The sequence below is a fragment of the Anoplophora glabripennis genome, unplaced genomic scaffold (assembly GCF_000390285.2).
Source record: "Anoplophora glabripennis isolate ALB-LARVAE unplaced genomic scaffold, Agla_2.0 scaffold653, whole genome shotgun sequence".
NCBI classification, from domain to species: Eukaryota; Metazoa; Arthropoda; class Insecta; order Coleoptera; family Cerambycidae; genus Anoplophora; species Anoplophora glabripennis.
The window spans coordinates 100,897-172,985 of NW_019416755.1; the positions used below are offsets into that span (position 1 = coordinate 100,897).

The window sequence follows — 72,089 nt, forward strand, 5'->3', positions numbered from 1 at the left end:
CTACCAACATAAGTCGTTCCTGGGCGCAAATGCGGCCTGCGTAATAATAATATGCCGCCTCCTCTCCCGCACAAGTCTCCGACTTCTGGGCTAACTCTCGTAGTTAGAATGATGAGTAGAGATATTATTATTATTATTATTATTATTATTATTAAAGCAGATCTATCACAAAATGATATAATCGTCAATGATGTTATTTATTACGTTAAACAAAAACATTACGCAATTGTGTTTTTGAAATAGATAATCAAAATGCATGTCTTCTATTTCTAATTTGTCAGATTGTGATTCATGTCTGTATACTTTTATGAAACAATAATACATTAGTTTATAAAATCAATTAATGACTTGAGGGTTGCTTTCGGTGTACAACAAAATAAAACTCTCTCTCAACGGTAAAATAAAAGCAATTTCTATTGAAAACAAAGTTACTGAAAAAGAAGTGTTATCCGTGCGAGCGTTAGCTGGAGAGTCCTTGTATGGAGTCGCTGGCAGGTATAAGTATCTGGTCCTTGGCGTCAATCTGCCGTGGACCTTTTCCTGAAATCCTGGTGCGTTCCGCGTCTGCTCTTTGTCCTTGCAACTGTTTGACCGGTCCGGGCGGCGTCAGGTTGGCGCTCTTGACGTAATACTTAAAATGGGTCACTTGCGGACATGATGTGTACCCACATACTCTTTTCGTAATAGATATACAAAATCTTCTCGACTCATTCCTGTAATGTTTTTGAATAACACTGTAGCAATCCTAGACACACCCCATAGTAGCACAACTATCGGCATCCCATACGACCAAGGTATATGCACCCCTGTCCCACTCGCCGATCCGACTACCTGGGTACAGTCCCTACAAAAAACGCCACCAGACAACAAGGAAGAAAGTTCGCTCTTCGATCTGAACTCTCCCTGGGGAACTCTACCTGGACGAAGAACACTGACTCACGCACCCTATGGCCTAGATAGCTGAACCCCTGCTTTGATGCTGGTGCGCCCTGGAGGACGTCTTGGCGGACTAGACGATTACGCTTAAAGGACTGTGCTTCGCGAGTGTTTCACTCAGTTCGTTTTTCGCTCCGAACAGTTGCTCCCTGAGGGCTCTACCTGGACGAAGAACACTTATACCCCCACCTCACGGCCACCGCCGAAGCTCTGCTCTGACGCTGGTGCTCCCTGGAGGACGCCTTGCCAGATCGGATGGCTACGCCTAGAGCCCCATAGACATTTCCGTGGCCCAGTATATTGCTATTCTATCTCATAATTTTATTTACTGCGATACCAGAAATAAATGAGGTACAATAACCAGAATTAACAAGGTTACAAAACTTTATTTTTTAGCAACCAAGTTATTGAATAGTCCGAGCGTCTAAGCAGAGGGTATATAATTTTCTTCACCTTTTTTATTTTATATTCTTCGGTAACTAAGAGCTATTAGGTACTATTGCAGATATTTTCAAAGATATGACGCAAATTACTGACATAGACCCTGCCTCGGCTATTTCAATTGTTTTAGCCTGTTCAGAAAATAACCGAACTATTTGAAATACGCGCTAATGGAGATATTTAGTGATAGCGGTTGGCAGCATTGCTTTACGGATAACCTCCTTTGTAATTGTTATCTCATTTAGTTTTCGTAATACTGTTGTTTGAGTCCAACGTGTTTAAGTGTTAACGACGATTTTTGAAATGAACGATTTTCTGGAACAACTATACAATTAAAATTTTGCGTGAAATTGGGAAAAACTTTCATGGAAACGTTTCAACTTTCGAAAAAGCTTATGGAGATAATGCTTTAGTCGTATGCAATGTTACGGATGATATTCACGATATAACAGTGATCGTCAGTCAATTGAAGATAATTCTCTACCAGAAGGCCTTTGAATTTAACTGATGACTTCTACTTTCAGAAATTCAAAGACCTGGTGCGTGCAAATCGCCAATAGACTGTCGGAGAAATTACAGAAGAGGTTAGCATCTCAATTGGGTCATGCCAAGGAACTTTGACGGAAAAATTGAACATGCATGACGAACAACAGAAAGAAAATCGTGTGCACGTTTGTCTGCAACTCCTTGAACAATCCAGTGACGACGAAACATTCATTCAAAGGATCATGACGGGATACGAAAGCTGGATTTTCGACTACGAGATTGAGAATTCAATCATCACAATGGACTGGCAAAGAATCTCTATCCAATGTCAAAGTGATGCTCACTGTTTCTTTTTTTAACTTTAATGGAATTATGCATTTGAACCGTGAACCGTGTGTACAATTGAGATGTTTTACAACGGTTACTTGAAAAAAAAAAACTACAAAAAAGACCACAGTGGTGGCAAGACAATTTACGGTTCTTGCGCCCGCACACTCAGCTTTGTTAGTTCCTTAGTTTTGTGCCAAAAATCGGATTACTGTCCTCCTTCACCCTCCTTACTTGCCAGACCTGTATCCTCGACATTTTTTATTATTTCCGAAATCAGTGCTGAAAGGACGCCGTTTCCAGACTATTGATGATATCAAAGCAAATTCTTCACAGACTGTAAAGGTTATTTCAAATGAAGCTATCCAGGACTGTTTCGAGAAATGAAAACATCGTTTGGAAAAGTGTATGAATAGGGGAGGGGAATATTTTGGAGAAGACAAGAAGAATATGTATAAAATGAATAATAAAGTTTAAAAAAAATAAATTCTGTTATTTTCAGAACAGACCTCGTAAATATAAAATTCCTTCCTTCGTGAACAGGAAATTAAAGATACTACATACATACTACACATTTTCTAAAGTTGCCTCGGTCGAATTGATTCCATAGAAATGATTCCAGAAGATACCCATTTAGAATGTGTTCATAAAATCTGTAGATATACAATTACTCCACTCCCTTACAGCGAGATGTAGACTTTCACATATATTCTTCAATGTTCAATTTAATTTCATATATCTCTGTCCCTCTCTGTTTGCCAAAATCCACGCATATATTTTGACTTGTTAATATCTCAGGTGGTATCAGTACCCTTCACATCAGCGAAATGAAAAATTTAATCCCCCTTCTTTGATTCACGTACGTTGATAGTCATATTAGTCTGCTCCCTGCATTTTCATATCCCCCAGGCATTAGTGCCTCAACGCTCATTCGTATCATCGTCCTCTGGAGCGATATTAAACCGTGTCACATTTCGTTCACGCATGTAGGCGATTTCATTGAAAAAATAATTTACATGCTGGAACCTTGCATGAGATTTGATAACCCTGAAGATATATAAATAGAATCGTTTGCTGTAAAAACATCCCTGTGGAATTTCCAATTAACGAAATGAATTCATTTCATGAATCGGTTTAAATATGAAAGCGTTTCTCCCCTTTGTTAGGCGTACTGCTTCCTTTTTATTACAGTTAAGAAAATAATGTGATTAAATGATATAAATATTTTTTGTTTAAACGAAAAAATAAACTACTACTCTGTTTTATACAACAAAATTACAAACAACGTAAATGGAGGTAGGTTTATGGTTGCAAAATTTATTTATTATTTTTGCTGATGATCGGACGTATATCGGCAGCACTGAGCAATAAAACTTGTCTCAGTAATCATATGATACAATAAAAACGAAAATTGTTTCTAACTTTCCCTGCCTACTATTTTTTAATAGCTTTAAAATAAACTTACTACAGATTCCGAAAGCAATGCAATTCAGTTTGCACCGGTCTATGTTGAGATGTTAAAACAAGAGCGGAAATGTGTCTTTTTACCTTGGATTGTATTCTCTTTTAATTTAATGCAGATACCTACTACTTTGTACTCAGGGCTTTTCCTGTATTTGATGACCTGAATACCTAAGTATGTTTATTTATAATGAATATTCACAAATGATGTAAGGATATAATAGATTTGTATTAATACATAATCATTTTAAAAACAATTATACTGATTGTAATTTTATTTTAATGTTATTAAGTTAATTCAAATAAATTCAAAATCCTAAAAATCTCATCAAATAAAGTCGAACAATGTTCTCTGATACCAAAACCTAGGTGAGCAAAAGAAATCTAACCTTATAGACATGATTCCTATCTGATGGTATTATGGGAAGGGACTATTAGCAGACTACATGCCTCAATAATCATTACACCAGTAATATAACAGCTACCTAGTAATTAACTACCTAATATAATCCTTAAGAGTAGTATTAATAAATGAAATGAAAAACACATATGCCACAGGTATTGAAACCATTAAGAAAAAAAATCTTTTATCTACGACTATTTAATAATAGACGCATTATAATTGTGATAGTAAGTACATAATGTAACTCATATTACACATTCCACAGGTGTGGAATATGAATTTTTATACGTATCCCTTATAGCTTCTGACCGCGCTACAAAATAGAATCGAGCTTGCTTGAATTATTGTTACTATGGTAACTAATGTAATTGATTTGACAACACTTCGCAAAATAAAACATTTTTGACTTCTGCAGTAATTTTGCAGTTTAATTCTGACAGTGAAAATGAAATTCGATGCACCCCTCCTGAAATTCGTGAAGCCGCGAAATTAGCATCATTGGAATTACTTCCAGAGAAATCACGAAAAAATTACACAATTGTATATAACAGCTTTATGGACTGGCGACTAAAAATTGTCACAAATTCGTTTTCCGAAGACACTTTGTTGGTATATTTCAAGGAATTGACAAAAAAATGTAAATCGTCTACATTGTGGAGCCATTGTTCCATGCTTAAGAGCACACTTAACCTTAAACATAATATGAATCTTACGCAAAAGTTCGAGTTTATTAAAAAGGCAGTCAGAAGGCTACCAACCCAAGAAATCAAAGGCATTTACTGGAGATGAAATATACAAATTTATAACTGAAACACCGGATACTAAGTCGTAGATAAAGTATAGTATTTGCCTCGCGTATAATGGCTATATTACACGAGCCGAAGGCTCGTGTAATATAGCCTACATTATACGCTCGTTAAATAATATACTATTATTCTTGTTGTTCGAAAGTCACCTTTGACAAAGCCCAACATATAGACACAGCTGCGATAGATAGATTTCTCCTATTTCTGCATTTTGAGTATTGCTTCTTCATTTATTTCAATGTAAACTGAATTAGTAAATATTAATAGAACAAAATTATATACAAAACACAAAAGTTTAAAAAAAAATTAATTTTAAATGGGACATTGTCAAAAGTAGTGAAAATACATCTGGATTAAAATGATTTTTTTTACCTAACGAATATTTGCCCTTTTTACTAAATTTCTTTTTCAAAAAAGATTTTTGATTTCAGACAGCACTGTTTGACTTCATTTAATAAGATTTTTAGAAAAATGTATTGGTTTTATTCCAACTACCTTAAAGTAAAGTAGGTAAAGGGTGTCTTAGAATTTACGCAAGAAGTAATTTTGATAGAAAACATAGGTTTTAATTAAAAATTAGAATTTTTTTATTGATTCATAAAGTATACATTATAGGGTCATGTATGTATGGAATAGCATATTGGGTAAATGGCCTCCACGGCTTTGCTGGCATATTCGTACTCATTTGTCGAAATTTTTCTTGTTCGTTTTGTATAAATGCGGCTGAATTTCGAATACAGCGCTCAGTTTCCTCCTTCAAGGCATGGGTGGTCGTGAAATTGTTACCGTGAACTTTAGACTTCAAAAAAATGCAAAGAAAAATGCCCAACGGCGTTAAATCGCAAGAGGGCGACCAATTTTGAACACCAATATTTTATTATTATTATCAAAAAAATTAAATTTCTATAACTAAATCAGATTTGTATTGGAAATACGGTGTTAGGAAAAGTAAAAATAAGAGTGAAAGAAACTTAAAGAAGGTGTTTAGCTTTATAGTAAAAGGTAAGTTCATCTGCAGAAAATATGAGCAAATTTATACACGAAATATTGTATTTTATGGATATACAGGGTATATTAATAGTATCCCTTGATTCTTTCCCGCCGAAATAACGATTATCCTTTAAACAGTTCCTAATAACTATTACTCTTCAAAAATTGGGCGAGGAACATAGCCTTCTATCAAAAACGATAATCTGAAAATGTATTTGGTTAGTTCTTCGATCGTTGATTGAAAAATTTCTAGTCCATGGTATTTCAATTCATAATTCGTAGCTAATAATACTACTAAAATTGTCTTCTTCTGACCATTTACTGTGAAATTGTACATAACTGTTACCGAATTATACTGATTTTCACCTATCTGCTGCTGACCCTGCTCACATTATCACTGTTTCTGGATTTTAATTGGTATATGATGCATTGTGTGAAAGAAATTGAAAAGGTACAAAAGTTTTTTTTGAAAATGGAAATTAAAATTCATACTTTTTATTTTCAACTATATTGTGTTAAAGCAACACTTCGTTAAGAGAACATGGAATATATCGACAAACCCAACAAAATTAATAGCAATGCAATCTACATATAACATTTTTGACTACCACGAATAAAGTTTCAGTGGTCAAAGGAAACTCTATTTTATTTACTCCCAATTGGACGAACTATACTGACTGTTCAGACGTGATATGGACGACTTGACTCTAGGTACCAATAAAGACGTGTTGTATTGCGAGCTATTGTCTATACGTGTAATTTTGCTGTACTTGCAAGTAAGATATTTTTTAAAACTCTATTTCCTACAGAGACAATTCGGGTTGATATCAATTACTTTCATTTACAGTTTTACAATATCTAACAGTTGTGATATTGTATGTAAATCTTTGTTTGTTTTTTATTACTATTTTCACTGTATCTTCTGAAATTAAGCCAACAATCAGTTTTTATAATTTTCTAATGTTACTTCACTTGAACAATTATTTGTTCTTATAGTAATTGTTTACCTTTTTGTAAAAAGCAAAATTGAAATTTGGCGCAAATTTTAAAAAATAATTTTGTACGCAGATATTACCGTGAATTTGCAGCAGCCTTTCAAGTCTGATTGATCTCGGTAAGACAAACAAACAAAAATAGGAGTACGGTTTTCCTAAAGACCCATTAAAGATTAAAATGCCAGTCCAGTAGCTTCATAGTATTTACCTACATGTAAATTTTGATAAAGAACCAGTAGCGTCAAAAATAGGAGTCTGACAGTTTAACTGTCAAAAAATTATAATTAACGTAATAGAGTATTTTCTTTATAACCATTGAGGTCTTTTATGACTAATTATTGTTGTTAATGCCCATGACAAACCGACCAAAGGTGGAAATTAAAGTTTTGTGCAAATTCACATTTACTTAATTTAGGAAGATGAACAGATTTAACCTTTTTATAAGAATTCCAATTGTTGAGGAATCTGAGCAAAATAATTTTTTTCGACTAAGATCTGCTACTGATGAACGAACACTTGACAGTAGTCTTAAACTTGTACTTTAAGTCATGGATCCTTTTAAAAAAATTAAGGGGTACAAGTTTTGATTAGAAATGATCCATTCAAATCTAATATACGATTTTTTTAAACAACAAATTTCTTGTGCTGAAAGTTATAAGGTTACTGCTACATGCTGTAGCATCAGCATCAGCCAATCGTCAGCAATTAATTTTCTAATTGCAATTAACTTACAATTTTGATTGACATGAAGGTAAATCATCTAGGTATTATATTTCGTAATAATATCTAAACATACTGTATTTTAAGAAATAATAAAAATAATTTATAAGAAATAATTTTAAAGTACTTTGTGATAATTTAGTAATATGTATAGAATTCAGTAAATGATTCATTTGGAAGTCAGCTTAAAAGAATAAGTGACAAACAAAATTTAGTAACGGAAAACCCGTAAAACAATCTGTCATACCGTGAAGATTATCTTATATATAAAATTCTCGTGTCACAATGTTCGTTCCCGTACTCCTCCGAAACGGCTGGACCGATTTTGATGAAATTTTGTGTGCTTATCGGGCAGGTCTGAGAAGCGGCCAACATCTATTTTTCATACCCCTAAATGTTAAGGGTGGTCCACCCCAAAATTTTTTTTTGTTGTTTTTTGGACAAAATTTAAATTTTTAATTTTTTTATGATGTGGCTTTAAAAAATACATACAATCCTAAATTTTCACCCTTCTACCATCAACCCTTATTTTTTAATAGCGATATTAGTAATTCAATAATTTTCAACCCCCGTCGATAACTGATCAATTATCACTTGATCATTTTTTTTATCCCCGCCAGGCGTCGACCGGTGTCACTTCTGACCCAGTAAACAGCACGGAGTAGGGATGAGATCTCTCACACAATGAGCCGTTTCTCACTCCCTACAGTTTTCGGCCATTATTATTATTGTTTGTGCATCAACCGTAATATTGACATTTACTATTACTATTAATAAAAAAAATATACACGATATACACTGAATAACACTAAATATAATATAGATGGTAGAAGTGAAATTTCTTTATGAAAAATCTACTAAAATAATCCTAGGAATAATTTATATGGCAAAACAACGTTTGCCGGGTCCTTCTAGTTATGATATAAAAATAAAGAGAAGAAAATCTGAAGTTATTATTATAAATCCACATAAAACCCACAAAAAAAATCGTGAATAGAATAACAATGAAAGACAAATTCAGCAAGTACTACCTGGGATGAAGTCGAAAGCTCAGATCAATGAAACAGAAATAAATAAATGTCAAATTTAATCAAAAGTCAAGAAGAAGATTGATAAAACTCACAGTACGAAAAAACGGTAAGGGATAGAATAAATTCAACAGAAAGCCAAAAACAGATTAGACTTGATATAAAAGGACTAACATACAATACAAAGTGAGGTCTGTTTATGAATTTTTGTATTAGAATAACTAATGTATAGCAATGTTTTATAAAAAAATGTTTTGCTTTGCAAACCGTGTTTTCAATAAAATTAAAATTATTCTTTAAAAATGGAAAAATATTTTCGAAAACCAAAGTACTACGCTCTGGAAACAATAATTAAAAAGAAAAAATATACTATAATAAATTCAATAAAAAGCATATTAAAAATAAGTAGGTGCTAGAGAACTCGCTGAAGAGAAATTAACAGTCTCGACTGCAAGAAGAAATAAAGTAGAACATTTTTTTAACACATTAAAAGAAATAAAATAATTTAAATAAAAATATTTTGCGCGACGCAAACAGAAATAAATAATGAAATAAAGTGACAGAAAAAAAAGTAAAACGAAGATTCAGTCTTATGTTTTCATTTGTGCATTGTTTTTTATTTTCAATGTGAATAAAATTCTTATAAATCATGCGTATTAGATATCACTAAAGTTGACAATTTGACTAAATCATCTTATTTTTATTCAAAAGATGTGTATTGATTCTAAACATATGGACCATATATTCACCATCTTTCCATTGCGATCATCTTAAAGTTATCCATCTAACTTCAGCATTCTAATTATTAAGCTCCGCAGATTTGGCAACAGCATTCCGAGAGAGTTTCTACCTTCTGGCTTCTCTCATTAGAATGGTGGATGGCGCACCCTTGCTAGACCTTCACACTTAGTAGCATAGTAAATGGGCTGCAATCTCCCCTTATCCTTACCTACACGTACTGATTTTCCCAAGCCATAATTGGTCAGATGTTTCTTGAGTCTCCAACATCCTGTTAGCAGCCCTTTTATTATCCTTATTGACTTTCAATTTTGATTCCATATATTCTTCAATAGTTTCTGTAGCATATAAATCTTGACAGTTGTTGTTCCGTTAAAGTTTTGTAAATTGTTAGTTGTAAAACTGCATCAAGACTGCAAAATCATATGTGCAGAATGTAAATGACCCTCATAACTCCATAATATGTGTTTAAACTCCAACCAAAGGTCAATTTGTTGTGTAGACGTTAGAATGCTTGTCGGAACGGAGTACTCAAAAACATTCTTTCGTTTACATCTGAAAAAAACAAATAAAGACTGTGTAAAAGGTGTTTAATAGGTAGTACTAAAGACATAGAAAGGACAGACATGCTGAGAATTAGTCTATTCATCAAAATGAAGGTGAATTTTGTAAAAATAAGTAAAATTTTGGCATAACTTTTAACTTAACCTAGATACGTGTAATTGGTGTCAAAAGATGCAGAAAAATGAAAGGGAGCTGAAAATAGAAATTTCGCGCATCTCAATTCAATCCATAAACCAGTATTTACATAAATAAAATTGCAAAAATGCTTATTGTACGTTGCTATAGTATATTTCATTTGTTTCCCACGTCTAAAAGCTGTTTTACATTGACAATTTATTGATCAATTAATTGATGAAGTCGCTTCATCAAGAAATTGGACAATTGTAGTGCACCAAATCAGCTGTCAAATAACTTCATCAATTTATTCATCAAGTTCTTGACGAATTAGAGCATGTTCCAATTTTCGTGATTTGTTATTTACAAAAACTAATATTTATATAATATGTGTCAAAACGGTACCGCTGTTGTATCACTACAATTATGAGTGGAAAAGTGACATTTTTGAAATTTATTTGCTTCTTTGATTCATTGGCAGAACTGATTCATACGTCAAAAAACTTGACAAAGTCTGTAGCAGTGTAAAACCACACTGTTTACCAATAAATTCATGAATTAATTGATGAAGAACTTCGTCAATTTATTGATGAATAAATTGTCAATGTAAAACAGCTATAATAAAACCAATATCCGGGCTCGAGGTAGCCAGTCTTCCATGTTTACCTGTAGCAGTAACATCGTTAGTTTTGTTCCTAGAAAAACAATTGCCATCAGTTATAGTCAACAAATCAGTAAAAATTTGTATACTTATTTGGTGATCTAATGTCGTGACAAAATTTAACAGTCAAAAGTCAAAATGTTACATTAGTGGAAGTGACATTAGTCCCAAAAAACATTCAACAGTCTCAACACAAGCAACTGGTAAAACAACAAATTGAAACAAGGTGAATTGGCATAAATAAAAAAGTGACAAGTGAAATCTTTAAAAAATATAGTGCAGTGTAGTTTCACCTGGCGGAATTCCTGTAACAGCACATAAAGGATACTTTGGCAATTTCCGCGACGAAACGCCAGTTCAACGAGAGAACGTCAGACCAGCGCGACTACGGGTAGTGTCGCGGACCGGTCTTGTTTGCTTCTGTCCAGGGATTTATTTCGTACTAATTTGCCACTAGGTACTGTTTTATATCCACAAAAGCCAATTTAGTTTTCATAATTATTTCAAATTAACTATATTGCAATTAAGTAAATGTAACAGTTTTTCCTTTCCCTTTAGATAGCATTATTAATATTATGTAACATAATAGAAATAAGTAGAAACAGAAGAAATTAAGTAAATATTTCCAGTCGGCTTCAGCAGAACTATCAAGTGCTTTAAGGCAAACCGAAAATCCCATTTTTTTTTCGTTCCGCTTTATATATATCCTGCCGCTAGCTTCCAGAAAAATTACCCCACTAGAGAGAAATTTCAGTATTCCTTCTTGAAACTTTAAAAGTACCCATTTCAACGCGAGACTATGATCCTGAGGTCTCCCTTTCTAAAACTCTGAAACAAATGGATGTGTAAATGGAGTTATACAGACAACGCAGATTTGTTACGGCCCTTACGAATGTTCTCTGCTACGTTAACAGATAACTGAAAACATTTGTATTTGGTTTGCGCAAAAAACCACAGCGAAGGTGACATCTTATGGCCCTATCCTTGTAACCGAAAAGGCAGGATAAAATAAATGAAGGTAGTCCCTGCAATTTATCCGAGCAAAAATAATCCCTTTAAATTGATTCCGAGGTATAAATTTTGGATTTAAACACTACTAGTTGAAATGCATCACTTTTTACGATAAGGCTCTGTGTGATAATTTATATGCATTTTTGCACACCGCTTAGTACTAATTTCACTCTTTAAACTTAATGATTCCAATTTATTATCATAATCTTCTCTGTTACTTGATTTAACGGTTTGTTATTGTATATGACAATTAAATTAGGTACTTATACAGGCTATTTAATAAAAATAATTATCTTGAAATATATTTTGTAAAAATTGCTGCACGTACGAGTATCATATACATATAGCTACGTAACCGCAACCATCTAGCACTGATTGTTCTCAAGACAAACAAAAAAAATATGAAAGACATTTTTTCCTAATAGCTCTGTGATCGTGCAAAGATTTTAAATAAAACATACTTATTTTTGATTAATTACCAAGAACCCGAGAAAACTTTCTTTTACATATTTGGATGGACCATACCCAATAAAGGTTTTTTTCTGAAATCGTGTACTTTGTTGGCCTTATTTCAGACCCCAAAATACCGTATTCTAGTACTATAGTACATTGCTAAGCAACTATGAGCAAACAGTACGGGAAAGTTACTTTTCCGGTCTATGCCGGGAAAGTTAACTTTCCCGTACCGTTTTTTTATCTGTATTTTATACAGTAAATGCTCATAAATACACGCAAGCAAACCAACTTACATCAAAAATGCATTGTTTAATAAATATAACATTTATTGAACGTATTCCGCATATAAAACGTTTTAATTATAACACTTGTTTATACTCATAGTTATGTTATAGTTTGTAACAACTAAACATTGACTGAACATTACTCGAAAAGTCGGCGACATTATTGTTGTTAATTCTTTCTTCTTCGACAATATTATTACTACATATTAATACTTTCTCTTTGTATCTCCTCCTTCTAAAATATTTGATCTGCTATGTCTAATTTATTTGGAAAAGATTCCTCTATATATCATTCGGCAACGTTTGAAGATTTCCATCTCCCATGTCTCTTTAATTCAATCAAATCTGTCCCAGCATTAACCAAAATGGTCGTAAATTTATAAATTTTGCCACAATTTGAGGCATTTTACCAAACTGCTGTATTTCTACGACTTGCCTGCAACCTTTCCCATTTAAATATTTCATAATTTTGTGGGCAGCATGCAACATTTACAATGCAGTTTTTGTTTTATTGTCCGCTATTTTAATCAAAAGCTTTGATCCAAGGTAATTTATATCATTCAAATTTAATTGATACAGTTCATCACGGCGACGTGTACCAGCAACACCAAATATTAAGGCAACTTAAAAAGGAAAAACTAATATCTAGATATTTATAATTTTCCCATATAAACGTACCTTATTCATTCATTATTATGAGAGACTCTCTTAGTGTGTAAAGATATTATGTTTTTGTTGTTTTGGGCGCCTTTATACTTTTTATATGTAGTTATTATTTGATTATGAGACTCTCTCAGTGTGTGGGTTCCTTTGTTTTGTTTTAATTTTTATATTTTGATTTAAATTTGAATGTGTTGAAATTCTACTCTAAATTCTTTAAATGAAGGATGTATTTAAATTAACAAAATTTCAATATATTGACAGATTTAGCAGGTTATGGGTTTTGTTACAATTTACAATAATTGTTGTAATCCTTAAACTAGATGAATGAACAATAAATTCCCCCCTTATAACAATGCATAAATGTGTTTATACTGTCAGTAGTTCAATTGGAATTTTAATGTAAAGATTTATATAGCGCTTTGTGTTTCAAATTTGCAAATTTGTTTAAGAAGTGTCGACACTTACAATGAATTATTTCTTTCTGGTTGTTCAATCCGCATGTAACCACGCTGTATTGCGAAATCTCCTATACGTAGTCGTGCTGTTCCGACGTTCTCTCGTTGAACTGGCGTCTCACTGCGGAAATTGCCGAAGTATCCTTTATGCTGCCACAGGAATTTCTCTAGGTGAAACGACACTGCACTATATTTTTAAAGATTCCACTTGTCACTTCTTTATTTATACAAATTCACCTTGTTTCAATTTGTTGTTGTACCAATTGCTTGTGAAGAGACTGCTGAATGTATTTTCGGGCTAATGTCACTTCCACTAATGTAACATTCTGACTTTTGACGATTGAATTTTGTCACGACATTAAATCACCAAGATGGCTGTGTAAGTATACAGATATTTACCGATTTGTTGACAATAACTGATAGCAATTGTTTTCTAGGAGCAAAACTAACGATGTTACTGCTACAAATAAACATGGAAGACTGGCTACCTCGTGCCCGGATATTGATTTTATTATACGTGGGAAACAATTGAAAATTACTATAGCAACGTACAATAAGCATTTTTGAAATTTTATTTCTGCAAATACTGACTTTTGAATTGACTTATGATGCATGAACTTTCCATTTTCAGCTTCCTTGCATTTTTCTGCGTCTTTTGACACTAATTACACATTTCTAGGTTAAGTTAAACGTTATGCCAAAATGTTATTTATTTTTACAAAATTCACCTTAATTTTGATGCATAGACTAATTCTCAGCATGTCTGTCCTTTCTATGTCTTTATTATTATCTGTTAAATACCTTTTACACAGTCTTTGTTCGTTTTTTCAGATGTAAACGAAAGAAAGTTTTTTTAGTACTCCGCTCCGACAAGCATTATACAGTCTACGCAACAAATTGACCTTTGGGTGGAGTTTAAAAACATTTTATGGAGTTGAGGGTCTCTTACATTCTGCCCATATGATTTTGCAGGAAAAAGGTTTTCACAGATGTATAGGTTTAATTCCACACATATGTTCTGGCTCCAGGTACACTATGCTTCGTTTACATACCAGTTTTATTGCATGAATCTGAATTATATGTGAAATACCTTCATCTTACGTCAATAACTTGTCAAAATTTCACTAAGATGATTAAATGTGCTCATGCCAGAACTTATAATTGACTTTCAATATTGTAACATTGCTCTTTACTGTTCTCTGTAACATAATTGTACAACATGAGTGTATTTACATAGATTAATGAATATGCAAATTCAAATTTAGTTATAACTTTGACAGTCGAGACGTTTTGTCGTGAAAATTTTATTAACTACAAATTTGTAACTTATACTATCTATACACATCTTCCATGTAAGTTCATTATAGTAATTCACATCCTACTAGTGACTATTTTAAATATATTTAATATCCAAATTTGTGTTAATCGCACGAATTTCTATGACTTACTTTATCGCTCTCACATAACGGCCGATCAACCATGGAGACTTTCCGAACCTGTATAAAAACTGGATTTGTTTAAAAAACACATTCTAATTCTTAATTTTTAGATTCTTCATAGTATTCATGATCTTCTACTTTAAGGATAATAAAAACATTGCCAATAATTTCGTTTGATCCAGAATTTGAACACGATNTTCTGGCTCCAGGTACACTATGCTTCGTTTACATACCAGTTTTATTGCATGAATCTGAATTATATGTGAAATACCTTCATCTTACGTCAAAATTTCACTAAGATGATTATATGTGCTCATGCCAGAACTTATAATTGACTTTCAATATTGTAACATTGCTTTTTACTGTTCTCTGTAACATAATTGTACAACATGAGTGCATTTACATAGTTTAATGAATATGCAAATTCAAATTTAGTTATAACTTTGACAGTCGAGACGTCAGTCGTGAAAATTTCATTAATTACAAATTTGTAACTATACTATCTATACACATCTTCCATTTAAGTCCATTGTAGTAATTCACATCCTGCTAGTGACTATTTTAAATATCCAAATTTGTGTTAATTCGACACGTTTGTGTCTCGGTACCGATAGAAATTTTGATTTAAAATTTCCAAATGAAAAAACCAATTCCAAAACTTAACATTATTATCAGGTGCTTGAGTAATAAACGTTTCAAGTTGTTTATTCCATATAAATTTTGACTTCTTCGGTTTATAGGTGGCACCTTGACGTTTCAGGAAAACACGTAATTTAAAATATTTTCATATATCAGTGTCTTCCTTTGCACTAAGTATTGCTCTCAACATGAAGTAATTTAATTATAACCTAGGTACCTCCAACTTTGTAAATAAATCGGAAAAGTATGCAATCATAACATTTTCGGATCGGTCGTTTTTTTCAAGACAATAAATCTTGAAACGTTTGTAAGCCCAGATTTGTTTGGTAATAAATTTAAAGTCACATATTTTGCACCTGCTACTAACTCTGGTGGTATCCGCGACACTTGAACATCATCACCACTGTCCGTTTTAAATATCTTTTTAATATTGTATTTAGCGCTTATAAGTAATAAAACAAATTTGACTTTTGTCATAATAATAAATAAAGAGTGATTGTCAATGAAACGATTTCATAAGCAATAAGCAATCACATAGATTGTAATGAAGAAATAGTATTAGCTTGTGTAGGGAAAATGACCGTTCAACGTCTACTGTTGACAACGAACAGTATGAGAAATTGTAGAGGCATGAACTATGTATTAATATATTTCCCGGTAACTCCTGATATGTACCAGATAAAACTTTACATATGTTTTCCAAAATGGTGATCCTGGATTTTTTCCAACACTCTGCATTTTTTCTTTTATCGTACAACTGACTGGGCGTATATTATTGGCATCGTATATATATATATTTTGAACATCATCCATTATATGAAATTGTTCATTTAGGGATAGTCCATGTGATTCTAATTTATGGAACTATGGAACTTCGGGGTTCTCTACAGGGTTGGAAAGTCCTCATGGTTCATCGGCCGTTACCTGAGAGCGATAAGGTAAGTCATAGAAATCCATGCGATAGACAAGGATGGCTATAGTGAAGACGTTTCATAATCTGAATAGTCACCGCCCGTTTCGGGTTAGAACTATTCAGATTATGAAACGTCTTCAATGTAACCATCCTTGTCTATCGCACGGATTTCTATGACTNAAACTGGATTTGTTTAAAAAACACATTCTAATTCTTAATTTTTAGAATCTTCATAGTATTCATGATCTTCTACTTTAAGGATAGTAAAAACATTGACAATTATTTCGTTTGATTTAGGATTTGAACACGATTTTCATTGCTTTATATTTACAGCACTGGATGCCGGAGTAATGAGGTGTAGTTATACGTCAGCATTAATTTGCGAAGTTAATTTAATATTCCCTTTTACTTCCGAAGTTCTCTTTAAAACAACAACAGTTTCAATTTATCTCTTACGTTTCTTTGTACTCGGGATCCTGGCATGTTTCTTAACTGAATGAGATTCAATTCCGGAGGACTGACGTCATGTAACTCCATAAACGTATCCATATACATACCTTGCTTGGTACAGGAGCACTGGTTGAAACCGAATCGTATTGTCAATAAGCATGTATATTACATCCAAGACAGATTCCTATTCACGTTTATGTTTCGCGTTTCAACGACAGGGGCGTTTTTTAATAGAATTTTGAAAACATGTATTAAGTTGTCAAATCTGATTGAAAAATTATTGTGGTGCTAGTTCATATTTTTTATGTTTTCGCTGATTTAAAAATTTTAGAGCTTTTTTTTTCAGATAAAAATTATTGGTACTGAATGTCACATGACTAATTTTTGCGTTTTATTAAGCTACCTTCACACTGCATTAAAAATTAAAATGTCATCGTTAAAGTTCTTTTTTCACAATTCTTGTGTGAGAAAAAAACATTCATACTCTTGATGTGTGTTATTCGTCAATACAATTTAATGAAAACGACATAGGTAAAAGGCTTTTTACATATTATCTATTTGTAATGGTTTTTATACACGAAAAATGTAAACGAATTGAACATACGTGGTACAATTAAGTACCCGTTTGAATGATTTTTTTTTAAGAAATATATATATATACCTTTTACTTTGTACTTTCGCAATTTAAAATATATTATTTCCAACCATTTATTTGCTTCTGCTATATTTGATGTAAATATATGAATACTAGTGTGAATTTTCAGGATCTGATTTGGCTCAACCAATCAGATTAATCACGTTATCACCCAGTGAATTGTTACCGAACGTGTGTAGAGTAGTCAGTGTGCTAGTGGTTCAGTAGACATGTTTATATTCATTTGCGGAGAAATATTATAACACATAGTTTTAACTGTCTAAAACATTATAAATAAATACTGAGGTAAGTAAATAATGTAACTTTGTATAAATTATATAAATCTCTTAATTTATGTTACTGAAGAGTATAAGAGGGATTAAGACAATAAGATTAAGATAAGAGATTAATAATAACCATATCGAACTTTGCCTAACCTTTACACACATATATGCAAATTTAAGATATATTTTACTTATTATTTTACTGACACTATATTTTAATTTAATGTTCTCAAAAGAAAGATTACTCTTGAAATGGTTCAAAGATTCCACCTCAAAATAACGTAAACGCGAGAGTGGGGTAAAAATTTTTCTTATGAAGAATAAATGAAGAATAGCTTAATTAGGAATTTTAAATAGATGTCAATTTTATGTGTCTCATTTATGTTAGGTACCTAAGTATATTATATAGTTTATTTAATTACTTCAATCGCAAAGCATTAAATCATTTGTAAAGAGTTTTCTACACAATTATCAATTACTTTAACTGATAAAGCACATAAAATGCATAAAGTACCTTTTAAAGTCTTGCTAGGGTAGATCATGAAGTACTACGAGCATTTTGCTTTATTTTTAAATATTCCAATGGATTTTGTACCACTTGATATTTAACAATATTATTAAAATCTAGACATATTAACAGAGATTTTGTTCATTTTATGTTTCTACTCATTGAAACCTTTCATGGCGTCATTACAATGTCAATCTAATAATTTTTCATTAACTGGTTATGAAATATTTAATTTGTTGTATATTTTTGCGCCATACTGTAACTTTAACAGTGTATAGCAAATAGGCAACCAGCAATACATTTTTATAGATGTTATTACACAGTTTGTCGAAATATGAATCAATGCACAAATAACAGACTTTCCCCGANATCACAATTAATAACTATTTTATTTATATCATTTATAAATTCTTCATCATCATTTACCATTTAATTATAATTATCATTATTTATTTCATTATATTCATTTTCATTATTACTTATATCATTTACATTCATTCTCCTACATTTAATCTTTCCTACAATCTCTACACTAGCTAAAATTATATTTTCCTGCTCCTTTTCTAAATTTTCAAAATTTATCCAATGATCATACAATTTAATTTTATTTTGTTCATAATCTATTACTAATTTATGTTATGATAACTGATCTGTACCTATTACTATCTCATGTTCTAAATATGGGACTATCAATAATTGTAATGTTACCTGAATGTCCTTTATTTCAACAGTTATGTTTAGCATTTTGTTTGATGTATATAATTTTTTATTATTTGCTCCTACTAAAGTTATTTGTGGTATCTTTATGATATTGTTACTGAAATTTGGAAAATTTTTACATAGATTTTCACTTATTAGTGACATTTCTGATCCACTATCTATTAAAGCAAGTTTAATAAAATTTTGATATTTCAGTTTTATAAATACTGATTTTAATTGTTCATTTTGTTTTAGGATGCTGTCCTCTCTATTATCTAGATGTATAAATTCTTTTGGATGTTCTAGTATACAAATATTCATGTTTCCACTTGGTTTGCTGCGTACTTCTGTTTCAAATCTTGCATCTCTTTTTCTAAACTTTCCTTTATTCGTAACCATTGTCTCTTTTGTTCTTCATTTCCTTCTTCTGGGCTTCTTTTATTTAAATTTTCTTCCACCTTATTAATTTTTTCTTGATTGTTCTTTATTTGCCTATCAATCCTTTCAATTTCTTGAACAATAACATTATCTCGTTCTTGTATCTTCTCTTCTATACTATTGCATACATTAACATTTTCTTGTATTTNGAACTTCAAATTACTTTCTGTTGTAAATTACTGTTGAATAAGTGGCATCGTATTTTACTAATTTTTTCTTTACACCAAAAAGTAATTTTAGTTTCAAATTTATAACAAATCTGCTTTAGAAGGGGGGGGGTAAAGTCGGTTATTTATGCATTAATTCATATTTAGACAAACTATGTAATAAAATCTAAAAAATGTATTGCTGGTTGCCTATTTGCTGTAGAACACTCTTAAAAATTCCAACAGAACTGATTTTATGGTCAACGTTCCAATTCTTAAATACAATCGATTTTTGAACTAAATTTCACAAAAAAAACATCTTAAATGAAGAAAAGGTACTTTAAGAAAAACTGACGGAAGATACAATTTAGCAAATGACATTTCGTTCAACATTTGGCAATGATGTGAGACCTATGTTGAATTTCATATAAATTGTTCGTTCAACCTGTATTGTGTAATTGTTGAAATAGATTCTGGTAACAAAATAAACCAACTCATGCAGAAGGATCTCACACCGAGTCATACAATTTTATGTTTCTTTGAAGCATGTACATGCTTGCGAACGAGTATTTACCTGGCTCAAAAATTAATTATGAACATCATGAAAGAGGTAAATAGTAGTATAACCTGAAAAGGGAATTAACATAATTAAAAAGATACGAAACTCCAAGCAACGGTACATTGCGGAGTGAAAAGGAAATGTTCCCTGTTTATGAGTTAAACAAGATCATTGCGCCGATTCTATTATCTTCGTTCTACTGCAAAAATCTCCACAAAAGCTATACAACATTATTTTAAGCTCCACAAATGTTTAACTGAATTTAGAACTTTCTTCATTATGCTCTAACAAACAAGAACATACATAAAATAAAATCATATGTAAAGAACCTAATATCCATACATGGTATTACACTTAATTTTAGCCACTATTGGAATATCAGAAATTGTAACCTATACAAAGTTAATCAAATTAGTAAAAGGATTGTCATATAAGAGTATATCCCAAGATTGTGACCCGAAGTAGGAAAACCTTTTATTTGTAAAACTGTAAAAGTATGGCGGATATTTTAAAAACTGTTAGATACTATTTCCTTGATTTTCCTTTACGTGTGTTATATTTAGACATCGGAGACTTTATGGCGACAATCAAGTAAATAAACAGTAATAATCTATATTATGCTAGTAAGCGGCAATACCAGAAATATAGGGTGTAAGAAGTTTGACTGCCATTACTTCAGCACGTGATAGAGTATTCATAAATGAACAAAAAAGTTGCATGTTACAGGGGCATAAGATTAACAGTTTTCAAAATACAGCGAGTATTAATATTGGGGAGTTTCATCACAACGCACAGTGGTCGGAAATCCGAAAAAGCTGGACAAAAGTCCAAAAAGACTTGCATCATCAAAAGTGGAGACTTTATGTTTCAGGTAGCTAAAGCCGAATTTGCAGTCAAAAATCTCAAATTCAAGATGGCTGATACAAAATGGCCGATATATCACGTTAATTTATTGAATCTAATTGAAATTTCGAGTGCCTCTGGTATTGAGGTCGCGTAAAACGCATGTAAGATTGAAGTTTGAGGTTTTTGAGGTAATTAATTATTATTAATAAAGTACGAAAGGTAAATATCTGCGATATAAGGCATGTATTTGGAATGAATTCGTCATTTCGAACGAAATAATTTCTAAATACTATTGAAGCTTATTCTTGTTATAAAGCTTATTCTAATTATTTAGCTAATTCTAATACACATGAGTCATTCGCATCGTCATCACCTGTCACATAATCGTCAGAGCATGAAAATATTATCCATAGCTTCGGTTGAAAAGCTTTTCTCATTTTCATCTATCTTGCACCTTTTTAAAAAGGTTGATCTAAAATGATGATTTGCGTTTCTAAATTCTCTTGGAAAAATCGAAAAATTTATTTTTTCATTCACGTAATTTTACTGGTGCCTGATCCTGTCGAAAATGATAAATTATGAATTAAAAGATCATAGATAATAAGTTCATCTATAATTTTCTTCATTTTATTTTCGTATTCTTCTCAGCAAATCCTTTCATTTGATACCCATATCATAGGGGTGCACAAAAAATAATCCCATCCGCCATCTTTGGGAGTCCGCCATATTGGATTTAGGCACACGAAAAGGGTGCATGTTCATAAAAAAAAACAATTTGAATTAGAAACGCTCGTTTGGAACGCGAAGAGAAACTAAAACGCTAGCTGTTGTATAACTAAGGCCTCTTACAATAGTAAATCGGTCGTACATGGAGGCACAAAAAATGACTCAGAACCCTAATCCGGAAAAATCCGGTGGATTTTTCTTTTGATATATAAAATTGACACTCCTGTCCGCATTTTCCAACTTTCGATAGTGCAGGATCTCTTGGGATCACAACTATTTCGATAATTTACGATTGATGTGATTTGAAATCGATGGAAATTGCAAGACGTTTTTATTAAAACAATAAAAACATGCAACTTTCGAAAAATGAGGTTCTAAATGAGCAAATGTATTCTACTTAACTCCAGGAACACCCTCTCTATTGCACACAACGATTCGTACTCTAGTAAAAATTTGTACGTATTTTCAATTCACCGCTTTTCGAGAGGTCAGTGGCAAGTGAAATATGTTAATGTGTCGCAGCATACTTCCGATAGTTGGTGTGGTCTATACACATGGGCCAGCTCTCTGTCACTTTAAAGAACTACGCAATGACTCCTTCTCTAGCATATTCTGAAGTATTAACGCAAACCAACGACTTCGAAATTTCGACTTTTGTCCAGCTTTTTCGGAATTCCGATCACTGTGCAACGTGACAACAGCGCATAACCTGCTGATCCACACCACGTGTACACGCGGCAGACTTGTCCTACGGAAAAAATGTAAACAGCTATTATTGTGAAACATTTAGTAAATTTCAAGACAAACTTGTTTTCCAGTTTTTAAATAAATAAAACGAAATGGACCGATTTTGTACTACGAAGATGGTGCTGTGCTTAAATTTTAGTTCAAATTATAATAATTATAAATCTCTTAAAACAGGAATTTAACTTTTAATCAAATAAATAAAATATGTAATTAAAGTACCCAAAGATTCACGTCATCCAAATAATCATACGTATTAAAAATAATTTAGGTACTTAACAAAAAGCAAGATTCAGTAATTTTTAAATGCACAAGTACAAAACAAACTACAAGATTTGCTAAAAATGTCTACCACCATTTTCGATGCAAGCACGACATCTTCGAAATCAATTTTCGCGCACTCGCTGGAAAACACCACAAGAAAAGGAAATAGTGGTACTCAAAAAATACTCCGACACGGTCGAATCCAGATACCAACTGAATTGCATATTGGTGGTTGGACACCTTATTACCTCGTGTTAATAAACCGCCGCGCGGTTGTCACATTGCTCTATATGAATTTTATCGAATTTTAAATTTATTACAACGCTAATTATTTTTTAGAATTAAGCATAAAGAAGTTCAGAAAAGTGATAAACATTATATTTTATGGTATTCTATGCACGCAGCTATGTCAATATTCCTTAATTAATTGAACTTTTGTACATGAAGTTGGAGATTTTGTTTATTTTAATGTATTCTATCAGCAGGCGGTCGATAGCCGCATGTCAGTACTTAAATCGATGTGTGCTATCTGCCCGGGTTTCGAATCCCGCGGCCGGTAGACCGTAGATTAGCTATGCTTCTACGGAGGATTGGCACCCTCTGTGCAGGTATGGTAGGGTGGAAGAATGTTGGCTTGGGTCAATGTGAGGAATTGACACCGGTTGGCATTTGACCACCCCCCTAATTAATGAGGTTTTCCAGGTTTCCCTCATTCCTGCACTGAATGGTGGTTAGGGCCTACCAACATAAGTNACCTAAAAGCCCAAGAAATGCTCTTTTCAATGATACCAAATTTATCCAAATCCATTAAGCCGTTTCGAAGTTACAGGCATTTATTTAAAACAACATTCAAATACCCCCCACCACTTTATTTCGAAAGATAGAGAAAAATTGTTTTTACAAAAAATATTCGACTTTAAGTTAACATTAAAACGCAAATACTTTTTTGTTACATTCATTGGGGAAAATCGCGAGAAACGTAACTTTATGTAATTCAAGATGGTGGAAACGCCCACTGACGGCCATCTTGGAAACTTGAAAATAATTTCCAGCATTTTCCCTTGCCCACTTTACCTATAAAATTTATTTGCCCACCCTGTACATTATACAAAAATTAGCAAACACAAATTTAAAACTTGAGAAAGAAGGGATTAATTAAAAATTCAGTGGTAGATGAAAATTAATTGAATGTTTGGTTTATATTTAAAGTCGCTTGTGAATAGTTCAACTATGTAAAATACAGTTTTTTTTTTAATTAATTACACTTAACTACATTTAAGCATAAATAACAAAGAATTTAATTAAATATACGCTAATTGACAATATAACATTTTTTCTAAAAAATCCCGTCAAATTAAGTTAAACAATATTTTACGTTACTAGAAATCTAGGTATACAAAATACATCCAACCTCACAGATTCCTAAATGGTGATATTACCGGAAATAACTACTCTATAATGTCCCAACTTGTATTGGACTGTATCCCCAATAAACAGTAAACAGCTAATAAATAATTATCCAAAATAAACACTTAAAATGATATGTCTAAATATAATTAATACAAAAACACATACCCTATGTAATGAGTTTTTAAAAGAATGTAATCGTTCAAAGAAGTACCTTTTATTTTCGATCTCTCATCACCTTTGGCAAAAAACGTAAAAGACAACTGCCACATAAATATTTTTGGTTCCACATTTTACTAGGGATTGTTGCCTCAGGCATTTTCCCTTATATGGAAATAATAAATATTAATATACCAAAATTATATCTTAGAAAAAACTGATATTTTGAAAAGACAGTGTCGACAATTCCAAGTGAAATGTGGTTGTGGAACTAAAAATATTTCTTTATATATCTGTTTTTTACGTGATTAGTCTTTATCAAAGGTGATGAGAGAACAAAAATATAAAATATTTCTTTAAATGACTGTAGTATTTAATATTTTCAGTCTATAGGGACTGCGTACTTTATCAGCGAAAGGTCGTTTTTTACCATTTGCCGTGTTCGACATTGTTAGGATATTAAAACACCAAAGAAACGCGAAGCTAATAACTGCCGTTATAACCGGTTCCGTACGTGGCGCTGTAGCTAAAGGCTGACGCGACAGCTATGATCATCCGACCGAGTTCCGAACTCAATTTATTGCCACTAGTTGTTTACTGGTTATTGAGGGTGTTATTCAATAGTGGCTGGGTCATATAGAGTAGTTGATTTCAGCAAAATCAGCATTTAGTAATCTTTACTGGAAGGTTGGATATCTTTTGCATACCTAGTAGAATTGTGGTATCAAAGAAGGTTGTTTGACTTCATTTAATAGGATTTTTTAGAAAAAAGTTTTTATGAATTTGTTTGAATGAGCTCAAAGGTAAACAAATTTACAGCTGTAAATAATTTAAGTCGCAGAATTGTAAATTCAAGTGTTGCATTTTGTCCTTGATTATTTAGTAGTGGATAATAATGCTTTTAGTTCTTCCTTAATCCTTGTTTTTGCTCTCAAAGTTATGCTTTTGCTTAAAATGCATCCAGTTTTAATAAATAATGTAAATTTTTCATATCATTCAGTTGCGTTTGTGATAGTGAACTATCGGCTACATACATAGAAATATTAAACACACTAAACATAACAATTGGATCATAATAAAAATGTTTATATTTATTAGTTTGCTAGGCATACTTAGAACAAGACATTTTTAAAATTCTTGAGATGTAGGGAACCACATGAACGCCTAAAAGACGATAGACGTCGAAGTGAGAATCTGTACTTATTATGTAAGGAAATTTAGTAAAGTAAATAAAGAATAATTGTGTGTTTTATATACAGTTTAATATAAAAGTATGCGTTTGTACAGCCTGAGATTAAATAAAAGTCTCCTTTAGAGCCAAGTAATAAATTTACACTTCAGTTCTCCCTTTATCTAAGTTAGAAAGTATTCTTCTAAAGTTTTTGTTTTCCTTAGTTACGCTTAAAATATTCATAATAAGGGCAAGATTCTTTTATTACCTAAGGGGCTTTTAACACATTGCTGAAGAAGTTCCCTTTTTAAAATTTTGTTAAAGTTTAATTGTCAAATTCTGTTGATTTATTATTGCACAGTACTTAAGTATCCTTTTATAAAAAAAATACTAATATCTATGGTTAGCTAGATTAACTAACAAAATGTAGTGGGTATAAGGTAATGCACATATTGATAATAAAAGTAGAGATTCTTTTAATAAATTTATATCCTAAAACGGGTTAGTTTTTGGAATACACAGTCATAACATTTTTGAAAAATATACCGGGTGATTCAATTTGATATTCGCGGCCTCGTATCTCTTTTATTTTAACAAATTGCTATAACAAACCCCATATATTTTTAAATCGCCGCTCAAACTCTATCAAATAGCATTATTAGATCGTCTCCAAGGTAACAATTGTCAAAATTGCTGTAGTCAACTGTTTTTGTTCAAATGGCACACTATACAGGGTGGTCCGAATTTTATGCAGGAAACTTCGAGGGTAGATAGATCTCTTTAAAACAATATGTGTTTGCCTTATAAACATAGGTCTGGAACGGCCACGTTTTAGAGATACAGGGTGTTGAGGTTTTAAAAAAAATATATATTTTGTTTATATAGCACACTACCTCACAGGTGGTGTAGAAGGGAGTGTAAATAATTTTGTTGATGTGCTTACAAATTGCACTTACTTTTAAACATAAACAAATATTCTTGTAATATTATCGTTAGAAGTGTCTGCCACAGGGGGATTGTATTGGTATAAATAACTTGAGAACGGCGAATCTTTGGGAAAAAAATAAAGTTAAATTTTTTACGTATTTTGTGCATTAAAATTTAAATCAGTTACAATGTCATGAAAAAAATGCAGTGGCTTAGGTTTTTTTGTAAAAAAGGGGGTGACCCCTGTCCAGTTCTATTATATTCTATATAAGGCCTACTATCATACATTATATGTACCAAATTTTATTGAGATCGGTTAATAGATTCCGGAGATATAAACAAAAAATCAATTTTTTTGACAACTGCAACACCCTGTATCTCTAAAACGGTGCCGTTCCAGACCTATGTTTGTAAGGCAAACACATATTATTTTAAAGAGATCTATCTGCCCTCGAAGTTTCCTGCATAAAATTCGCACCACCCTGTATATTTTTTCATCAATTCTGGAAGATATTTTTTTTGCGTTCAGCTATATAAGAAAGTCTATAGTTTCATTAAAAATATTGCTAGAAAAACTGCAAAAATGATAATCCTTATTGTCAGTAGCTTTATTCTTAAAAATGATAACCAGCTGCGCAAACAACTGAATTTTGACGTTTCTAAATAACGAGTTGTTAAAATAATTGACATTTTGATAGAAAAACTAGATATGATTTAATTTATGGAGAGCGTCGGAAGAACGCTAAAGTAGCCAGGTATTTATACCAACATCGTTTTCAGATAAAATTTTCGGAGAGTTAGCCAGGAATTAAGCGGCAGATAGAAGTTTTCAAAATAAAAGAAGAGTTTTTAAATCCAGAAAGGCAAGAGATGAAGAACATTCGATAAAGATGTTAAATGGCCTTCCATATCTCCGGATTTTACTCCTATAGATTCCTTTCTTTGGCCTTATCTAATTGATATTGACGACCTTAAAAACAGAATAAGAGTAGAATGTCGGAGATTAAACGAAGAAACACTAGAATGTGTTTGTAGAGAGGTAGTGATAAACAGACCTATTCTATGTTTGGAAGCAAATGGAGGTCATTTTGAACATTTGAAATAAGTGTTGTTTTAAATTGTTATATTATTAACGTATTAAATATAAAATATGTTGCTTTAAAAAATATAATAGCTTGCTTCCGCAGCTGGCTATAATTTTTCAGAATAAAGGTACGAAAAGTAAGGTTCATCCTTTTTTGCTGTTTTTATAGCAATATTTTTAATGAAACTATAAACTTCCATACATAGCTGAACGCAGAAAGAAAATATCTTCCTGAATTGATAAAAAATACATAGTGTGCCAATTGAACAAAAACAGTTGACTATAGCAATTTTGACATATGTTGTCAGGGAGACGATCTAATAATGTCATTTGATAGAGTTTGAACGGCGATTTAAAAATATATAACGTTTGTTATAGCTATTTGTTAAAATAAAAGAGATGCAGGGCCGCGAATACCAAACTGAATCACCCGGTATACACAAATATTTCGAAAAATGTTTTAAGTAAGTTAATGCAATTTTGAATTCTGATACCTAAGCGAAAGTAAAAATTCTCTCATTTATAGAGTTAACAAGGTGTAGATTTGCGTAAACGAAACGTTACTTTGTGATAGAATACTTTAAAATTAGAAAAAAAGTTCGCGTAAACATAGGTTTTAGCTTCGTTTTCGAGATAAAGTATTGAAATTAAAAAAAATCATATTTTTAACTGATGATATTGCGAGAAACAATTACACGTGGGTTGCACACTCCGACAAGCAATGAATTATGTCAGCAGTATCTAATAAAAGCTATGGCTATTTGTCAGAGGAACCCACCAAACATACCGGTTTCAGAAATATTAACCCTCATTAGCATGACAGGTGAGACAGGTATTTTATAGAACCAAAGACTTGGACGTAGATTGTTGAAACTTGGAATAATAATAAATTAGTGGAAAAATTTCGCTATGTTTTCACACTTTGTCAACCTATGGTGAAGATGCTGGGAGATACCGTAATTGAGAACATCAGAAATTCGACGCTACTAAATATTGTGGAAATTGGATATATACATTTACCTAATTTCTATTGTTTATTAAAAAAGAAACAGCCATTTTTTAATAGTTATGTTTTTTTACAAAAACAAATTTCATGAAATTTTTGTTAGAATTTTTTTTTAAATACCTATACTTAATGTAGGTAATTATGTAAAATAAAAAAATCATTGGAATAGGAACATTATGTTTTATAAGGAATAATAACTAGGCTTAGTGCACGTGCAGAGTCTAACAGAGCCGGCGCGGGGTTGGTAGCCTTCACAGCTGACTCGCGTTTTGAACTGTTCAGTTATTTACGGAACCTTGTAGTAGTTGATGCCACATCGATACTTTTCTTGGGAGGAAAAGTGACGTAAAATGCCAAAAGAGAAAAGAAATAGACGGGAAGTATTTCAAATTTGGTTTGACAGTGATCCCGAAGGTTACTAAAAAATTTTTTTAGAGGTCGCTCAAGATTTTTAAAAATTTCCATAATCGTTATTTTATCATTTTCTAGGTTGACAAAAATCTCGATTCTAAACATTTCAAATCGATATTTTAATTTCTAATGGTCAATCATAATTATTTTAACTTTCAAAGTAGTGTACCTAAAATGTTTTCGAGCGACCTCTAAAAATAAATATCAACGAACTAATAATTTTTTTTATTGAATTTGGTGAACAAACGAATAGAAATAAATCACGAGACACTTAAAAAATTTCTCGAAGCAAAATTTACTACCGCTAGTCAAATATTTATAATTTTTTAATTCTTTAAAATTTAAGTATCTCGTGATTTATTTCTATTCTTTTGTTCAGCAAATTCAATAAAAAAAATATTAGTTCGTTGATATTTATTTTTTAGGGTCGCTCGAAAACATTTTGAAAGTAAAAATAATTATGAGTGACCTTTAGAAATTAAAATATCGATGGGAAATTTTCAGAATCGAGGTTTTTTTCAACCTAGAAAATGATAAAATAACGATAAAAATAATTTTAAAAAAATCAAAATTTTTTTGAGCTGATTTTTTGAGGAGGCTCTGAAAACATGATAAACTAACAAATTTTCACAAGAAACACGAAAAAAAGTATTCGTTTTTTTTTTTGGGCCACCCTAGTACCTAAACATATTAATATTTTCATTTGTAATCTGACTACGGCCCTGTTAAACTCCGCACCACACTAAGCTTAATAATAACCCTCTAAAATTTGCGAAAAATAAAACTGAAACTTTATCTGAGAAATTTAAAATCTTTGTGGGATAATAGTATATGAAACTATAATTTGGCGCTCCTTATTACTCCATCAATAAGTACAATGAAAGCAGGACTAGAGTCGCACTACGAGAAACAAAGTTTTAACTAATGACATTGTAGGAAACAACTACTCTGCGACGTGGTATTATTAACATTAAAACCTAGGCATTGTGTAGCATTGGCCACTTCAAATATAACACTTTGTAAGTTATATTTCACTCACACTCAAACTATACCGTAAGACAGGCATCAAAACAACTAGATCATTTGTCAATAGTTTCATCTACGACATATTAATGATAACTAAAAACTCCAAACCCGGTATATGTCTGGGAGTATAACAGACGAATTATCTTAACTGTTTACTAGATATGGCACGCTGGTGGAGACTTTAGTCGCAGAGTACTAGTTGTTCCCCACAATATCATTAGCTATAAACAGTATACTTATCGTACTATATACATTAAAATTTTAAAATACCCAGCAACCAAGAGATTGTTTATGACTACTGTGTGTCTAGTGTCAATATTTGTGATTGATAAAATTATATTGAGGTTGTTCAACCATATAAAGATACCAGTTTCTTTAGAAAAATCTAATATAGAGACAATTTTTATTCCATGTGTTATCATAACAATTTTATTGGCTCAAATTATTATAAGAGAATTATTTTGTATACAGGGTGTTAGGAAATAAGTGCGACAAATTTCAGGGGGTGATTCTACATGCGAAAATAATGGCAGTTTGCTTATAAACGTATGTCCGCAAATGATTCGTTTTCCGAGATACGGGGTGTCAAAGTTGTTCTTAAAATCTGACGATTTAATTTACTGCTCTGAAACCGGTCGAGATGTGCAAATTAAATGGTAGGTTTTAAGAGGTAGTTATTGCGCATTTTTTGACACGCAATTCAGAATTTTATCATTGGCGCGCGTACGGGTAATAATCTCAATTTTTTTAAGGAAAAAAATGTTACGCCACTGAGATATTACAAATTAAAAATCATTTTTAAATTCCTCGTTCAATTTGTGACAAAAAATCTCTCTTGCCTTTTCTTCGTATGGGGCGCCGTTTTGATGCAAAAAATAAAACATCTTAACGCGTATTTTTTATTTCTTTAATACATTATCAAGAACTATCTATTACATAAAACCAGAACATACATTACCATACATTAAACCAAAACAATAACAGAAAATAACATTAATAAAATTTTGAAAAGGCGCAAAGCTACAACAAATCTTCAAAGTGACCTCCCTCAGACGTGACATACTGTAAGATTCAACTCTTCGCCTCATTGATTGTCGTATTCGCGCAAATAGTCCTGGTATATTTCTCATTGTCTCACAGCCGACTATAATTCGATTCCTCAGGTCATCAACATTTTCAACGGGAGTGGAATAAACTAATGACTTAAGAAAACCCAAATGCAAAAATCAAGAGGATTTAAATCCGGCGATCGAGCAGGCCAATGTTCCGTACCTCCTCTACCTATCCAACGTTTGGATATACTGTGTCTAAGTGATTACGTACATTAATGCTAAAATGGGCTGGTGCACCATCATGCATGTACCATAGGTGTTGTCTCAGCTGTAGATGAATATCTTCAAGAAGAACAGGTAACTCTTCCTGTAGGAAATTAAGATAAGATTCGCCTATTAGTCGTTGTGGGAGGAAATATGGACCGATTAAATGATCATCAATTACCCCAAGCCATACATTTACGGAAAACTGATGCTAAAAATGAGATTCCATGGGGGTTTTCTCAGCCCATAAGTGATTGTTATGGAAATTTCGTATACACTGTCGTCCAAAAATAGCCTCGTCAGTAAACAAAACGGCATTTAAATAATTAGGAATTTGAGCGATTTGTTGATTAATCCATTGGAAAAAAATAGGTGCGGAAAAAAGTCTCTAGGTAGTAGAGCTTGCACACGTTCAATATGAAACGGATACAATTGCTGTTCTTTAAGAATTTTAAATACAGTGAAGTTGCTTACATTCAATATGTTGGCAATTTTTCGAGTACTTGTTTCAGGTGACTCCGCAATTAACTCGAGAACTGCTTCTTCTAGTTGCACAGTTCGTACTTCTCGAGGGCGCGCACAGTCAACCGTTTGTTTTTTAAATGAACCATTTTCGCGCAAACGTTGATGAAGACGAGCAAATATTGTGTGATGAGGTACCCTTCGTCCTGGATACAACTCAGCATACAATCGTCGAGCTTGCCGACCATTTCCATTACTTCGACCATAGACAAAATCCATGTCTGACAATTCCGCATTTGTAAAATTGTCCATTCTTTTCGATAAAAGAAAAATTAATTACTTATTAACACTAATGTTATACCAAACTAAAAGCTTAATAAATTAATAATGAGGAAACGCTAATTTGACATTTCTTAAAAATATTCGTATTTAACAGACAAATGTTGACAATAGCCTACTAGGTAATGTGTTAAAGAAATAAAAAATACGCGTTAAGATGTTTTATTTTTTTGCATCAAAACGGCGCCTCATACGAAGAAATGGCAAGAGAGATTTTTTGTTACAAATTGGACGAGGAATTCAAAAATGATTTTAATTTGTAATATCTCAGTGGCGTACCATTTTTTTCTTAAAAAAAATTGAGATTATTACCCGTACGCGCGCCAATGATGAACATAAAATTCTTAATTGCATGTCAAAAAATGCGCAATAACTACCTCTTAAAGCCCATCAAATTTTATTTGCACATCTCGACCGGTTTCAGAGCAATAAATTAAATCGTCAGGTTTTAAGAAAAACTTTGACACCCCGTATCTCGGAAAACGAATCATTTGCTGACATACATTTATAAGCAAACTGCCATTATTTTCTCATGTAGAATCACCCCCTGAAATTTGTCGCACTTATTTACTAACACCCTGTATAATGATGCTTCAGATCCAAAGTATGCAAACTGCTTATTCTTATAGATATGATGTACATTCAATGTTCTTACATGTCTTTATATTTTTTCTTAAAATGAAATACTATATCTACAAAATGAGATGAAAATCATGAAATAACGCCAGATAATCCTCAACAAATCCCTAAACTTCAGTGGATATTCTTCGTTTGCCTTTACAAGAGAATACATAATAATACTGAAATATAAAAACGTTTCAATATGAAATAGGAGAGACTGGCTCCATGAAAAGTGAAACACGATGCACCTCATCATTTGTATGTTCCACTGCATTATATTGCGATTTATAATGTACCTTTCATTAGGTGTATCTTCTATACCAATTTTTAGATTCGAGGAGTTTAGTTCAGTTACCAATCATACGAGCCTCTACATATCATTTACATTCTACATCTACATCTACAATCTACATTTACGACATATACACGTCATCAATGAAATATACCATCTAATTCAGTTTAGACAAGACTTAGTTAAAACATGAAAATATGATGGAATAAATTAAAATCATTTTAATTGGGGACTATTGCTAAACTAACAAATTCAATGAAGTACTAGCTAATTAACGAAGCAAAATTGAATTAAAAGTAAACTGTAATTGATATCAATGATTAAAATATTTCAGGATGTGCAGTGACATATTTGTAGTGCAGATTCAATATCATTGACAAATTGCGTGATTTAATGCATATGGTTTTTTATTTTGATCTGTTAAAATTCAGAGCGTTCCAAAATAACACCTATAGTAGATATAGTTAACAATTTAACAATATGAGCCGTAGCAGAAAAACTTCCTATCTTTGATAGTATCAAGTGACTGTACGTAAGTGATAGTGACAATCATTTTCTGTTTTTACTTTTACTTAGTATTTTATAATAAAAAATGAATTTTATAATATTGAAACATGTGTGAAGCATAATGTTACGAAATTAATTAAGATAACATAATAGTACAAAAAAATATTATTTACGAAGGATTGCAAGTCTACATGATAAACTGGCATGTGTAACTTTTCAGCATAGACCACAGCATGAACAACCATTGTGCTTCAAATAACTGTATGAGTTGTCACAAAAATAATCCTCCATCTTTACAATAATGCGCGAGTTCATGAAGCGGTCCACCACAGTTGTATAGTTCAGATTTGGTTTCGTTTGATTTCTTTTTATTTGGAAATTTATGGCAACAACTCAGTGGTCTTCATGTTGCTGACGTCAGTTAAGTGAAAGGGTTTACTGATATCTCTTTTGAAGGCCAACAAGTGTTACTTTTTCTAATGGAATAGACTTTACGGGGTAAGCCCATTGAAGTTAAGGAACAGTTTAGGTTACTTTATTCTTTTTAAAAAACATTCCCAGCAGAGGCAGTCTGAAAAGACATTTTCGATATTCATATAATTTAATATGTACTTACATTTTATTGTTAATATTGAAATAATTTCACCGTTTCTCTTAAATAAACAATATTAACAATATATTTAATTATTAATTATTATTAAAAAGTATTTATTAAGAACCAAAACCACATTATGTTCCTAAACACCTAGAAATATATCTTCTACTCTAAGCAATTCATCTCACTTGTCATCATATATTATTTACTTAACAATTAACGACTAAGTCAAATATCAAATTTCTTTATTAAAAAATATTTTTCCTAGAACATTAACTAAACCAAAGAGATTTTATAAACTAAGCAATGTAGAGCTGTTGAGCGTTATTATAGAAGGAATTGATAGGCAAGTAAAGTGTACTAATCTGACACGTTGATACTAGGCTATCTGTTTTAATTAATGATCTTTTCTAGATTTTCCTCATTTACGCACTGAATAGTGGTTATAGAGATTATATGCCGAGATTACTAATGTCACTGCTGGCAACCCCTGGCTTTTCGCAAAATCGAAATACACTGTCCCTACCCTGCAGATGTCTCCGATTTTCACGCTAATCTTTGTACACAGATCTTACTGTAGAAATGATGTCGTCAAAGAGATATAGTGAACTTAAAATATTATTACAATTATTGATGTTAAATTTTGGAAATATACTTTAATTTAATTCGAATTTCGAATATTTAAGAAATGTTTTTTGAAATAAAGGTGTCCCAAAATAAGCGTTCATACAACAACCACAAATTCCAGAGGTAAAAGCAATTGAATGTCAAATGCTTCACTTAAACGTTACAGGCTGTTTAAAGTCTTACCTTCGAAACACGGGTTTTCATTAATATCTAAGAACCGACTTAAGGTATTCCTATAAAATTTGGTTCAAATTATAGGTAACAACACGGAGGAGTAAAATTATTTTTCAAACATTTCACTGCCTACATTAGTGACGGGGGGGATGTGTGATCTCCTTTTGTTGGAAATATTTTCCTCGGCTATGGATCTTTTAAGGAAATTGACTGAATTTCTAAATTACCTGTAGATTCCACACGAAAAGTGACACTCGTCAATTTCTCTTAAAATTGCTAGATTTTGAGTGAAAAAAGAAGATTCGGTTTGCAATTCCGAAAAAAAAAATTAAATATGGGCTCAAGATACCAAATTGATTGTTTGTCATAGTTTGTCGTTCCTGCAAGTGCCAGATATAATTTAGTTGAGACAGCTTGCTATACTTGAATGATCTAATTTATATTTTCAGCTCTAAAATCTTAATCATTTTGCGCATTTTATATTTCCCATTTAAGCATATATGGTGTTATTGCTCCCTGCTGGGATTCGTAAGAATATTTGAAAGAGACAACACTCTGCAAATCGAATTTAAATTCTTTATTTCTCATTTTTAGACATTTTTACTCAAATGACTCAATTTTTTAAACATTCATAACGTATTTGTTCCGGTGGGAAATACCAATTTGTATTGGACATTTCAATCCGCTATTTTGTATTTAAGAATTTCCGAATTAAAACCTTGTATTTGTGCATGATTATTTAGGTGAAAACTAGCCCAAATAGGGTTTTCTGATAAATATCGAGGTCATTGGTAAATTTTACTAATGGCATCTTGTTCTGCACCTCAAGAGATACTATAAAAATGATATATGTAGGTATTTGGACAAAATTTAGGAAAAATCAGTTTTGATCCTGTAGGAATGTGCTGATTCCAAATATAATAAATAAAGTCTCGTTTCAAAAAGGATATACAGGGTGTCCGTAAAGGTTATGTCAAAAATGAAGGGTTATACAGGGGAGCTCAAAATAGTTGTAGTCCTTCTTAATTTTTTTTTTCCTATCGGGCTTCGTTGTGGAATTATTCGCCATCAAACTATCAAAGAAAGAAGTTTGAAAACAAATTCCAATTAGGTATAACTTCTAAGTCGTTACCATGACAACAATGAAATTTGGGCAATTAAAGTAACTCATGGTAATGTTCATTTCCAAGTTTCAACTGATATTCAATATGCCTGGATTATAAAGGAGCAGACGAAATTATCCACTTAAATTTAGACGTCTTTGACAGCGTTGCCAAATTTGGCATTTTTCTTTTATAGTTCGATCCCTCTCTCACTTTGTTTAAAAAAAGGTAGCCGTACAAGATATCAGTCGATATATTGTACGACTTTTGAGAAAATCGAATTTTATTAACAGACATGTATCAAAAATGCGACATTAACATTTTTGTAAAAATCTTGATTTCTTTGGTAATTGAGATGACTGTCAACAAGTATGTATAATTAGCAATTAAATATTTGTCATAAATCATTTTGACGCCATTTGTTGATTCAAAATCATGGAGGATTTCAGCTATGAAGAATTTGCAGATATCCATTTAATGTACGAACCTGCAAGCTGTTTGGATTTACGTCAACCTCTTTCCAAATAGAATAGAATTTGCATAGTTGAAGTTACGAAAACCCCCATGCTATTATTCAGATAAAACACTAACAAAAATTTATCCCATCCATGCAAAAAATGCATGGAAATTGGAAACTACTTAGTGGGACTTACATATCTTTGATGACGCTTTAGATGGGGATAAATAACTACATTTACTGCAAGAACAACTTAACCCGTTATTGGAAGACATGCCTTTAAATATTTGAAATAACATGTGGCTTATGCCCCATTTTAGCAGGGCATTTAAATACCACATTTCCCGATCGATGGATCGATCGAGGTAGTCCTTTTCCGTGGCTGCCTCGGTGTCCCAATCTTAATTCTCTCGATTTTTCTCTTTGGGGCCATCTTAAAAGGCTTGTTCATCAAACTCCTATAAATAGTAGGGAAGAACTATTAAATCGCGTAATTACATACGCCGACATCGTTAGAAATGATCACCACATGTTATTTTGAGTACAGTAGAGGTATTTGAGCAATTTCAGAAAATACATTAAAGTTCAATGTACACATATTGAACATTTTAATTAACAGTTCTATTTTTTCTTTTAATTCTATAGAAACCAAGATTTTATGTTAGTATCACATTTTTGATACAATAAATGTATGGTGTTAATAAAATTCGATTTTCTCAAAAACGGTACAAGGTACAGATTGATATATGGTATTCTTTTAACAAAGTGAGAAAGGAATCGAACTATGACAGAAAAATATCTAATTTGGCAACACTGTCAAAGATGTATAAATAGATCATTTTGTCTACTCCTGTATAATCAGGCATATTGAACATCGGTTTAAACTTGGAAATGAACATTACCATGAGTTACTTTAATTGCCCAAATTACACTGTTGTCATGGTAACGACTTTGAAGTTATAATTGAATTCGTTTTTCAAACTTCTTTCTTTGAAGGCAAAGGCCCTGTACACTCCTTCATTTTTGACATGACCTTTCCGGGCACCCTGTATATCCTTACTTTGACTTATCTGATAGCGTGGCTTATAAAACCAGTGCCTCATTTTTCTCAAAGAACAGAAAATGACTTTTAATTTTGCTTAATAATTTTTAATAATAACTGTAACACTGGTCTCGCCGATTTTAGATACACAACGATTTAACCTAATGCAGAAACTAACACCTAACTATTTAAAAATAAAGGAATATCCGGGAGTGCATTTTTCTGAATATAGATATTATATGATTAAATTCCCTTTCTATTTCTGAGGCTTTCTGAGGCTGAAAATGATCATGATATCACATAAACCTTGGTAGGAAATTATAAAATTAAACTGACTAGTGCAACGTATAGAATTCTTCTGCTTCTGTTTCTTAACAATACCTACATGTACCGTATCTGTAGTGTTTAGTAAGATTTAAGATATTTTAAATATCATTTTAATGAAAGCATAAGTAAATTCACAATGCGTTTCCTTAACATGTTGTCGACATAATGGAAAGAAAAAAATCAATTCCATTCTGTTGTACGGTTATTCGGTGCTTACCTTCTTTACATTCATATAATGTAGGTAACGAGATATTACTGGATGTTAATCTCATAATAATGAGTCTCTCGAGATGAATTTCTTCCTCTTTAGTGGCTGAAAATAGAGGTCTTAGTTTTATATTTACCTTTAAAACCCACTTCCCTGCTGAGGATTTTACAGGTTATTTAGAACTTGCTTTACTGAAATATGTAAGTAACTGAAAAATGTCTCATGTTTTTTTTTATGTAAATATATTATAGCAAATTATAAAAGGTAAAATTCACATTTTTTTTCTCGCAAATGAATACAAAATGAAATTCCTTCATACCTATTAAGTGATAAAGAAAATCAACTGAACTAAAGTAAATATTGGATTGGTTATACTGCGTTTATAGACTTGGAGATGATATTTGAAGAGAAAATAAACAGTGGTGCTAAAACTCGATCCGTAATAGTAATTTGCTGGACAAAATAGGAAGGATACATTTTCTGATGTTTACATCTTCTCCGTGAACTTTCAATGTGAGAAATTAAACGAAGTAGCTCTAGTTTAGCGTTACGCTTCGTGACTTTCTGAATGTCTTACTAAAAGTACGATTTCTCGTCTATAAAACGCCAGCTTTAAGGGAAAAGACTTAGCAACCGGAAATCCGGGTATTCCGATAAGTATATTAAAATTAAGGAGAGTTAATTGGGTCAAAATAAAAACTTTTTATTCTTACACTTTTTTCTCTAAAATGCATTCCTGAGCAATTACAAGCATTTTGATGCTCAAAATTGGTGAAAAATGGACGTCCACAAGTAGGCATTTTAGAAAAAGAGTGCAGGAACAAAAAGTTTTTATTTTGACTCAATTACTTCAAAATTTCCATTGATATTGATCTATTTTTTGAGGTTAGGAAAAAATCCTGACATTATGGAGCAGTTCTGATGGCTCCATCGCCTTAAGCGTAAATATACAAGGGATACCATACTTTGTTAAAAGGAATATAATTTTTTTTGTGGACCTGTATTATCATTTAATTAATTATAATATAATCATCGACATATATGTATAGAGAGATAGAAGAAACAACCTCATGCTAAGCGAATTTTCCAGATTCAAAGAGAGGAACACCTGCAACTTTACATTCCTCACAGTCTTAAATAAATCTGGAAGTTACAGTAACTCGGATAAAAGCGCCGTCGGATTGCTGGAATCGTGTACTTAATTATCAATTCAAATACACCATTAATCATCACGAAACATGAGACATCATAATTTTGCATTCCTCTCATCTCGTGTTTCATTAGTCTTATACTCAATACATTAATCTATAGTTAGGTTGGAAGGAGACCGTGTTTATTAATAACTGATCAATAAAATTCATAAATCTCCTATAAAAATAAGAGTATGTTTTCTGTATATTTAAATTCTAAAACTTGTGATAACAAAATTTGATACATTATGAATGGTAATTTTTTTTAACAGGCCTAATTGCAGGTCATAGCAAATGTGCAAAATAAGCCTATTCCTTATTTTCTACATTAGGGGTTGTCGTTTTTGATATTACCGCATTTGATCCTTCTGTACACAATCACAATGAAAATTTTAACTGGAATTACTTCAAAACTGTTCTTTTTTACCACAGGAAGCTCGTAAATATAACATACAAAGTAGATTGAATTATATGCGTCTCTTTATGTTTGCCTGTACGTGAGAATGATATTTTGTCGGTAGGATCAAGGATTATAATTTTGTTTGAAATTTTATATAATTCCATAACATGCTGTATTGCTGTAATCACAAAACAGTTCCATCCAGTAATGGAAAATTCTAATATGGTGTAAATAAGAAAAATAAGTTGAGTATTACATAGGTATTCGAAAATAGCAGGCGTATAAATTTTCCTTTAAAAAAATTGCATTCAGCCTATGGCTTTTATTCTAAGGTATCAAATTTTAGCTTCGTATTATATGGTGTAATATTTTTTAAATCTGATTTTTCAATAACGATAATATTGATTTGTGTATGATGTTCTACGGGTATTTATTCTTCACATATTCGTTTCGTCTATACAGTGTGAACCAATTTGGTGATGCATGTACTGGTATCTTGGAAAATATAAGATATAAAAAAATGGTTAAATGAGGAAAGTTTTAGCCAGTTATGTTGCTAAATAAAATAAAATAAACCGTTAAACTTATTTTATATTTTTACTAAAAATGGAACACAAAAATTCCAGATTCAGAAAAGTTCCTAAGTAAGTCAGTGACTCCTTAGAAGTACAACAAAAAACAATTAAGGGTAGTAATTTTCAAATTCATTTGAGGATCGCATATGATTAAAAATATCGGACTATCGGTCGATAGCCGCACGGTTTAAGGCGTCAGTACTTAAATCGTGTGAAAATTCTGCACGGGTTCGCATCCCGTGGCTGGTAGACCGTAGATTAGCTATGATTGTACGGAGGATTGACACCGTCTGTGCAGGTATGGTAGGGTGGAAGAATTTTGGCTTAGGTCAATGTGAGAGATTGACAGCGGTTGGCATTTGACCACCCCTCTAATTAATGAGTTTTTCCCGGTTTCCCTCATTCCTGCACTGAAGGGTTAGGGCCTACCAACATAAGTCGTTCCTGGGCGAAAATGCGGCCTGCTTAATAATAATATGCCGCCTCCTCTCCCGCACAAGTCTTCGACTTATGGGCTAATTCTCGTAGTTAGAATGAGGAGTAGATATTATTATCATTATTATTATCATTATTATTATCATTATCATTATCATTATCATTATCATTATCATTATCATTATCATTATCATTATCATTATCATTATCATTATCATTATCATTATTATTATNCTGTCTGACCGTTTATATGTGTATATATGTGTGTATATATGTATATGAATATGTATATATGTGTATATATATATAATGTATTATAAGTCTCGATCCATTCTATGTATGTAAAATTGTATTTTTAACATTTTAACTTGTTTGTTTGAAATCTACTTTTTATGTAATTTTCTGTAAATCAAATTTTATCTACCTGTGACGTTTCGTACCCTGTATGGCATACACGAAATAAAGTTATTATTATTATTATTATTATTATATTATCCAAACATTTGATTCAGTATAGATTAAAAACCAGGGGAGGGGACAACTTAATTTTCTGGATGTCTTGGTAACTACAAGTCAGCGGCATAGTATCTCATCGCCTATACTGATAGATACCTATGAGCAAACTCTACAGTGAAACACCTCACTTAGTTTTAAAGGTATTTACCTGTGGCGTTATAAAAAATTAAATATCAAGCGGGTCATCAACCCTAGACGTTCTCAAAAAGGTGACAAACCAGACCAAGATCAGGAGGCAGCGTGTTTATAATGTAACAGACGGTATTGTCTAGGTATTGCAGAGAAAGGATGTAGGTACAATGTACATCCCTCTTATAGAATGTATTATTAGATATATTATTATTGTATGGGTATGATAAAGATTATTACAAGAAGGAAAGAAAATGAAAGGATCTTTAGACTCAACCAGTCTCAGAAATCAGCCACAGAATAACATGCGCTAAATTAAGGTATTACAGTTAGTTATAAACGAAGACACCGAGATATACTTGCTAACTACAGAGATTTACAATCTGTACTAATGTCATTAGCAATGCAAGTGAACTCTGCAAGGAGCCGCCACTACAGACGCCGATGGTGAAGAATAACGAGTTGCAGATGCCACTATGGAACTTCTCAGAGAAGGAACCTCTTCTTCGTAGTGGTTTTAGAAACAACAATAAAAACAGAAATCAGAAACAGACAGTTTCTGATAGCGGATTTGCCCCCACAAAACCTAGTCCTAAAATAAAAAGGGCAGGCCAAAGATTCTTAGCTAAAACTAAGGAAGAGTAGTTTAAATATGTAATTGGCGGTGATCAGGTACGTAGACTATGACATAACAATCCTACAAACAATGGTTCTCTAACCATAAGCTCGAGCTTTAAGACCACTATTTTTATTGTTGTTCTAATAAACTTTGAGAGTTTGCTTGTTGGTACTTATTTTGTTATTGATACGTATTTTTAATGATTTGTGTTAACTTAATCTGATCATATTTCCATAAAAATTATGCTGATATTTCTATGAAAAAAAAATTCAAATTTCAAACAATCTTAATTAGTTTTGTTATTTAAGATAAATCAAGTAGTGCAGAGTATACGTTTTTTCATGCTTGTTACGATGTTTACTTTGGGAGATATTTGATATTTTCCAAGATGCTACAATTTCCTTTTTTTTAATATCAAGTAACACCGAAAAGGTACTATTTAGGGCCAATATTTGTTTATCAAAGTAGGCATTAAATTCAAAGAAAAAAATATAAATAGAATATTATATGTATTTCAGTTGAAAACAAAAAGTTAGGTAACGCCTGGAACTGTGACGTGTCTATTATTAATATTTGCTGCAATTTCATATTACGCAGTTCAATGCACTTTACTGGTACATTCTAGGGAACACTCACCTGCAATATATTTATCTGTTTATCAGCAAATCTACTGCGAATATTACTCAGTATGAAGCTATTCATCAAAGGACACTGTTTCAAAGGAATTTGACGTAAGTCTGTGCGGTCCGATGTTCTCCATTTATCAGAAACTGCATCTATTCTCTGGCTGATGTTGCGAGAGAGTTCGCTTTTAAATGTTCTTTTCTTTAGATACTGATGATTTAGCAATAAATTGAGGTGTTCTTCTACGTTTAATCATATTACTTTTTAAATATATATCTCTGCAGATCAGTAACATTTAGATCCAGACTATTATACAAGATATTAATTACGTTGAAATTTTAAAATCAGTTATCCTAAAATATGTTTTAATACATTTGATGCAGAATGATGAGACAAACACTATTGATTTATTTAATTGAATTCGGATGTAATATTATGTTTTATTAATTTGAAGATTTTAAATCAATATTTTTAACGATACCGAGACACAAAAGTGTCGAATTAATACAAAGTTTGATATTAGATATATTTAAAATAGTCACTAGCAGGATGTTAATTATTATAATGGACTTAAATGCAAGATGTATATAGATTAGATAGTATAAGTTAAAATTTGTAATTGATGAAAATTCACGACAAAACGTCGAGACTGTCAAAGTTATAACTAAATTTGAATTTGCATATTCATATAACTATGTAAATGCACTCATATTGTACAATTATGTTACAAAGAACATTAATGAACAATGTTATAATACTAAAAACTAATACTATAAATTCTAGCATGAGTACATTTAATCATCATAGTGAAATTTTGACAAGCCGTTGACGTTAGATGAAGGTATTTCACATATATTTCCGATTCATGCAATAAAACTGATAATTAAATGAAGCATAATGTACCTGGAGCCAGAATATGTGTGGAATTAAACCTATACATTTGTAAAAACCTTTTTTGTAGCATATAAATCTTGACAGTTATTGTTCCGTTAAAATCTTGTAAATTGTTAGTTGTAAAAGTGCATCAAGACTGTACTTAAATCATATGTGCAGAATGTAAAAGACCCTGATAACTCCATAAAATATGTTTAAACTCCAACAAAAGGTCAATTTGTTGTATATACTTTAGAATGCTTGTCGGAGCGGAATACTCAAAAACTTTCTTTCGTTTATATCTGAAAAAGAACGAATAAAGACTGTGTAAAAGGTGTGTAATAGATAGTACTAAAAGCTAAAAAATATAATTAATTATATAGCTGAAAATGATAAGGTAGCTATAAATTGGCAAAACATACGAGATTGTAGCTTAGTAGACGAAACTTTAAAAGAAGTTTATAAATTTGTAAACACAGAATGGCCGAAAAAAGTTAAAGATGAATTATTGAAACCTTATTTCATTAATAGAAATTCCTTATCTATAATAGATGACTGTTTAATGTTTGGTTATAGAATAGTAGTACCTACTAAATTACAGGGTGAAATATTAAAGGAAATTCATCGATCACACTTGGGAATAGTTAAAATGAAAAATTTGGCACGTTCTTATGTGTGGTGGCTAGGTATAAATTCAGATATTGAAAATAATATTAAAGCTTGTCATGCTTGCATAAAAAAAAGAGTCCTCCTCGTCGTCGTCCGCTTGCATAAAAAAAANTTTCGTTCTTCCTCCAGCACATCCTGCTTTCCTATTAATCCTCCTTGCACTTGCCTTTTTACTTTTTCTATTTCTTGTGTATTTTTATTCATATTTCTTCCAATCTTCTCTATTTCATTTTCTTGTTTATTCATTTTATCTTCTATTTCTATTGTCTTTGTCACAATCGTTGCTACATCCTGGTCTATTCTTTCCACGTCCTTGTTAATGTCCATTTTCCATTATTGAAAATATTTTCTTATTTCTTCTCATATGCCTTGAATTTTTATATCTAGTAGCATTTCCATTTTTTTCATGTCTTCTTTTCGTCCTTTTTCTATTTTTTTTATATCTTCTTTTCTTCCTTGTCTGATTGTCTCTGTCATTTTTTTTCTGCCTTCATCTTGCCTTTTTCTGTCTTCCGCTTGTTTTTTTCTGTCTTCCTCTTGCTTTTTTTTTCCTCCGTTATCGTCCTCATCATTTCCTCCAACATACTTTTTATTCCTACGTCACTTCCTCCGCTATGCGTTTCTTGTTCTCCCATACTTTCCTGTTCTGATATTTCTTCACTGTCGTTTTCGCCAATCTGCTTTCCACTTCTTAAATCCATAATTCTCCTCCCGTTTTCTCGAAGAGCCCCACGTTTTCTCGAGCCCCACGTTTTCTCGAGCCCCACGTTTTCTCGAGCCCCACGTTTTCTCGAGCCCCACGTTTTCTCGAGCCCCACGCTTTCCCGAGCCCCACGTTGGGCGCCAATTTTGTTATGATATTGTTTTTATATAAATTTATATTTTAAATTTTGATATGAGATTTGGTTTTGAATAATGAATTTAATTTTAGTATTTAATTTTTAATTTATGTGTTTAATGTATTGAGTGTTGCGTTTTTTGCTTTTGCTTTATTTCTATGATGATTATTTAGATTTCACTGTACATTGTTTAATACACCTTTCTTTTCTTTCTTACCTCGTATATTTAATTATTTTTTATATATATACCCTTGCTAGCTGCCACTTAGATTTTGTTTTAAGTCTAATCTCAGGAGTCGGTTCTATTTCCTTAATTCAGGACATGTAGCATGCAGAACAAGAAAAAAATAGAGTTTTAAGATTTTACACAATATTTATTTTTTTAAGAGTTATCGTGATTATATAACAAAAACAAATTTTAAATTGATTGGCTTTTTCTCAGAACTATTTTCGTATAATTTAATTTCTAATTGAACAAATATAAAGAATATTTTATTTTCTGGTACTTTTCCTTATCCTATTANGTTCCGACCTAGTAGTGAAACTGTCAAGTTGTGTAGAGCAGAAAATAAAGGTGTGACTAAGTAATTCTTCTTTTACTACGAACCCCAAAAATATAGACATTACAGACAGACATGCTGAGAATTAGTCTATTCATCAAAATTAAGGTGAATTTTGCAAAAATAAGTAACATTTTGGCATAACGTTTAACTTAACCTAGAAATGTATAATTAGTGTCAAAAGACGCAGACATGCAAGGAATTTGAAAATGGAAAGTTCATGCATCACAAGTCCATTCAAAAGTCAGTATTTGTAGAAATAAAATTTTAAAAATGCTCATTGTACGTTGCCATAGTAATTTTCAATTGTCTTTCACATTCAATAAAACCAATATCCGGGCTCGAGGTAGCCAGTCTTCCATGTTTACCTGTAGCAGCAATCGTTAACTTTGCTCCTAGAAAACAAGTAGTGCTATCAGTTATTGTCAACAAATCAGAAAAAATTCGTGTACTTACACAGCCATCTTGGTGATTGAATGTCGTGACAAAATTTGACAGTCAAAAGTCAGAATGTTACATTAGTGGAAGTGACATTAGCCCGAAAATACATTCAGCAGTCTCTTCATAAGCAATTGGTACAACAACAACAAATTGATACAAGGTTAATTTGTATAAATAAAATAGTGACAAGTGGAATCTTTAAAAATATAGTGCAGTGTCGTTTCACCTGGGAGAAATTCCTGTAGCAGCACATAAAGGATACTTCGGCAATTTCCGCGGCGAAACGGCAGGTCAACGAGAGGAACGTCGGAGCAGCGCGACTACGTATAGCAGATTTCGCAATACAGCGTGGTTACATGCTGATTGAACAACCAGAAATATTTCATTGTAAGTGTCGTTAGTAAACAAATTTGCAAATTTAAAAAACAAAGCGCTATATCAATCTTTACATTAAAATTCCAATTGAACTACTGACAGTATAAACACACTTATGCACTGTTAAAGTAGAAATTTAGGGAGCAATTTATTGGTCAATTATTTAGTTTAAGGATTACAACAATTATTATCAATTGTAATAAAACCCATAACCTGATAAATCTTGTAATATATTGAAATTTTGTTAATTTAAATGCATCTTTCATTTAAAGAATTTAGAATAGAATCTCAACACAGTCAAATTTAAATCAAAATATATAAAAATAAAACAAAGCAAAGGAACCCACACACTGCGAGAGTCTCATAATCAAATAACAATTACATATAAAAAGTATAAAGTCCTTCACAAAAACAAAATATCATAATAATATATACGTATACCAGTGGCAATTTTGAAAATTGGATCGTTTCTAACAAAAATAAGTATATTTCATTTTATTCGAAAAATGATTGATTACTTTTTGAATTTTCTCTAGCGTTACCAAACACTACAAATGTAAAATAAATCTAGAGCAACATGTTTCTCAAAAAAAATTGTGGTATGTTTTTGTTAGGGTTGCTATTTTAAATACGTACAAATTAATCATGAGGTCCGAAAAAGATCAGTTGCGTTAAATTTTATTTATTGTTAGAGGTAGCAAGATGTAAGGCCCGGAAAAATTGCGCTAAGTAACTAGTTTATCGGACTTTTCATGATTACAGTTAATTACGTATACTTTAAAAAAATATTATTTGAACTTTTAGCGAAACAAAGAGTTCGAAATTATGTTATAGGTAAAACGATCTTTTATCTTGCAAACATTAACAAGTTGGAAGTAGTGTCAAAATTTTCAAAATATTCAACTGCGTCAAATTTCTAGTGTTTTTAGTGTATATAATCATCGGAATCTCTGCCATTTTTATTTATATCCGAGTTTTTTACGTTTAATTATATACATCATTAACATAAATTTCTTGATTCGATATTGAGTAATATCGCTTTGCGCAATCAAGTTTATACACCAACTAAAAAGGATTTTTTGGTTTAGAATCACTTAAAAACTCACCACTTAAAGTTTGTCGATGCACTTAATTAACACCCTGTATAAGTACATTAAACTCTTTCGGCAACTGAATTGTTTCATACTAACTACTACTAATATAAATGTTAGTATAGTATAAATAATAATAGTAGTAGTAATATAATAGTAAATATAAATATTACATTACTACTAATATAAATTTGAAAATAAGATTACAATCTGTGTTCTTGAAAGAAATACACGAATCAGAGCGGAATCACAAATTTGGGAGTATTATAGATATTGAAACGATATAATATAACAAAAGATATGGTTAAAGAAAATTTATGTATATTACCTAAGAAAGTATAAAATATGTAAATATGATAGAATGGGATTATTCCCAACGCTTGTGAAATTTCTTTGCTAATTATAATATTATTCAAATTACATATTGAATTTGTACATATGTACTAGAGAGAAAACTAACAATTTTCATTTAGGTAACTGATATTGTTCAAGTCCAGAGAGGTGAAATGCATGCAAAATATAAAAGACTGGAGATTTTAAGGTTTGTATATTTTTGTAGATCTAATTTTTGTAACAATTTTGCTGGCCTCTATTTGTTTTTGTTTTATTTAGTACTTAATAATAGAATAATGTTATCAAAATCAATAGACTTATTTGTGTAATTTTGATATTTCTGGTTGTTTACGTAAGACAATAAGCTTTTACGAGACGTTTTTTTATTTGTTATGTGATGTGCACTTGGAGACCCACAAACGTATCTTTATTGCCTCCGACATGTACAAGTCTAATAACCAGCAAATCCTTCCCGAGCGACGGAGACGGATTTTACGAATGAGTTTTGCGCAATCTCAACTTTGCAGTGAATGTTCTTGTGATGAATGCAGCTTGTTTTACAAGAAATGGTTTAATTAGTTTCTTTGCACCGGGCAGAGATTTTACTTTCATCCTTACTGAGTAGCACAGCCATACTAGATCTCCTGCCTGGAACCTACTTGTGTTGATTCTGAGATCGTACCGTGTTTTCAACTGATCGCTTTCAAACTTCATTTTCCGACAAGTTTTGTNTTAACACCCTGTATAAGTACATTAAACTCTTTCGGCAACTGAATTGTTTCATACTAACTACTACTAATATAAATGTTAGTATAGTATAAATAATAATAGTAGTAGTAATATAATAGTAAATATAAATATTACATTACTACTAATATAAATTTGAAAATAAGATTACAATCTGTGTTCTTGAAAGAAATACACGAATCAGAGCGGAATCACAAATTTGGGAGTATTATAGATATTGAAACGATATAATATAACAAAAGATATGGTTAAAGAAAATTTATGTATATTACCTAAGAAAGTATAAAATATGTAAATATGATAGAATGGGATTATTCCCAACGCTTGTGAAATTTCTTTGCTAATTATAATATTATTCAAATTACATATTGAATTTGTACATATGTACTAGAGAGAAAACTAACAATTTTCATTTAGGTAACTGATATTGTTCAAGTCCAGAGAGGTGAAATGCATGCAAAATATAAAAGACTGGAGATTTTAAGGTTTGTATATTTTTGTAGATCTAATTTTTGTAACAATTTTGCTGGCCTCTATTTGTTTTTGTTTTATTTAGTACTTAATAATAGAATAATGTTATCAAAATCAATAGACTTATTTGTGTAATTTTGATATTTCTGGTTGTTTACGTAAGACAATAAGCTTTTACGAGACGTTTTTTTATTTGTTATGTGATGTGCACTTGGAGACCCACAAACGTATCTTTATTGCCTCCGACATGTACAAGTCTAATAACCAGCAAATCCTTCCCGAGCGACGGAGACGGATTTTACGAATGAGTTTTGCGCAATCTCAACTTTGCAGTGAATGTTCTTGTGATGAATGCAGCTTGTTTTACAAGAAATGGTTTAATTAGTTTCTTTGCACCGGGCAGAGCGGAGAATTCTCGGCGACAAAATTCTTAGCAACAATTTTTCGCCAATATGTCACAATTTTGTTGCGTTGTATTGTATCTTATTTTCCATAATTGTTTTCAAAAAATTTAATTAGAATACGTAACATATATCTGATATTTTTTATTTTAGATCATTTTGCGCAGAACGGTGCAAAATGAAATGTTTATGTTGTTTTTTCGTTACTATTAAATCCATTGTATTGTAGCCGTGAAAAATCACACCAATCACAGCTGGTGAAACAGAACGTTGTGTTCTAATGTAACCTTGATCTTACTGTTTTAGTAATTTTTAACTGTACCCCATACAAATAACGCAATTATACAGGATGGTACATGTTTACAACAAAAGACCACAGATTCGTTGACTTAAAATAGGCAGATTTAGGCCAATTCACCTATATCCGAAATCGCTTCGTTTGGCCATTAGATGGCCTCAAAGTTGATGAAAATTTTTTCGATTTTGATTATTTTCGGGGTGTGAACTTTTGCTTTCGATCTACACATTTTGGTGTTATACAATGTTTTTTAAAACTTACAACACCGACAAAATTAATGTGTGGTGATAATGTCCGTTCATAACTATTTCCTCTTTCGTGCAATAATAACAATTTTTTATTTGATAGGTGACACCATTTGGAAGTTTTTTGGAACCTTGTAGAATTTTTATTAAATGAGCTGTTTAGGTACAAAATAATATTTATTAAATATCTACATTATCTTGCCACCATATTACAATTCTTAACAAAGTGCTAGTTGGCACTGATCTTGTAGGTTGACTGTAATTTCAATTTGATCTTTAAATCATTGTACCTGCCAATTCTTAATGAGTATTTACTACGATAAGATATATTACCATGTTACTTCATTTTTCGATATGGATACACACAGTCACACACATACGACGAATTAGAGTTACGTACAACATGCCTAATTTTATTGAGATAATTAGTAAAAACAATCAAATACAATAAAAAAGTAACAAAGTTGATATTATCAAATATAGTAGCTATAAAAACTTCAAAATGGTCACTGTTGTTTCTACAACAAAGATTAATTCAGTGAAGAAAGTTAAAGGGCACCCTTTGCAGTTCTTAAGGGCGATTTTCTAAAACGTTTATGGCAATTAGGATATGCCTCCACAACTTTTATTCAGTGTTAGCTCTGAGTAATAACGACACACCTTCCAATAACTCGGGTAAAGTGTTTTGCAAAAATTCTAAATAAAATTCCTCATTAGGTCTATTGGGTAGAATAACAGGGACAATAATAATGCTATCAATGATGATTGATAGCATTATTATGATGTTGATTGTTTTTTCTAATTATTTGAATATAATTAGGACATTGTAAATAACTCTAATTCGTCGTATGTGTGTATCCATGTCGAAAAATGAAGTAAAAGGTGGTATAACTTATTGCCGTAAACACTCATTAAGAATTGTCAGGCATAATAACTTAAAAATCAGACTGAAATTACAGTCAACCCACAAAATTAGTGCCTACTAACACTTTGTTAAGTATTGTAATATGGGTGGCACGATAATGTAGACATTTAAAAAATATTTTTTTGTACCCAAACCGCTCATTTAATCAAAATTCTACAAGAGGCCCAAAAGCTTCCAAATCCTATCACTTATCCGATAAAACATAGTTGTCATTATTACCCGAAAGAGAAAACAGTTATGAACTGATATTATCACTTTCCATCAATTTTGTAGGAGTTGTAGGTTAAAAAAAAACACTGTATAACACCAAAATATGAATATATACAAAGCAAAAGTCCACACCCCAAAAACAATCTAAATCGATTAATAGGTATTCGAGTTATTTATAAAATTCAAAAAAATTTTCACCAACTTTGAGGCCATCTAGCAGTCAAACTAAGCGATTTCGGATATAGGTGAATTAGCCTAGATCTACCTATTTGGAGTCCACGATCTGTGGTCTTCCGTTGTACACGTTATTCTGAGATATTGTAGTATAACAACCCCGGGTTCGATCGAAAAAAATAAACAAACGTAGTTGTGGCCAAAGATGTGTCGTGTGTCGTCATAAGGAATACCTACGTTGTATACATCTATTTTCTTATTGACCGGAAGGCGCTGGCTACTAACTTTAAAGAGGGGACGTATGGTTTAAATTTATAAAACAAAAGCAGAGTAAATACACCTAACTTTATTATTTACGTACAACAGTCTTCAAATTAAACATGTGACAAATAGAATGTACAACAAAAACATTAACAACCATTTAACATAAAATGAGAGTGCCAGGCTCACCTAGAGCTCCTGCGGGGAAAGAGCATGGCAGAGAAACCCACGATCGTTGTTCTAACTACCCAAATATAAATACAAAACAACCGCTAACCAAAGGCATAAATTAAGATCCTTTGCTACTGATAAATCACACCCGACTTATTTAATGTGTCACTAAATGTCATCTCACTCAAATTTGACATACAGACTTCCAAGTAAAACTGAAGAGGTTTGGTGTTAGTTAGCTGGCAGGGCCGGAAGGTAATAATAACAACAATAATAACAACAACAATAATAACAACAACAATAATAATATGCTTCATTTCTCCTGAGACAAAATACAATGCTTGGAAAACGTCAAGTAAATACAATAAAATTCAAGGTACTGGAGTCCCATACGGGAGGAAATCCAGAGCAATTTTCTTTGTATTCAATTATCCTTTTTACAGATTCATTCCTCACGGGCGAAAATGTTAGTAAATTCAACAGGGCCCTTATATGCGTATGACAAAGTGAGAACAAGAAATGCTTTATTACTTGTTTTTCGAACAACGTAATCATGACAAGACAAGTTAAATGTGAAACAAAGGAGTTGTTATTGCAATATCCGGGCAGACACGACAATATATATTGTTATGATATTGTTTTTATATAAATTTATATTTTAAATTTTGGTATGAGATTTGGTTTTGAATAATGAATTTAATTTTAGTATTTAATTTTTAATTGATGTGTTTAATGTATTGAGTGTTGCGTTTTTGTCTTTGGCTACTTGGCAAATATGGCATGTCTGTATTATGTTTTTGGTTATCTGTCTGTCATGTTTGCTGTAATAATTTTCTCGGAATAGTCTCCATGTTTTGTCTAACCCAACATGTCCATAGTCTTTATGTAAATTTTCTATTATCTGTTTCGTCAAATCCGTCGTAATGGCATATAGTTCTTCCTCTTTTATCCGTTTTATGAAACAGTTATTTTGGAACTTTAATTTTGCCTTTTCTTCGTTTGTCAGTTTTCGTTGGTCTTCTTGTATGGCTGTCATAGAAAATATTCCGTCGTTGTCTCTCATTAAATTTATTCCTACTTTAATCTGTCTAGGTTCGTCTACTTGTCTACTGTCCATTCGTGTCAAAGCATCTGCAAGTATATTTTGTTTTCCAGGTATGTATTGTATGTCAAAGTCATATTCTGTAAGTAACAGTGCCCATCTGTGGATGCGATTATTACCAAATTTGTTGCTTAGTATTGAAGTCAAAGCTTGATTGTCTGTCTGTACTGTAAATTTGTTGCCTAATAGATAAAATCTCATTTTTGTTATTGTGAAGATTATACTCGCTAGTTCTATTTCTGATACACTATAGTTTCGTTCGTGTTTTTTCGTCACCCTTGATGTGAAAGCTATTGGTACCTCGTCGTTGTCTTGTCTCTGTAATAGTACACCTGCAAGTCTTTGTATCGATGCGTCTGTCCGTATAATAAAAGGTTTGTTATAGTCCGGGTGATAAATTTTTAAATTTTCCAAAATTAAATTTTTGATATTGTCAAAAGCTTTTTGTTGTCGTTCTGTCCATGTCCAATTAACATTTTTCCTTAGTAATTCAATTAAAGGTAGTTCAAAGTTTGTCAAGTCTGGTATAAGTCTTTTAAAATAATTAATCATTCCCAAAAATCCCCGTAATGTCTTTAAATTTTGTGGTCTTTTGTATTGTCGTATCGTCTGTATACGTTCTTCGTCCATTTGTATCCCTGTTTGATTTATTTGATAGCCTAAATATGTGACTTTTTCTTTGTAGAATTGACATTTCTCAATATTTAGTTTCAGTCCGTTTTTATCTAGTTCTTCGAGTACAATGTCTAAATGTCGTCTGTGATTTTCAATGTTGTCAGAGTAAATTAAAATATCATCTATATAATGTAATACAAATTTATCATATTTGTTCAATATGTTATGCAATGCCCTTACAAGCGCGGAACAAGAACTCTGCAAGCCAAACGGTGTGACTTTAAACTGAAATATTTCCCCATCTACTATGAAACCTGTGTATTTCCTTGATTCTTCTGCCAAAGGAATTAACCAAAAACTATGCTTAAGGTCTAATTTTGAAAAGATTTTTGCATTTGTAATTCTACCTAATATCGCATCTACCATTAATGGTGCCTCATACTGTGGAATCGTGTACTTATTTATAGTCCTAGCATCTAAACAAATTCTTATATCACCACTTTTCTTGGTCACTATCACAAGAGGATTTACATAAGGTGTATTACTTCTTTCTATAATTTCATCTTTTAGTAGTTTTCCAATTTCATTCCTTACTTTGTCTTTATGCATATATGGAATAGGATATGTTTTTGCTCTAAAATTATCTATATCTCTTACCTCTAACTTATGAACATAGCTTTCTGCCACTCTCATTTCATTTGACACTAAACCTTCATACTTCTTAAACATTTCTCTCACTTCCCTATCATAATTATTATCAACATTTAATTTTATTTCATTTATATTAAATACCTCATTATTCACCTCATCATCATAATAATAATCATCACCTTCTTCACATAAATTCATCTCTTTAACATTCATTACTTTTTCATCAACTACCTTACATTCTATGCTTTCACCTATGTTCATAATTTCTTGTTTGTTTTCTTTAAAATCTATCCATATCTCATTTATACATAATTTTCTTAATTTATAATCTATTTTAGCATTATATTTATTTAGATAATCGGAACCTAGGATAATGTCCATTGTCATATCTGGAACTACTAAAAATTGAAACATTAATTTACTCTTTCCAAATTCTAGTGTGATATTTAGCATTTTGTTCACCTGGTACATTTTCTTTTTATTAGGACCAATTAATATTATTTTATTTATTTTAGTTATATGTTGTTTTAAATTTTGAAACTTTTCCACTATATTTTGGCTTATCAGTGATGCTTCTGATCCAGAATCAATTAATACCTCTAAATTTTCATCTTGAAATTTTGAATTAACATAAATTAAAATATTATTTTGATTTACTACTACATTTTCATCTAATTTAATAAATTCTCTTGGATGGGAATATTTACTATGATTTATTTTAATGATTTGTTCATTTGACTTGCAATTTAATGAAAATTTGACTGATCTTGTGTATTTGAATTTCTAGGTTGTCTATCTAAAGAAATGGATCTACGATTTTCAAATCTGTCCTCATCGTTTGGTTGTCTGTTCCCTCGTTCTTCGGATCGGCTGTTACTTCTCACACGTTGAAAATTTACCTGTCTCACCTGTTGATTTTCATCTCGTCTGGGCTGATATTGATGTATTCGTGAATTGTGAAATGCGTTCGGTCGATAACCATTATTGACATTGTTATTATTATTATAGTAACCTGTGTTTGAATTTCTATTTGGATTATAATATTGATTATTGTTATTATACCTTGAATTGTTACTTTGATTATTAAAATTGTTAATACTTCGATCTCTGTTACTTTGATTGTTATTCATATTGTTATTATATCTAAAATTCCCATTTGTGTTGTTATTACAATTGTTACTTCTCTGAAATTGCATGTTGTTATTATTATTATTAGGCCTAAAATTGTTGTGGTTTCTGCTAATGAAATTGTTTAAATTCTGATCATTCGATCTATTAAAATTTCTGAAGTTACTATGATTATAATTGTTGTGACTAAAATTTTGATAATTTTGACTTCTACTACTATTGTTAATATGGTTGTTACTAGAATTTTGATATTTACTGTTTGTATTTCGTTCTACTCTTGCGAGATAGTTATATAATTGTTCTATGTTTTGTATGTTCTGCATCGCCACTGTCTCGGCTATCTCAGGTTTATATTGTCTTGAGATATATAAAACAATATCTTGTTCAGCTATGTTCGGTGTTAGGTATTGCGCGGATGAATACAATTGCATTGCATAATTTGTTAAACTATTTGATAATTTCGGGTTGTATTTTCCAAAGTACAGTCTTTCTCTTATCACTATTTGTGCAGTGTCCCCCCAGAAATGTTGAATAAATCTTTGTGTAAATTGTGTGTACTCGTGTATATTGTTTTCTACTCCATTATACCATAGTAAAGCCTCGCCTTCTAGATTTTCCCTGATAAGTTCCTTAATCCTTTCATTCCTTGTTTCTTCGTTTTGAATCCTATCCTGCAATTCTTGAATTTTCCTTGTTATCGATCTTAAAAATACGACTGGATGTAATCTGTTTATTTTTCCAGAAAATTTATGCATCTTGTTCTCTTCATGGCATATCACTCTGGTTATTACTTCTCCATCTTTGTTTTTCATTTCCCTTACTCTTTGTACCTCTTTCTTGAGTTCTTCTATCTGCTCCTCTGTCCTTTTTCGTTCTTCCTCCAGCACATCCTGCTTTCCTATTAATCCTCCTTGCACTTGCCTTTTTACTTTTTCTATTTCTTGTGTGTTTTTATTCATATTTCTTCCAATCTTCTCTATTTCATTTTCTTGTTTATTCATTTTATCTTCTATTTCTATTGTCTTTGTCACAATCGTTGCTACATCCTGGTCTATTCTTTCCACGTCCTTGTTAATGTCCATTTTCCATGATTGAAAATCTTTTCTTATTTCTTCTCTTATGTCTTGAATTTTTATATCTAGTAGTGTTTCCATTTTTTTCATGTCTTCTTTTCTTCCTTTTTCTATTTTTTCTATATCTTCTTTTCTTCCTTGTCTGATTATCTCTGTCAATTTTTTTCTGTCTTCCTCTTGCCTTTTTCTGTCTTCCTCTTGCTTTTTTCTGTCTTCCTCTTGCTTTTTTCTGTCCTCCATTATCGTCCTCATCATTTCCTCCAACATACTTTTTATTCCTACGTCACTTCCTCCACTATGAGTTTCTTGTTCTCCCATACTTTCCTGTTCTGATATTTCTTCACTGTCGTTTTCTCCAATCTGCTTTCCACTTCTTAAATCCATAATTCTCTTCACGTTTTTTTTTCGAAGACCTCACGTTTTTTTCGAGCCTCACGTTTTTTTTTTTTCGAGCCTCACGTTTTTTTTCGAGCCTCACGTTTTTTTTCGAGCCTCACGTTTTTTTTCGAGCCCCACGTTGGGCGCCAATTTGTTACGGTTATATTTGTTTTGGTTTTGAATATTGTGATTTAATTTTAGTTTTTAATTTTTTAATTTATGTGTTTAATGTATTGAGTGTTGTGTTTTTGCTTTTGTTTTATTTCTGTAATTATTATTTAGATTTTACTGTACATTGTTAAATACACCTTTCTTTTCTTTCTTACCTCGTATATCTAATTATTTTTTTTTTTATACCCTTGCTAGCTGCCACTTAGATTTTGCTTTAAGTCTTATCTCAGGAGTCGGTTCACTTTCTTTACTTCAGGACTTGTAGCATACAGAACAAGAAAAAATAGAATGTTTAAGAATTTACAATATTTATATTTTTCTTTAAAAAAATTTATCAGTTATCGTGATTATATCATAACAAAAACAAAACAGAAGAAAATTTTTAACTTGATTGGCTTTTCCTTCAGAAATATTTTCATATAATTTAATTTCTAATTGAACAAAAATAAAGAATATTTTATTTGCTATTACTTTTCCTTATCCTATTACACTTTTTACAATACAAGAGCTTGGTAGTTTTTTAATTTCTTTTCAAAAATTTTTTTATCTGACTTACTTATGAATACTACTTTCAACACTCGCTCGTATATTGTATTGCATAACTTAAATATCTACCCTTAATAGTATAAAACTGACATTTAATTACAAATGGCCGTCAATGTTCGAGATTAATTTGAGCTCATTCAAATTAGGATGGTTTTAAAAGCTGGTTTTGGGATTTATTTATCTTTGGCCTTTTCCAGGTAAGTCCTGTTATTTAGTTTGACCTTTTTTTTCTTTTATAAGGTAAACTATATCACAATTTAATTGTTTAAGCTATAGCATTTAATTTTTATTTATTTTGTGCACTTTATTTTTATTTTTAAAGGTACCTGTTGATCGTTGGATTCGGCTTTCCTTGCTGGAACGATGGGTTTTTTATTACCAATTATGGGCCACTGGAATACTCTTGATACTGCCTTTTAATGGGTTACAAAAATTTTCTTGCCTGATGAATTTCTTTGTAGATTTTGAAGATAAACGATTTTTAAGATCACTGGTAAGTTTTATTTTACTTTCTGCCTGTTATATCTTAAATATTCTATGATTTTTCTGAGCTACTTCTAATATCTGGCTTCTTCCCAATAAAAAAACCAAGCCGTAACTATCAATAAACAATTGTTTTTTCGCCTTCTGGAAGTTTCTAGTGTTTCCTTTTTTATTAAGGTCCCTTCATATAGTTTCCAGTTTTTGGGCATACCTTTTTCACTACACTTTCACCTCACTACTTACATCTAATACATTTGTGACAATGTCTTTCTATTTCTAACATATAAATTTAGTACTTTTTGTGAAATATTCTTTATTTATGTTCTTTCTTTTGTAGGTCATATTCTGGTTCTTGTAAAGCCAACCTTAGTTTTGACATGTGCTAAATTTTATAATTTAATTTGACATTTGATATTAAAATTTCATCATTGTATTCAGTTGATTGAAAATATCTTCTCTACATCTAATCGTCTACCTAATTTATGCATATCATATTCATCTATGGATATTTGTCTTTCTTTTGATATATGTCACACTGGGTTTAAATTCTGTTTTCTTACTATACTGGGTCTGGCAATTATCGATGTCATGTTTTTTTTTTTAAATTATTTTTGCACTTATGAGTTAAATTTAAAATTATCTCCTTTATACTATATGATATTCTTATTTGATACTTATTTTATATTCAGAGTCTTTGTATTAACAATTTTATGCTATTTTATTGTCTGCTATATTTTAATTAATTTTATTTTTGATCTAAAGTTCGGTCAGGTAATATTTCCATTGTGATATTTTTTTGTGTATTTCCAATTTATTACAATTTACATATTTTAACATGTAATAAATAATGAGCAATCTTTAATAATAATTATAACAATTTTTCGTTAGAAAAATATACGCCCCTGAGCATAAAACAATGAAGGCTAAACATACACAGAATTATTATCATGAAACATCTATAATCATCACAATCATAAGATTACATAGAACAATTTACAACAAAGTACTCAGAGAATAATTACCTGCAAATTAATACCGGTTAAACACTTTTAATTTTTCACTTATGTATTTTCATCGTACACCGATCGTCTTACTTTTCACTCTGCGTTGTTCTCACCTCAACTATTTAGGCTTCCTTCCAGAATTCCCCACCTAAGCGTTTGTTTTTGCGCTTCCTTCTACCAACTGTCATTATTACGTTTTCATTATTATACAACACCCATGCAACAGGTGACGTCGAAGTTGATAGGATAAGTATGGTTTTGCAAAATATCCTGTATAGCCATATTATATATTTTCTTTGGTAAAATCGATCTTCTTTATTTACAGTATCTGTTGACAATTCTGTAAGTTATGTTTACTGGCTGCTCGGATTAATATGTTAATTTTTATTTACTTAAAAAACAAACATTATTTAAAGAACAACGGAGTATCTTACTGAGATCACTTTTTTTTTAAAAAATGTTTCATACAAAATTTGTAGGGTGAAAAGGAAGTTATCTTGACATGACTTTGAAAATGACCTTGACCTTGACTTCAAGAAGATCAAATTCAAAATTTTAAATGGAACCCTCTTATAGCAGTTTTTTATTCTCTTTCGGGTACTTGTTTTCGGTGAAATGAAGAATTTCTTCTTTCTTCTGATTAGCTGAAGATTGAAGTGTGTAGGAGCAATTTTCAAGGTAATGTCAAGATAGCCCACTTTTCACCCCATAACTTTTGTATGAAACATTTCAAAAAAATGATCCCAACAAGGTACGCAAATCTAAAAAGTAATAAGAACAAAATGTTTTTTTTTTTCGTTTTTCAATCGAAATGCATGGTAAAAAATGGATGTTTCCATTTAAAAACAATAACTTCCGGTCTAAAAAATACTTCCGGTCTAGACCGGAAGTCGTAATATGAACCTTTCAAGGGCCCCCCTCGGTGCCCTACAATTTTTATCTGAAACTATTTTCAAAATAATCGAGTTCAACCGAGGTATTATTTTGTCTCTAGATAAATGCCCCACCCAGTATATATTTCGTTGTTTCTCAAATTTTCCGTGGGTTTCTAAGAACAATGTAGATTAACATCTAAGCTTCTAAGAATATGAAAGAAAGAAATATAAAATGTTCTAGGAAAATCATTAAACAAAGTAGTAAACAAAATATGTATAACAAACCACACTACCACGACTTTCATTTTCGCTCCTGGGCGTTCTCTCGATTCTATGCAACACATCGTTGATCCTCTTGATTACCGACTTCTGGAGCTTAGGAGATTTTACTTTCATCCTTACTGAGTAGTACAGCCATACTAGATCTCCTGCCTGGAACCTACTTGTGTTAATTCTGAGATCGTACCGTGTTTTCAACTGATCGCTTTAAAACTTCATTTTCCGACAGAGTTTGTCATAAATGGACTCGACAGATCTGCATTTTGTTTAGTCTATAACCAGCAACAACTGATGGTAGGTACAAAATTATTTTCTATAATGCTACAAATTAATTGTAGATAATTATGTTTAAAATTATGTAAAAATTTAATTGTTGTCAAGTGATCAAGGAAACATTAATACGGCATGCGGGGAGCCTCGAAGTGAACATGACTCGATAGCATATTTAACCATGCTCATGCTTTCGAGTCATCCTGCCCCTGTTATTTATCTTATCGATCGCACTAAATGATGTCACGAATTAGCGCAGCAGTAAACACTCATTAAAAACATTCATTTTGTGCGTCAATCTTTAATGATTAATTATTTATTAATTGGGAGATTTCTAATATTTTCACTACATGATTATACATATAATTATATAAAAAATGTTAAAAAAATATATATGCTCATTATCAAGATCAGATGATTCCTTTTCGTATCAGCGCAAACTCTATCGGGACTAAATTTACCTAAACTTGTTTCCTGAACCTCTTCAAAGCATTTTCGTGATATGAACTTTTTTTTTCAAAATACATTTTAAATTATTATTATTTATTAACAATTTTTTAATTTTATCGATTTTTCAGCTAAGCTCTTTTAGATGTATTGTATACATATTAACAACTTACCAATTTTTTTTGTTTATACACGGTATAACCGCGAAATTGAAATAAACTTTTAAGACTGATTACTCTCGTTGAAACAAATAAAATAACAATGATTATTTTCCTATAATCCTAAGTGTTCTAGAGTCCTTCTAATACCAAGAAAGACAGTTTTTGATCAATTGTTCAAGAAGGATTAAAAATATATACTTCAAATATTGAAGAGTATGGTTCCCTCATAGGACATAGGATACAATGTGATCCACAATTAATTGGTAGTGTCTTAATTAGAAGAGCTTGAATCTTTGAAAAATGAATCAGATGTTAAGGGGAAACTGTGACAGATTTAAATGTATCATTTTTCATGTAGTTAGTACAGGCATGCGTTAAAATTTCTACCAAACATCTACAATGGTTCTTGAATAATTGATCTAATTTTAACATTCAATCATAAAATGATTAGGTACAAAACCCTTAAGAGAGTTAATCGCTGCTACATCTTGTATATCATATTACAAATGTACTTATTGAAACAGCTTGTACCATATGGTTCACTTGTACATATACCCAGAGTATGGTGTCTAAATTATCACGTGATATTATTACCCGAATTGCTTTAGGTTGTGCGGTTTCTTTATAGGCTCCCACTTATTATCATCATGTTATCCGCGCTTTTCTTAGCACCATGTTTCCTCGTTGTTGGATGGGTCGCGGGGGTGTTGTTTCTTGCCCTTCTCATAATGCTGAATTTTTCTGTGGGGTCATATTAAGAGGCAGGTGTATGCGAGTGAAAGAGATAATTTCGGAGATTTATGTAACTTGTTACAGTCGCTAAAACCCTTGGGACCATAATAAAAAGCAATTTTTACTATAATGTTTGTTGCGTTTACTCACATGGAAAGTAGAAAGAACTTGAGTAGTTGCATTATCTGATTTCAAATAAATTTAACGATCTTTTGGTTTAACTAACATGAAATGAGCAGATTTAATAATCAGTGATGGGTTTGTTTTTACAGAGAAAAGTGTGATACTGCATACCTCATTAAACTATGTCTATTAATCTTTTCAGACGTGAGTTTATTGAGTTTAGAAACTTAACAGAATAAGAGAATAGATTTTTACTTCTAAATCACAATAAATAAAGTTACATGTACTATTTTAAGTGCTGTAAGTTATATATTGCATGGCATGCGGCACTAGGCAATTACTGCACGCTGCACACTGGAAAATATGGGAAAAAATTCTACACACTCAGTTATAAATATTAACCGTACAATAGTCATTTCTTTTTATTTTTTCTTCAAATATTCTTAATTTTATGATCCTTGTGCGATAATTTGATATTTCTATATAATAATTTTTTAAATCAAGTGAGAACCCATCAGCCTCAACACCAAAGATAATAATTCGGTATTTAAAAATGAAAAAAAAAAATTAAAAATATCGTATTTGAGGTTGATTACACAATGAAAATAATCATGTAGCTTTCCACTTTTGAGCCTTAAACTTGAACCCAAAAACATAACCTCAAATTCATCTAACCTAACCTCAAACTAATACACTGACTCTTTTTTAAATCTATGGGTATAATTACTTAACTATATTTATTAGCTTATATTTCCTAATTTTAAAACCATAAACCTACACCCAATTCTAACCTTACACCTTCAAATTCTAAAAACTCTAGAAACTCATAGAATGTATGTTCCACACCAATGAACAAAAGTCCTTGAAAACTATTTTCTGAAACTTATATTTTTTATTTTTGAAGCCCCTAACCTCTATTGTTTTATAATCCAAAAAATCTGAGTTAGAAAGTCAAACGAAGGATCTTTTCAAAACCAAAGACTGACTCTTTCAAACTATCTGAAGCTAATATTTTATATTTCTGAAGCCTCAAACGTATGCTATGTCCATAAAAACCTAACCTCAAACCCATGAAACTTATTCTCAAATCCACAAAAAATAAGTAGATATTTAGATAGATAACATTTCATTAGATAAATTATAAAAATTTCAACAATTTCAGCAAAACACTCACAATCAGACTCAAAATCTATGTTACTTACCGAAATTATTCGATGGCATTTCGTTATGTTTATTTGTATAAGACTTAAGCCCTTTTACCGCGTCAAGGTAGGAGTCTGTAAAAGGGTTGTTTTTCTGGTTTTTCTTATTTTTATATATTTTTTTGTTTTTTCTTTTTGTTTTTGTTTTTTTGTTTGTTTTTATTTATTTCTACTTCTAATTCTTATCCCGAATTATCGTTGGTGTTGAGGCTGATGGATTCTCAGTCGATTTAAAAAATTCCTATACAGGGTGATTCAGAACTTACCCAAAAAATTTGGGAATAGATGCGGCATGAGAAATGGAGTCAATATTGTAAAAAAAATTTTGGCTTTCAACCATTACATAGCTGGACAACTGTAGTCTCTAGTGTCATTCGTAATACGCCTGGAGAGCCACGTGGCCTCAGCGACTCCGAATACTGAAATCCGATATTTATAATAGTTTTTTAGTAGTTAGCGTCAAAAACGGCTTGCGTGTATAGAAACTCGGAGTTGATGGATATTGTTTTAGTTTATGGTGAAGCAAGAAAACATTTGTATTATGGTGAAGTATTTGTGTTAGGGTGAAACAAGACAGAATTTGTGTTAGTTGAGTACTGTGAACTGAGTAAGACGGACCCAAATGTGTTTACACGCCGGTGGACAAAATTTTGTACAGTTATTGTAACATCAGGTATGTCAAATTATTTTATATTATTTAAAACCACAAATGAATTTTATTAATTAATAATAACAATAGCGGCAAAATCAGTTGAATTTGCGGATATAAAGTAGGTGCTATAAAATTCTATTTATTCTTTTCCTTGCGAAATTCTTTCAAGTTTTTGCCCGTTTTTATCACTGCCGCCTTGACGGTCGCATTGTGCCAGGTCAGGTTTTACAGTGGACCAGTTTCCAGTGCGGTGAAGAAGTGTATTTTTAAATCATTTTCGAACTGCACTTTTTGATTTTTTCTTTACAAAATTTTTTTTTGGATAAGTTCTGAATCACCCTGTATATGTAGATATATCAAATTATCGCACCAGGATCATAAAATTAAGCATATTTGAAGAAGAATAAAAAAGAAATTACCACTGTACGGTTAAAATAGCTGAGTGCGCCACATGCCAAAAAATATTTTTTTTTTATTGAAGAAAATGAACGAAAATAAAAAAGAATATTCAAACATTTCAATCTCTATGTGTTTACATCTATTGATACTATGATGCTATATACTGAATAGTTGTGGTCGAGTTAATAACATTCTTTATTTTAATACTTGGTACAGATTCGCTAAAGGATGTTTTAGTAGAGAAGATCGTCGATCTCTCTGATTCGTCAATTTGAATCGTATTTTCACGTTACTGATTTCCTTCGCTATCCCAATTTTTTTTACATATCCGTCTATTATAGTGAACTACTTCCATTCTGTGTCTGCCAATAGCATTGTAGACGTCCATTTGAAGCACTGTNTTCTTTCTTTTCTAGGTCATATTCTGGTCCTTGTAAAGCCAACTTTAGATTTGACATGTGATAAATTTTATAATTTTATTTGACATTTAATATTAAAATTTCATCATTGAATTCAGTTGATTGAAAATATTTTCTCTACTTCTAATCGTCTACCTAATTTATGCATATCATATTCATCTATGGATATTTGTCTTTCTTTTGCTATCTGTCACACTGGGTTTAAATGCTGTTTTCTTACTATAGTGGGTATTAACAATTATCGATGTCATGTTTTTTTTTTAATTATATTTGTACTTATGAATTAAATTTTAAATTATCTCTTTTATACTATATATTTTATATTCAGAGTCTTTGTATTAACAATTTTATGCTATTTTATCGTTTGCCATGTTTTAATTAATTTTATTTTTGATCTAAAGTTCGGTCAGGTAATATTTCCATTGTGATAATTGTTTGTGTATTTCCAATTTGTTACAATTTTCCCAAATTTATTTGAAATAATTTCTTGTATAAGAAATTTTTCAAATCAATTTTCAATTTTGTGTTATTTTGTAAATTTTTTAATTTAATTTTATATTACATTATAATTGTTTGTCGAAATATGGGTATAATTGTTTTATATTATAAATTCCCTTTGTCTTGTCACTGTCTATGTATTTGAGATCGTAGCTGTTCGTGCCGTTTGCTGTATTTATCATGTACGGTCCGTCATAAGGCAACATTAGCTTTGCACATCGGCTTTCACGTCTGTTCGGAACTCTGAGTGTTCTTACAATCACTAAGTCTCCTTTTTGAAATTGTTTTGAATTTTTCTTCGTCTTGGTCAGTCTTTTTTCATAACGTTCTGCTGCTCGTAATAGTCTCTCATTCACTTTTTGTATCAGTTGGTCATATTCTGTCTTGGTTGATGTTATCCATGGTCTGTCTGGTAATATGTTTTTGAATGTTGTGAGAGGTATTTGTTCCGTCACATTGTTTGGTGTTTCGTTCAAGTATCGTTCAACGTCTGATATGTAGTCTCCCCATTGTGGTTGGTCATGATGTACCAATATGAGTAAATATTTTGCTACTTCTTTCACATACCGCTCGGCCGGATTTGCCTGTGGGTGTCGGATACTAGTATATCGAGATCTTGTCTTTATTCGTCTGAAGTAATTTGTTATCCGTGTGTTTCTGAAGTAAGTTGCGTTGTTCAGTATGATGTTTTCATAAGGTAATTCTTCTTGTCGGTATCTGTCTAGTAAATTTACCACTGTCTTCGTATTCGTCTTGTTACATGGGTATATTCTAACATATTTTAAAAACACATCTACTACCAAGAATATGTGTTTGTTACCTCTGTAAAGTCTTTATGTAAATTTTCTATTATCTGCTTCGTCAAATCCGTCGTAATGGCATATAGTTCTTCCTCTTTTATGCGTTTTATGAAACAGTTATTTTGGAACTTTAATTTTGCCTTTTCTTCATTTGTCAGTTTTCGTTGGTCATCTTGTATGGCTGTCATAGAAAATATTCCGTCGTTGTCTCTCATTAAATTTATTCCTACTTTAATCTGTCTAGATTCGTCTACTTGTCTACTGTCCATTCGTGTCAAAGCATCTGTCAAAGTATATTTTGTTTTCCAAGTATGTATTGTATGTCAAAGTCATATTCGGTAAGTAACAGTGCCAATCTGTGGATGCGATTATTACCAAATTTGTTGCTTAGTATTGAAGTCAAAGCTTGATTGTCTGTCTGTACTGTAAATTTGTTGCCTAATAGATAAAATCTCATTTTTGTTATTGTGAAGATTATACTCGCTAGTTCTATTTCTGATACACTATAGTTTCGTTCGTGTTTTTTCGTCACCCTTGATGTGAAAGCTATTGGTACCTCGTCGTTGTCTTGTCTCTGTAATAGTACACCTGNAGAAGATCGTCGATCTCTCTGATTCGTCAATTTGAATCGTATTTTCACGTTACTGATTTCCTTCGCTATCCCAATTTTTTTTACATATCCGTCTATTATAGTGAACTACTTCCATTCTGTGTCTGCCAATAGCATTGTAGACGTCCATTTGAAGCACTGTGAAAAGTGAGTTGAATATTACATGAAATTTGCTTATCAAAATAAATTAATTAATTATACACACATTTTTAAGGGTACAACAAACTTACATTGAAATATATGTAATATTAACTATTTTCTTTTACTCATTGGAAAACTGTGGATTATTAATACCTACGCACCTATTAATAAACAACTTGAAATATATACATTCTCGTTGAAAATTCAATAAGAAATATTAAAATTACACAACTGATTACGGATTTTTCATAATAGAGTAGATATAAAGTAGGACCAAAATATTTCCGTACACTTGTACTAAATTTAATTTTATAACCAATAAAACCCACATGCTTAGATATTCAGCTAGTGTTTTTATAGTCAAAAGTAGGACACTAATTATATTCAATAAAGGATATAATACAAATTAATCTCTATTCAACTAATGTATAGGAATACAAGTACGTATTTCATGGAAATTTTACAAGATAAAAATGAGAAGGTATAAGCAAGAAGTTCAATTACCTTTGCTCTGAATAGGTTTCACTTTATTGAATGAAGCTTAGTTTATCAAGCAAGTATTTTTTCTAAACATGTTTTAAAAATACTACCGTGTTTAAAAAGGTTTCCTTCATACACAGAAATGTTGGTCTAAGCATTACATACAGTTGAGAGCAAAATAGATGTCTTAACCAGGTTCGTTTCAATCAATTATTGTTACAATTTTTGGCTGTATTTCAAGAACCATTTCCCCAGTAAGTTGGAAATTTAAAGAAATAGTTTTGTTACCATGGATATCTTGAATACAGTGCTAGCTATATATACTACAGTCATGGTGTAAAAAATTTATTGTTTAGATATTATTGTAAGGTGTGTACTCATGATTCTGCCTAAGTTGTTGAGGCAAGAAAAGCATTTGTGCAATTTTTGCCAGTTAAGTGTGTATTGGGTTTTATAGTAAAACACAGTTTCGCTTTAGTTTAATAAGAGTGTGCTCTGATGGTTTCAGTTAATCTCTCTCGTGTTTACATTAAATATTATGTTCCGGAAATTAAAGGAAATTAATTTAGCAGGAAATTCCACCAATAAAAATAATGGTACGCCCTATAAGACAATACTTCGATAATGCCAATAGAGTTAAAATTATTACTTTTCTTGAATTATTATTTTGTCATAATATATTTGTCATTTCAAAATAATAGTATCAATTTTCTAGTCAATTTAAACCCATTTAAATTATTTAAGCCTTCAAAATATGGATAGGCTTTTTTTGTGTGTAGTTTATTATCAACAATAAGTTACCATATTTAAAAAACTGGCCTTTCTGAAGAAAAAGTTAAGAGTAATAAAATCTTAATTTAAAAAAGTAACGTCAGGATATGTAACTCCACTAATATTGCTTTCGGAAATGTATTAACCCCGAAAACCCGCGTATACCTATGGCGCCAATCAGTTATTTTTTGAACATTCGTGGTATCTGACCTCAATTGACCCGTTTTTTTTTTTTTTGAGGTTAGAAAAAGAACCATAAATTTTGACCGCGAATTCACGTTCGGCGGGGTCTTAACCATATAAATGAATTTGAATATGAAAAAAAATGTTTTGTTTTTTTTTTTCCTATCACTTTTTCGTGAATTTTTGCTATTTTTGACCAGTTTTTTGAGGTTAGGAAAATCCTGTGATATGATAGTTCAATTCTGACAACGGATTCGTGATCAGGAGGCAAAAATACTACGGATAACATATGTCGCATGAAAAGAACAGACAACTTTTTTTTTGTGTATGGTGTGTAATTTATAATGATACATTATTCTAAATTAGTATGTTCAAATTATGAGTTACTTTGAGTATGAGTTATATTACTAAAATTTGACAATTTTATACTTATTATCACTTACTATTAATAAATTGTAGTGAAAATATAATCGAAAATGTGGGTTATTATGAAATTTCATGAAATTGTTAAATTATTGTCTCTTTTAATACCAGAAATACGAATCCTCACCTAAGTTCACTTTTTACTTATATTTCAGCGTTCACATATTATTTGACATTATCCGCCTTACCTGAAAATAGTCATATATAACATACAGTTATCGTTATTGTTAGTCATAAATAACAATTTTAGCATTCATTCATGAAAATAACGCTTTTAATTATAATCAACAGATAGTACATTCATAAATGCTACCAAAAAGTCCCACTGAAAACGTTACTTTGAGATCATTTTTCATACCTAGTTCATTTATTGTGACAAAGAAAACATTCTTTTATGTTTTACATCTACACCATTAATTTATTTCCTTCTTTATGCAATTCCTAAACAATATCAAATTCGGTGAAGGCAAAAAGTATTAAAGAAAATGAGTACGCATATTTCCGGCTTGAATCCTTAAGATATCAAGATATCTTAACAAGATGCCTGGTATTTGAAATCGAACGTCTAATTATGTCTGGATCGATTTCTTTTGAAATTTATACCAACTTTTGTTCAGCTCCATTAAAAGATTCAGTTGGGGGTTGGCAATTGAAAATCCGCCAAGAATATCGCCGAAATGATGTATTGCATTTGGATTTCAACTTTACTGAATAATTTAATCGCCATGTGGTTCTGCTGTGAATTGTGAAATATACAGGGCATTCCATGCCAAATCACTCGTGACTCGACAATTTTCAATTTTCCTGATTTTTTGGTATTATTTAGTACCCATTTACAGTAGCCTTCATGATTTTTGTTTTAATTTTTGTTTCAACCCCTCAAAAAGTTATAAGCATTTGAATATTTTGTACGAAAAAAATTCAAATACGAGTACCTGTAACTTGGCAAAAACTAAAGATATAAGCTGCCAAAACAGTGTTTTTCAATATGCACATTAATGTGACATGCTCTAGAATGGGGATTTATTAAATTTTTTTCGAATTAATAGTATATTATTTAACGAGCGGTAATGCAGGTCATAACTCATGCAGATGAAGTTTGCAGCACGAGCCGCAGGCGAGTGCTGTAATTCATCAAGTGAGTTATGACCATTACCGCAAGTTGAATACTATACTTTATCTACGACTACATTTTCTGTAAACGAGTTAACGTTTTTATTGCTACACCAATCTTGAAAATTTTTATACACACCTTTATACCTACTTGTTTTTTGATTTTTCTGGTAATTAATTCTGTATTGCATTATTAGCTACTTCTCTTATTTCTGGAGGTGTACATAATAACTCATCTTCGCTATCTAAATTCATCTTTTTTAGGACTATTATTAGAAATTGATTTGAAAACGTCAAAATTATTTTGTTAAAAATCAAATGACATTAGTCCCCCCAATGATAATAATTGACAGTTCCGCCTACTGAGAGGCGTTGGCAATTTAATAATTTTAAAATCTTTTAATTATTCATTCCTTTCCACTTGTTAAAAATTCTTTCCATTTTACACCAATGGAACGTATTTATCGGATTAAAAATTTCCAAGAATTTACTGCGTGCACTATTTACATACCGAATTATCATTGTAGAAGCCCAGCGTGAGTTATAATAACTCACTATAAAAACTCACGCTACTTGTTTATTCATACTATTAATTGCTCAAAAGCAGTTGAATAATTAATATATAAATTAATAGGAGTAGATAAAAAAAATTATTTTAATTTTTTACAGATATTGTAGGCTATTAAAATAAATTTGATTATAGAAACAAATCGCGATTAAACGTGATATTACGGGTTTTCATTTTCGTTCAAACGAACGCTCGGAACTTCAGGTACATCAGAAATGTTGAATAAATCTTTGTGTAAATTGTGTGTACTCGTGTATATTGTTTTCTACTCCATTATACCATAGTAAAGCCTCGCCTTCTAGATTTTCCCTGATAAGTTCCTTAATCCTTTCATTCAAAAAAAATATTTTCTCTATTATTCCATTAAATATCCCCGCCAGTCATGCAACAGCCACTTCCAAGGATTTGACTCCTGTACTTGTTAATTCTCTTAACGATTATAAAACATTTAAGATGTGATTCTATGCAAAAAAATAATGGTACAGATTCGTATGACACTTTTAGATATATTTTTTTTAATTTTGGTCGTTATACAGTACCTACCGAAAAATAAATTCGATTGAACCGGAACCAGACCAGTGTATCCCCTAACATTTTTACCGGTTGAATCAGAAACTAAAGTCAGAATTTCCAGATTGGTTCGGGTTTTGACCCTAACATCAAGAAAATTCTCTAGAAAGCTTATTTTGAGATTTGAAACTGACTTGTCAGTGATTAGAAAATCATTGGAATTCATGATGTCATTGCACCATAATCCATATCCATAATCCTATAACCCCATAACCCCTTAATATTCTAGGCATGCAAACTTCTGTCAATAAGTCACCTGGAGATTTTTCTCTTTACATCTGGTTTTATCTCCAGTTTACTTTTGATGGGTTATTTATTCGTTCTCTCATTTCACGATTTCAGACTTTCTCAATCTCGAAAGACCTGTGCGATAACTCTCTTTTATTATTTCGATTTTTTTCATATATTTCTTGCAAGCTCACATCAGTAATTCAGCCAACATTATGTTTATTACACCTGCGTTATCATTATAGTGAAGTTATGAGATTATGAAAACCTGGCAATTTACAGTCTTGTAGCTTCGAATACCTGACGTATGAGGCCATGTTCCCATAGCACAAAGTTTCGGGGTACTACACTTAACATCTCGGGTTATGGGATGTGAAGCTATGTGGTTACGGCACAATGAGATCATTCGAATGTTTCTCCAACCACTGACTACTCAAGTCGGCTTGAAATGTAGAGAACCATTTTTTAAAGAAGCTTATTGATATTAGGGTCAAAACACAAACAAATGCGGGACTTTAGATTTGTATTCAGCGGTTCAAAACACTATAGGATACGCTGGTCTGATTAACAGCCCAGCCCACTTCTTTTGAGGTGTGTTATGAACAACAAACTGTAGTTACAAAAAGAATCATTGATATCCTAAGGCAATGAATGTTCACCTGACCGTAATTACTTTAATTATTCGTTCGTTCGTTCGTTCATTCATTCATTCATTCATTCGTTCCCTCATTCGTTAATTCGTTCCTTCATTCGTTCATTCATTCATTCATTCATTCATTCACTCCTTTATTTATTTTTTATCTATTTATTTATTTACCGAAATAAAAAGAAAAAATCTTTAAAACTCGGAATAATGTCTACAATAAACTTAGATACAGCTAAATTGAAAACAAATTTAATGAGTAACGGGGTGGTAATATGTTAAAATACTTTCTTTATTTTTTTTAATGTATCAAGTGACAAGTGTATGATATCCAGATGACTAAAATATAAATTGAAATTTCTACATATCTAGTTTAAAGGAGAGTTTTGACTAAAATTAGTATGGTAATAAGACTGGTGAAAAAATATATTAATTCTAAGATCTTGCTGTGGAATATTGGCAGTGTATATTAAAACTGGAGCCATTGACAATTTTGTAAAGAAATATTGCGTTAGTGACTATTCGAGGATTTTCTAATCACGTTGTTTGAAATCCTATATGCCTATAGTTTAAATGTCAAAAATCTATTCTGTACGGATTCAAGTCAATATCTGTAAATATAATAAAGATTCCATATTATTGAAGAAACACATATACCTACAAAGTATATAGATTTAATAGTGAATACCG

General features: G+C 31.4%; 2 protein-coding genes across 2 annotated transcripts; both read right to left on the minus strand.

Annotated features, from left to right (window-relative positions):
• Window positions 1-19,422: 19,422 nt before the first annotated feature.
• LOC111691905 (transmembrane and coiled-coil domain-containing protein 5A-like) lies at window positions 19,423-44,446 on the minus strand. Its single transcript, XM_023455415.1, has 2 exons — window positions 44,286-44,446; window positions 19,423-19,660 (listed from the first exon to the last, which is right to left on the minus strand). The coding sequence occupies exons 1-2, from the start codon at window positions 44,444-44,446 to the stop codon at window positions 19,423-19,425; spliced, it is 399 nt and encodes a 132-aa protein (XP_023311183.1).
• Window positions 44,447-52,370: 7,924 nt separating this feature from the next.
• On the minus strand, window positions 52,371-56,614 carry LOC111691906. Its single transcript, XM_023455416.1, has 4 exons — window positions 56,412-56,614; window positions 55,746-56,273; window positions 53,802-54,120; window positions 52,371-53,081 (listed from the first exon to the last, which is right to left on the minus strand). Exons 1-4 carry the CDS (start codon window positions 56,612-56,614, stop codon window positions 52,371-52,373), a joined length of 1,761 nt encoding a protein of 586 aa, XP_023311184.1.
• Window positions 56,615-72,089: the final 15,475 nt, after the last annotated feature.

Excerpts from the sequence above, each read along its gene's own strand:
- LOC111691906 (XM_023455416.1), bottom strand. The coding sequence starts at position 56,614 with ATGGATTTAAGAAGTGGAAAGCAGATTGGAGAAAACGACAGTGAAGAA. Across the intron at positions 56,274-56,411 it reads CAAGAGGAAGACAGAAAAAG|AGAAGAAATAAGAAAAGATT; the intron begins GCAAGAGGAAGA and ends TCAAGACATAAG. Across the intron at positions 53,082-53,801 it reads AGTATGAGGCACCATTAATG|AGACAAGACAACGACGAGGT; the intron begins GTAGATGCGATA and ends GTACTATTACAG.
- LOC111691905 (XM_023455415.1), bottom strand. The coding sequence starts at position 44,446 with ATGGACATTAACAAGGACGTGGAAAGAATAGACCAGGATGTAGCAACG. Across the intron at positions 19,661-44,285 it reads GAAATAGAAAAAGTAAAAAG|TATAGAAGAGAAGATACAAG; the intron begins GCAAGTGCAAGG and ends TGTATGCAATAG.